The sequence below is a fragment of the Bos taurus genome, chromosome 5, assembly GCF_002263795.3.
Source record: "Bos taurus isolate L1 Dominette 01449 registration number 42190680 breed Hereford chromosome 5, ARS-UCD2.0, whole genome shotgun sequence".
NCBI classification, from domain to species: Eukaryota; Metazoa; Chordata; class Mammalia; order Artiodactyla; family Bovidae; genus Bos; species Bos taurus.
The window spans coordinates 2,486,649-2,558,737 of NC_037332.1; positions in this window are offsets into that span (position 1 = coordinate 2,486,649).

Genomic DNA, 72,089 nt, shown 5'->3' on the forward strand with positions numbered 1-72,089 from the left:
CATGCTCTCTGAGCACACCTAAGTGCTGGTTTACACATCATTAACTACTTGACAGAGAGGAAAAGGTTGGGAACAGAAGAGAGAAATTTAGAACTAATGTAAGGGAGTCACTAATAATCGAATACAAAAACAAAGCTTAACTGAAATTTATAAAGTAAGTCAGTGAGGAAATATGTTTCATTATCTGGACAATTTTAGTACCATATCTACGGTGTTGAGTGAAATACTTATTAAAATAATTTAAGGCAGGCAGGTTTTGAAAATTTCCTTTAGGTATCTTTAATTCAGCAGAAAAAGTGACTATAATTTTTTTCATTGTATAATTGGCAGCAGCATTAAATTCAGAGGTGTGAGTTGTTGTAGATGCCCATGGCACTTAATACTCCTACAATCACAGGGGTGGGAAACACAGATCGATAGCACACAGTGGCTGTAATCAACATGCAGATTAATGAACAGGGCCATATCCACCAGGGAATGCTACAACAAAGACCAGTTGAACATTTTAATTGCTAAGTTGCTGCTAAGTCTCAATTCTTCATCAATCTCCATCCATTATGACCATTGATGCACAGCAGACATTAAGAGGAAAACAATAACATAATGATTCATAAGTGCTAGAGTGCAAGGAATGGTTAGCTCTGGGAAAATCATGGCTGTGATTATTTCATGGCTCAGCCTACCTAAAAGATCTGACACATTATTCCTGATTATCATTGTTCCCTGGGCCAAACAGGCTTATATTTAATAAGTTGGTTTTAATGGAACTAATAGCACAGCAAAAGGTTAGTTGAACAATCTTTTCCCTGGTTACCTCAACATAGGTTTGAATTGTTCTTTTAACTAAATTCTTTAACTTAGAAAAATCACAGTCAGAGAAATCAAAAATAATAAGACTCATGAAATCATCTAAAATATCCTCATCTTGTAAGGGCAAGATTTTCTAACAGTATAATCAAGCATCATCTGTAGAGTTAGAGCTAGATGTATTCAGTGGCCATTTTCTTTATTTTCATTAATATTGACAGCTCTGTCCACATCTTGGGGTTTTAAATAAATCTCATAGAAGTTCACCGACATGGAATCCACAGAATGTTCTTGACTTGGGAAGAAATTTCCCATCGCTACTTTGGAAGGTATAAAAATGATTTTGTGGGACTTCCGCAGTGGCGCAGTGGATAAGAATCCACCTGCCAATGCAGGGCACACAGGTTCATTTCCTGGTATGGAAAGATTCCACATGCCACAGCGCAATGAAGCTGGTGTGTCACAACTACTGAGCCAGTGTGTGGCAACTACTGAAGCCTGTGTGCCTAGAGCCTGGCTCCACAACAAAAGAAGTCACCACAATGAGAAGTCCATGGCTACAACAAGGAATAGCCCCTGCTCACTGCAACTAGAGAAAGCCTGCACAAAGCAACAAAGACCCAGAGCAGTCAAAATAAACACATAAATAAACATATGTTTTTAAATGTTAAAAAAAATGATCACATGGTAGGTACAGCACTGGGGCTTCCCAGGTGGCACTAGTGGTTAAGAATCCACCTGTCAATTCAGGAGACATAAGAGACATGGTTTCGATCCCTGGGTTGGGAAGATCTCCTGGAGGAGAGCATGGCAGCCCTCTCCAGTGTTCTTGCCTGGAGAATCCCATGGTCAGAGGAGCCTGGCGGGCCACAGTTCATGGGATCGCAAAGAGTCAGACATGACTGAAGTGACTTAGCACACACATATGCACAGCACTGTATTGGAGAATTTACATGGGCTCCTCTAGTCCACACAACTTTTTGACATAAAATAACATTGTCCTTTATTTTATAAGCAAAAATGTGACATTCCCAAGTCACACTGCTCAGGAGCAGTGAAGCTAGGCTGCAAACACAGATCCTTCTGACTTTAAAGTTTTGCCATTCCCTCTACAATCTTGCTAGGTCCTAGACTCTAAGTCTGGGTTGACTTCTCCTGAGCACTCTTAATAATCAATGAATATCCAAACCTTTAATATTCTTACAGAATATACACATTCAAAGTATCAACCTCCTGGCTCTCAGGTGATGTTAGATGCAGGAACCTTTCAATCCCATGAAGCTCTCTCTTCAACCTTGTTTCAGTTTCAGCTCAGTTCAGTTCAGTCGCTCAGTCGTGTCCGACTCTTTGTGACCCCATGGACTGCTGCACGCCAGGCCTCCCTGTCCATCACCAACCCTCAGAGCTTGCTCAAACTCATGTCCATCAAGTCAGTGATGCCATCCAACCATCTCATCCTCTGTCATCCCCTTCTCCTCCTGCCTTCAATCTTTTCCCAGTATCAGGGTCTTTTCCAACGAGTTAGTTCTTTGCATCAGGTGACCAAAGTATTGAGTTTCAGCTTCAGCATCAGTCTTCCCAATGAATATTCAGGACTCATTTCTTTTAGGATCAACTGGTTTTATCTCCTTGCTGTCCAAGGGACTCGCAGGGGTCTTCTCCAACATGACAGTTCAAAGCATCAATTCTTTGGCACTCAGCTTTCTTTATGCTCCAAGTCTAATATCCAACTCTCACATTCATACATGACCACTGGAAAAACCATAGCTTTGACTAGATAACCTTTGTTTTAGTTTACATCCCTTGAAAATCTGTTCCTTTATTGGATGGACTTCTCAACAAGTCACTACAGTTGCATGGCCTCAGTTGAATGGACTCTGCTTAGGAAGTTAGAGTATGTCATTAAATCAGGATTCATGCAAATTATATCTTACTTTATATGTTTTCTCTTTTACAAAATCATTCCTATAATTTAAAAAATTGACTTTTACCACAACCTTGTCAAATGACTAGTACAGGAATTAATTAATTGATGAATTACTTTTAATTAATTTTATTGAGATTCAATTTGCAAATTTTGAAGCTGAAAATCACAATATTGAATGAAATGTTCAACACTTCAAACAAAATTCATCTGGCTCCTGGTATGGTGCTGTTTGCCAGCTTTTTATAAGTCATGTTAGAACCTATCACTAAATGGTCTGCAGAGAAGAAATTATATCACAAACAACCATTCTTGCCTACATCATTCGCTGATGCTCTCTTGGCTCTGTTAATTCCTCCAAGACATTGGTATGGAATTTTAACTTTCCACTAAAGCTTTTTCTTTCTTCTTCTTTTTTTAACCAGGAACCCCCTCTAATAGAATCAGGATATTTTCACAACCTTGATGCTGATATTCAAATTAGCCCAGGCAGTGGTGCAGGGGATCCAGTAGAGAAATCAATGGTCAGGAGACTTAAATTTCAGCTCTGCTGCTGCTGCTAAGTCACTTCAGTCGTGTCCGACTCTGTGTGACCCCATAGACGTCAGCCCACCAGGCTCCCCCGCCCCAGTGTTCTCCAGGCAAGAACACTGGAGTGGGTTGCCATTTCCTTTTCCAATGCAGGAAAGTGAAAAGTGAAAGTGAAGTCACTCAGTCGTGTCTCTTAGTGACCCCATGGACTGCAGCCCACCAGGCCCCTCCATCCGTGGGACTCTCCAAGCAAGAGTACTGGAGTGGGATGCCATTGCCTTCTTCCAAATTTCAGCTCAGGTTCTGTTAAATATTTGCCTTAGGAACTTGGGTTAGTGCCTTACTTTCTTGGTGTCATATTCCTCATCTATACAATGACAGCATTTTTGAAGTTCATGTGATCAGGTTCTTGCAAATTGGACTTAATTCTGAGACTATTAATAAATTCTTATTGTCACAAGTCATTATCTCTTTCAGCTACTTCTTTTTGCTACAGTTTAAAACTGATGCCCCTTTATTTACACTAACTTGAAATTAACATCTCTTTTAAGGGACTGTGTGCATCTCTCTCTTTTAAGATATCCCTTTATGTGTCTCTGTTTTCTAAGCTGAATTCCTGGCCACTTAAAGTGGACAATAGTATATATTATTCCTATTCTATACTCTCATCTTCAGCCTGAAAGCTATGAAGTATCTTCAACCAGTGAAATCTGGGTTTTGGATTATTTTCCAGCCTGGATGTATATATATATTTTTTCCACACTTCAGTTTTTAACCTAAGAGTATCTATCCTTCACAGAGATTCACTACACCTTTCAATTAAGAAACATCTGTGAATTTAATTAATGTGCTCTTGACTCCCACCCTTTTCCAGGTCATTAATGAGGAGGTTAAATCAGAACAGACTAGGCTATATCTTGAGTCCCAGGGGTATCTCTTGGAAAAAACTTCCTCCATAGCATTTCCATCTATTTGCATTGCTTTAAAGAATTCATGCTATATGGTACTGAATATGTTTTGGAAATGCAGCATTTTAGATGTTAAAGAAATATTTTGGTAAGATCACATGTTTTTAGTCATGTATTTTTTTTTTAATCTCTCTCTTTTGAGAGGGATGATAGTAATCTATGGTTCAGTGGAATACGTGTTCTGGAGGAAATCAATGAGTTAGCATATGAAATGGGTAGACTATGAAACCAGTGTATCACCTCCAACATTCTGCAAAAACACCAATTCTATGAAATGTAGAATAGTGTGAGAAATCAACTAGGCACATGGGGCAGGCAGGTCATAAGCACGTTTAGTAAGCAGTGAACCATTACAGCTTATGCTATTAAAAGTGTTCTGTTGACTGCAAAAATATTTTATAAGATCAATAATTTATATTCATGGTACTTATCTTTATATTTAATAACACACGCACATACACACACATAAATGCTCATCAAAACTGACAGTGGAAAGAGCAAGTAGCCAATATATCAACTATCTTCCTAGATCACGAGAGCAAAATAAAGTACTGCGAAGAAAGATAGGACTGTAAGTACAGGTTCATAAATCTTTCCCTTTCTATAACACAACTGAAGATTTTAAAGCCAGGGGAAATTCCTTAACCTCAAAATTAGAGAATTTATTTTTTTCTTTCACTTATAATGCTTGGTGCGAGGGTGCTAAGTCACTTCAGTCATGTCCGACTCTTTGTGCCCCTATGGACTGTAGCCCGCCAGGCTCCTCTGTCCTTGAGGTTCTCCAGGCACAATTACTGGAGCAGTGCCATGCCCTCCTCCAGGGGAACTTCTGACCCGGGGATTGAACCTGGGTCTCTTACATCTCCTGCGTTGGCAGGCAGGTTGTTTACCGCAAGCATCACCTGGGAAGCCCTATACTGCTTGGATGACCTGCTAAATACACTACAATTTAAAAAAAAATGAAGGTAGAATTCAGGAAATATTATGTACCCTTCCAAAAACACCACTACCTGTACAGAAAACATGTAAAACATTCTTATCAAGAAAGAGCTTTGCTGTTGCACTAAGTGTAGGATGAAGCAGTGATGGGGTGTATGCAGAAGAGCGAAAGGGGAGAGTCTGCTTCAAGCTGCTCTCCTCAGGGCATGTTAATGTCATGCTGACAGTTCAGTGGAAGGACTTGAAGACAATACTTGGGGCTGGAGCTTTTCATTGGTTCTCTTTTTGTTCCTGCCTTCACTCCCTAATGAAACATTCATTCAAATAAAGGAGGAAATTCTCCTTTACTTGCAAGGGTAACATGTAGCATAATGGGCTGGTTTGTTTCCTAGGGCTGCCATAAAAAATGACCACAAACTGGATGACTTAAAACAAGTCAAAATTTATTTTATTCTATCACAGTTCTGGAAGCCAGAAGTCTAAAATCAAGGTCTTGGCAGGCAGGGTTGCACTCGCTGAGATAACTCTAGGGGAGAATCCTTCTTTGTGTTTTCCAGCTTCTGGTGGCTCTGTGTCCTCAATGTGGCTGCTTAACTCCAATCTTTGCATCCCTTTTCTCATGATCTCTTTCTATCTCTCCTCTGTGCGTCTTAAAATGTTTGTTATTGGGATTTAGGGTCCACCCAGATAAACCGGAGAAGGAAATGGCAACCCACTCCAGTGTTCTTGCCTGGAGAATCCCAGGGATGGGGGAGCCTGGTGGGCTGCCGTCTCTGGGGTCGCACAGAGTCGGACACGACTGATGTGACTTAGCAGCAGATAAACCAGGATGATCTCATCCTGAGATCCCTAACTTAGTTACATCTGCAAAGACCCTCTTATGAAGGTTCATAGACATATCTTTTTGGAGGCCACCATTGAACCCACTACAAGAACACAAGGCAGGAGAGTGAAAAGAACTTTATAAAGGCATTTTTACAACCGAAGATCAAGAGCAGCAAACTTCCAGGACTTAATATGTGTCTATATTAGATTAAAAGAATCCACATCTTTCAAAATGAACCTATCACTGAAATAAGACTCTTGCAGGGTGCTGTAAACATCTGTCTAAATTTGATGTTACTTGGGGGCAAGATTGGGATCTTCCATATCTTTATTCTCAAGACAGAGCTTGAATCAGAATATGGGTTAGAACAAGTCCTGAATGAAGAGCTTTAAATATGTCAAATAGTGGATGAAGAAGGTAATTCTTGGATTTTTATTTCAGAGCATACTCTCATATGCAATTTGATTTTAGAGGCAGGATAGAATACTTAGTCCAGTCAAGGCTATGGTTTTTCCAGTGGTCATGTATGGATGTGAGAGTTGGACTGTGAAGAAAGCTGAGAGCCAAAGAATTGATGCTTTTGGACTGTGGTGTTGGAGAAGACTCTTGAGAGTCCCTTGGACTGCAAGGAGATCCAACCAGTCCATTCTGAAGGAGATCAGCCCTGGGATTTCTTTGGAGGGAATGATGCTGAAGCTGAAACTCCAGTACTTTGGCCACCTCATGCAGAGTTGACTCATTGGCAAAGACCCTGATGCTGGGAGGGATTGGGGGCAGGAGGAGAAGGGGACGACAGAGGATGAGATACCTGGATGGCATCACCGACTCGATGGATATGAGTCTGAGTGAACTCCGGGAGCTGGTGACGGACAGGGAGGCCTGGCATGCTGCGATTCATGGGGTCGCAAAGAGTCGGACGCGACTGAGCGACTGAACTGAACTGAACTGAGAATACTTATGGGGTTTCCCAGGTAGTGCAGTGGTAAAGAATTCACCTGCAATGCAGGAGACTAGGGTTTAATCCCCAGGTCAGGAAGATCCCCTGGAGAAGGCAATGGCAACCCACTCCAGTAGTCTTGCCTGGGAAATCCCATGGACAGAAGAGCCTGGTGGGCTAGAGTCATACGGTCGCAAATGTCGGAATTCACATAGTGACCAAACCACTGCACCAGGCATGCTCATAAAATGCCTCACCTCAGCCATCAGAAAATTGCCTCAAATCCCTAATCTACCTGTTACTAAATGTCTACTGCTGCTGCTGCTAAGTCACTTCAGTTGTGTCCGACTCTGTGCAACCCCATAGACGGCAGCCCACCAGGCTCCCCTGTCCCTGGGATTCTAGAGGCAAGAACACTGGAGTGGGTTGCCATTTCCTTCTCCAATGCATGAAAGTGAAAAGTTAAAGTGAAGTCGCTCAGTTGTGTTCCACTCTTTGCGACCCCATGGACTGCAGCCTTCCAGGCTCCTCCGTCCATGGGATTTTCCAGGCAAGAGTACTGGAGTGGGGTGCCATCGCCTTCTCCGGCTAAATGCCTAATTTTGAGCAAATTAATTTGCCATCTGTTCCTCAGGTTATCTATAAATTAGTTCTTTGTGAGGAACCTGGCATGTAACAAGCACATCATAAATAATAATTCTCAAAACCATCTATTATTTTTAAGTTTGGAAAAGAGATTCAGAGAGGTCAGGAAACCTGTTAAATGCTGTTTAGAGAGTGCATTCAAAGCATGGCTTAGGATTTGGGTACTCAGATTTCTAGCTTAACTTTCTGTGCACATTATGAAGGATCCAGAAAGAAGAAGGAATCGATAGTGACCATAACATTTTAAATGTGCAGGAAGGACAGAATCTTGATTTTTAAATGCCATAAAGAGATTAGAAAGAATAAGCAATTTGGGGGGAAAATAATGGGAAAGAGAATGAGTTCAGTTTGGGGAAGGTTGAATTGGGAGTATTGCCATGAGATATTAATGCAAATGACTGTGTCATGCTCAAAGGCTTTTTATTGTACTAACAGTAAAATCTAAAGTCCTGTCAATGGCCTAAAAAATTTTGTACTGTGTTGTATCTGTGTGTATTGTGTTATATATCCCTTTCCTGACTTTTTTTCTCCCTTTTTATAAACTTTTTTCTTCCTTCCAATTCTATGATGATGCCATTTTTTTGTTGTTGTTGTTGTTACAGTCTCTGCACAGGCAGCTCTCTCTTCCCAGATTTTTATTTCCCTCAGTCTTTGAATGGTTTCCCCTCATCTTATGAGAGTCTCTTGAAACCCCACCTCCTCAGAGATCTTCCATTCTAATGTCTGTATTATAGCTACCCACTCTCCTCCCTGTGACTATCTACTCTCTTATTTTGTCTTCAAAGCAGTCAGATAAGATCAGATCAGATCAGTCGCTCAGTCGTGTCCTACTCAAAGCAGTCAGGACTAACTAAACCATATGTTAGTCTCTGCATGTGTGCGCACATATATGTGTGTGTGTGGACATGCACACATGCATGCACAGTCATGCGTGTGTCTGTTTCTTCTATTAAACTGTAAATTTTATAAAGACAACAGCTTTCTCTTGGCATCACAGTGGGGCCATATCTTCAATGTCTAACATGTACTAAGTGAGAAATAGCTATTTACAGAATACATAAATGAGTGGCACAAACATCTAACACTAATAACCTCCATTTAGTGTTGGTGATTAAGAAGGCATGACTTACACCTTTGCTTTTCAATTGCTTACTTGATTCATACAAAGAAAATCTACATCCTCTTTGTTCTTATGATTCTTTTAAAGCCTTAAAAACTGCTTCCCAATTAAGAAGAAAGCAAAATAGTATAGCTTATTACAAAAAAAGCTAACCACTTCAATTTTTAAAATTGTGTGTGTGCTTCTGTGTTAAAAAAAATTCAGCACACTTCTGTGTTAAAAACACATAGGAAATCTTTTAAGTAGAGATTGGGTTAAAAATCTATCTGTGAATGTGAAGTTGCATATTGTGCTTTGTCTGCTCTCTTTAAATAGCACTCAGTTCAATTAGATTATCAAACACTAGAGCATCCCCAAGGTATCTAAGTATAAGCTGCAGCATTTCCTGTCTACTTAATTAAAAAAAAAAAAACTCAATAATAGTCATGGTACACTCCCTAATCTACCGTGTGCTAAAAATCTTGCCATCAGTGATACAGCAACAGAAAAGTACTCTTGGCTCCCAGACATGTTTCAACACTCACAAAGTGTATTACCTAGAATTTCCTTTTCCTTCTTTCACTTTGGCTTGGCATAATTTCAGAATCTCAGTGATTAAGAAACAAATGTATTTTTCATGATACTACTAAGAGGACAAATATGGGATCCATCTTTCTCAGAATTTATCAGAAGGTCTGGTTAAAATAGGCCTTGCTGCTGCTACTGCTGCTAAGTCCCTTCAGTCATGTCCAACTCTGTGTGACCCCATACACAGCAGCCCACTAGGTTCCTTTGTCCCTGGGATTCTCCAGGCAAGAATACTGGACTGGGTTGCCATTTCCTTCTCCAATGCATGAAAGTGAAAAGTGAAAGTGAAGTCGCTCAGTCATGCCGGACTCTTAGCGACTCCATGGACTAGAGCCTACCAGGCTCCTCCATCCATGGGATTTTCCAGGCAAGAGTACTAGAGTGGGGTGCCATTGCCTTCTCTGAAAATAGGCCTTAATATATACCTAATGAATCGATGGAAGGAATTATGCTAAAGCTGAAACTCCAGTATTTTGGCCACCTCATGTGAAGAGTTGACTCATCGGAAAAAACTCTGATGCTGGGAGGGTTTGGGGGCAGGAGGAGAAGGGGACGACAGAGGATGAGACGGCTAGATGGCATCACTGACTCGATGGACATGAGCCTGAGTGAACTCCGGGAGTTGGTGATGGACAGGGAGGCCTGGCGTGCTGCGATTCATGGGGTCGCAAAGAGTCAGACACGACTGAGCGACTGAACTGAACTGAACTGAATGAATCGATGGCTGAATGTGTGGCACGTGAGTGAATGAAAATGTTCCAGTTTAAAACTAAAATTTTGTTTTTACCATTTTGATTTTTCTTATTTTCATTTTGGCATTTAAAATCATCTTTATGTTATTGTTTTCCTTTCGGCCACACATTTTGAGTTTTCTTGTATTTGCATTTTCATTGTTCAGTTCAGTCACTCAGTCATGTCCAACTTCTTGCTACCCCATGGACTGCAGCACGCCAGGCTTCCCTGTCCATCACCAACTCCCGGAGTTCACTCAAACCCATGTCCATTGAGTCGGTGATGCCCTCCAACCATCTCATCCTCTGTCGTCCCCTTCTCCTCCTGCCCACAATCCCTCCCAGAATCAGGGTCTTTTCCAATGAGTCAACTCTTCTCACCAGGTGGCCGAAGTATTGGAGCTTCAGTTTTAGCATCAGTCCCTCCAATGAAGGATCTCCTTGCAGTCCAAGGGACTCTCAAGAGTCTTCTTCAACACCACAGTTCAGAAGCATCAATTTTTCAGCACTCAGCTTTCTTTATGGTTCAACTCTCACATCCACACATAACTACTGGAAAAACCATAGCTTTGACTATAGGGACCTCTGTCAGCAAAGTAATTTTCATTGTACCACATCACAAATCTTTTAGAAGCAAGGCTATCCCTTGTGAGAAATGCTCAACAGCCCAAACTCAAAGAATGGACTTGGAGACACAAGGTGCAGTGGGCAGGGACATTTTAATCACAGTCTTGCAAGGTCAGGTGTCTGGGGGGCAGGCACAGGTGTTACAGTGCGGTTTTCATCCTCTCAGTACTCAAGTCCCTCCTCCAGTTCCTCATTGACTGAATACTACTGCTTCTACTGCTGTTAAGTCACTTCAGTCGTGTCCGACTCTGTGCGACCCCATAGACGGCAGCCCACCAGGCTCCCCCGTCCCTGGGATTCTCCAGGCAAGAACACTGGAGTGGGTTGCCATTTCCTTCTCCAATGCAGGAAAGTGAAAAGTGAAAGTGAAGTCGCTCAGTCATATCCAACTCGTAGCGACCCCATGGACTGCAGCCTGGGGGTCCATGGGATCAAGTCCCTCCTCCAGTTCCTCATTGACTGAGTACTAGGGGCTAACAATCTTCCTGAAGTCTTTTTATTGGTCACTGGGGCCATGAGTATTACTTGTAGGCTTCAGAATGGAGGATTTACATTAATTATTTTCCCCCGCCCTTTAGATTTTTGCACATGTCCAGGGTAAAGCCTGTGAAATTGTTCTTATGAGGAAGGGGAACCAGGAAGGGAAGAAAACAAAGGCAATGAGATACCATCTTTAGGAAACTTATTTCTTAAAATAAGCTGGGTGTATAGCTTTCTATTTAGCTATTTTTTAAAGTGAATATGGATCATTTCTTTATTTCTTATATTTTTCTCTTTGCTAGAAAAGACCAAATTTTCTTTCTTTTGTCTTTAAAATTTTTTTTAATTGAAAAGATAATTGCTTTACAGGATTTTCTTGTTTTCTGCAAACATCAACAAGAATCAGTCGTAAGTACACCCATGTTCCCTCCCTCCCCAAACTCCCTCCCGTCTCCCTCCCCATCCCACCTTTCTAGATTGTCACAGAGCCCCTGTTTAAGTTCCTTGAGTCATACAGCAAATTCCCATTGGCTATCTCTTTTACATATGGCATTGTAAGTTTCCATGTTACTCTTTCCATACATCTAACCCTCTCCCTCCTCTTCTGCCCCCATGTCCATAAGTCTGTTCTCTATGTCTCTTTCTCCATTCCTGCCCTGTAAATAAATTCATCCCTCAATCAAATCTTTCCCTTTTCTACCTTCACTCATATTTTATGCTGTTAATCATTCTGGTTATATTTAGTGCTCTGGACTAATTCAATACTTTAACAGGACAAAGTTTAGCCTATTGGGCAATTTTTATCCTTTTATAGCTATGTGCATTGTCATTTAATTACTTAAAAGTTTTCACTTTTCTTTTATGTTGTTAAAATAATTACAGATAAATGATTAACAGATATGATGATATACAGATATGATATTTTCTCAATTATGACCTTGATTTATTCAAAGTGATGGTTTCAAATCTCTCACCTGTATGGTGAAGAAGGCCCCATCTCCCTCCTTAATTGTACTATTATTTTCACTTTAACTACCTAAGGAGTGTTTGGCTCTGAAACTCAGATCAGGATTAATTGATATTCCCTTGTATTAAATATTTTAGAAAGTGACAACAATTTTTGCCTTCAATAAAGAGTTTCCCCAGGCAAGCAGAAAGCAATTTACAAAAGCTGCAAAGCTGAGTGATCCAACATGATTTAAAATTCATGACTGAAGTCATCAGAGTGGGGAAATATAGAAGTATCAACATAATGTATATTTGGAGACGTTTGTCATATTAGTTATAAAAACATGTCATTAAGAAACTCAAAATAGAGCCTGTTTTAACATCTATGTTCAAGTCATGTGTATTTAGCTTTTCAGGACTCACTTAACTGGTCCACCCCTCATCCACGAGTGATGGTGGCTGCAGAGTGTGACCTTGCCCCTGTGACCACACTTGATGTTACCAGGAAATGGTGAACTGAAGTGTGCTCAGTTAGTTCCCCAGTAATTTGGGCCCTAAGAGAATTTGTGTTTTTGAGAATGATACTCTTGACGACAGAAGCAAGCAGAGACTAGAGATGGAGAGGATGTCTGGACAGATTTATGCTCCCTGGTTATAATTTCTTTGTATCAGTTACCTATTGTAGTGTAATAAATTATCCCAACACACAATAGCTTAATTAAATAAAACATTTTATCTTACTTTTTTTTTTTTTTTGGCAGATCCTGAATCTGAATAAGACTTAATTGGGTTGCTTCTTCAGTTCAGTTCAGTTCAGTCGCTCAGTCATGTCTGACTCTTTGCGACCCCATGAATCGCAGCATGCCAGGCCTCCCTGTCCATCATCAATTTCCGGAGTTCACTCACGGACTCACATCCATCAAGTCAGTGATGCCATCTAGCCGTCTCATCCTCTGTCGTCCCCTTCTCCTCCTGCCCCTAATCCCTCCCAGCATCAGAGTCTTTTCCAATGAGTCAACTCTTCACATGAGGTGGCCAAAGTACTGGAGTTTCAGCTTTAGCATCATTCCTTCCAAAGAAATCCCAGGGCTGATCTCCTTCAGAATGGACTGGTTGGATCTCCCTGCAGTCCAAGGGACTCTCAAGAGTCTTCTCCAACACCACAGTTCAAAAGCATCAATTCTTTGGCACTCAGCTTTCTTCACAGTCCAACTCTCACAGCCATACATGACCACAGGAAAAACCATAGCCTTGACTAGACGGACTTTTGTTGGCAAAGTAATGTCTCTGCTTTTGAATATGCTATCTAGGTTGGTCATAACTTTCCTTCCAAGGAGTAAGTGTCTTTTAATTCATGGCTGCAGTCACCATCTGCAGTGATTTTGGAGCCCCAAAAAATAAAGTCTGACACTGTTTCCCCATCTATTTCCCATGAAGTGGTGGGACCGGATGCCATGATCTTCGTTTTCTGAATGTTGAGCCTTAAGCCAACTTTTTCACTCTCCACTTTCACTTTCATCAAGAGGCTTTTGAGTTCTTCTTCACTTTCTGCCATAAGGGTGGTGTCATCTGCATATCTGAGGTTACTGACATTTCTCCTGGAAATCTTGATTCCAGCTTGTGCTTCTTCCAGTCCAGCATTTCTTATGATGTACTCTGCATATAAGTTAAATAAGCAGGGTGACAATATACAGCCTTGACGTACTCCTTTTCCTATTTGGAACCAGTCTGTTATTCCATGTCTAGTTCTAACTGTTGCTTCCTGACCTGCATACAGATTTCTCAAGAGGCAGGTCAGGTGGTCTGGTATTCCCATCTCTTTCAGAATTTTCCACAGTTTATTGTGATCCACACAGTCAAAGGCTTGGCATAGTCAATAAAGCAGAAATAGATGTTTTTCTGGAACTCTCTTGCTTTTTTGATGATCCAGCAGATGTTGGCAATGTGATCCCTGGTTCCTCTGCCTTTTCTAAAACCAGCTTGAACATCAGGAAGTTCACAGTTCACGAATTGCTGAAGCCTGGCTTGGAGAATTTTGAACATTACTAGCGTGTGAGATGAGTGCAATTGTGCGGTAGTTTGAGCATTCTTTGGTGTTGCCTTTCTTTGGGATTGGAATGAAAACTGATCTTTTCCAGTTCTGTGGTTGCTGCTGAGTTTTCCAAATTTGCTGGCATATTGAGTGCAGCACTTTCACAGCATCAGCTTTCAGGATTTGAAATAGCTCAACTGGAATTCCATCCCCTCCACTAGCTTTGTTCATAGTGATGCTTTCTAAGGCCTAAAAAATTGCAATCAAGGTATTGACTGTGGTTATAGCCATCCTCAAGCTTTAACTGGCAGAAGAGCCACTTCATGGTCACTCATATGGCCATTACAGACCAATGGTCCTCTCTGGATATTTAGCCTGTCATTTCCTGCCACATGGACCTCTCCAAGGGGGCCAATTTTTTCCTTTGAAGCTACTTTTCCAGAGCTAAGACTTGGAAGGAGGGTGAAAGAGAGGGCAAATCTGGCAAAAGTCACAGTCTTTTTTAGTTATCTATTCTGAAAATTTAATAACATTACTTTTGCTGAATTTTAATCCTTAGAAAAGGGTCCTAGCACCAGCTCAAATTCGTGAAAAGGGAGACTATGGAGGGTATAAAGACAAGGATGTGAGGGTCAGTGAGGACTATTTTAGCAGCTGCTGACTACAGTCTACCCTCTAGCTTCCAGTGATTCAAGTCCTTAAATATTTAAAAAATACCCAGCCTCACCTAAGTTCCTCCAAAGTCGAATCTTATTACAACATCAGCTCAAAATCCAGAAGCACTTTATATAAATCAGCTTCAGGTACAAGTGAGGATCCTCAGATATAGTTTCTTAAGTAAAATTCCTTGGATATAGTTCCTTTTATCTTCAGATCTGTAAAACTAAAGAGGCAAATTATCTAACCCTCCACACACTAAACTTAGTTACTTACATCCCCTAGAGCAAAAGTTAGGAGACAGAGTGATTAAGACAGAAGTCACGTTATTTCTGTAATCTGATATTGGGAGTGACATGATATCACTTCTGTCATATTTTATTCATTAAAAGTGAGTCACTAGGTCCAGCCTGCTCTTGAGAGGAGATGATTTAAAAAAGCATGAATACGGAGAGTCAGGCATCATCAGGGGTCCATTTGCAGGCTGCCAACCACACAGTCCTAGAGGTCTTGTGACATTTCTGTCCTGAATTATATTGAGACTCTTCAGTCTTTTTTTTATTTGTTTATTTAGTTTTATTTTAAAATGTATTTATTTTTAATTGGAAGATAATTGCTTTGTATATTGTGTTGGTTTCTGCCATGCATCAGCATGAATCAGCCATAGTTATACATATGTCTTGACCCTCCCTCTCACTTCAGGCTATTAAAGAAGTTCCTATTTTGCTTTTCAGATAGCTGAAGTTGATTTTTGCTGCTTGAAATGGAAAAGACATTTAGTCCAACCTCTCTGTTTTTAAACTGGACATTTCTTATACTTTCCTTGCATTTTTTAAAAAGTCAAACTTTTTTGGAGTGTTCAATATAGGCTGGAGATTTCTCACTATCAGGAAGATTCTACCCCAAATGCTTCTTTTCACAGTTCTAAGTTACTTTGGAAGGAATGATGCTAAAGCTGAAACTCCAAGTACTTTGGCCACCTCATGTGAAGAGTTGACTCATTGGAAAAAAACTCTGATGCTGGGAGGGATTGGGGGCAGGAGGAGAAGGGGACGACAGAGGATGAGATGGCTGGATGGCATCACTGACTCGATGGACGTGAGTTTGAGTGAACTCTGGGAGTTGGTGATGGACAGGGAGGCCTGGAGTGCTGCGATTCATGGGGTCGCAAAGAGTCAGACACGACTGAGCGACTGAACTGAACTGAACTGAACTGAAGTTACCGCCTTGCTGCTAAAGTCCACTGAAAAGATTCAGACTATTTTAGTTGACATCTCTAGAGTATTTGATGCTGTTAGCTATTGCTGCATTTTGTTTTCCAAATAAAAATTTATTTTATTAGGATACTATTGCCATTAATACTTCCCAGGTGGCACAGTGGTAAAGAATATGCCTACCAATGCGGGAGACACATGTTTGATCCCTGGGTTGGGAAGATATCCTGGAGGAGAAAATGGTAACCCACTTCATTATACTTGCCTGGAAATTTCCATGGATAGAGGAGCCTAGTGGGCTATAGCCTGTGGTGCCCTGTTAAGTCACGTCATGTCCAGCTCTTTGCAACCCCATGAACTGTAGACGGCCAGGCTCCTCTGTCCATCGGATTCTTCAGGCAAGAATACTGGTGTGGGTTGCTGCGCCCTCCTCCAGGGGATTTTCCTAACACAGAGAATGAACTCACATCTCCTGCTGCCCCCACATTTTAGGCAGATTATTTTTTTTAAATATACATTTATTTATTTTAATTGGAGGTTAATTACTTTACAATATTGTATTGGTTTTGCCATACATCAACATGAATTCGCCACAGATATACACGTGTTCCTGATCCTGACCCCCCTCCCTCCTCCCTCTCTGTACCATCCCTCTGGGTCATCCCAGTGCACCAGCCCCAAGCATCCTGTATCCTGCATTGAACCTGGACTGGCGATTCATTTCATATATGATATTATACAAGTTTCAATGCCATTCCCCAAAATCATCCCACCTTCTCTCTGTCCCACAGAGTCCAAAAGACTACTTGATACATCTGTGTCTCTTTTGCACTCTCGCATATAGGGTTATCGTTACCATCTTTCTAAATTCCATATATATGTGTTAGTATACTGTATTGGTGTTTTTCTTTCTGGCTTACTTCACTCTGTATAAAAGGCTCCAGTTTCATCCACCTCATTGGAACTGATTCAAATGTATTCTTTTTAATGGCTGAGTAATACTCCATTGTGTATATGTACCACAGCTTTCTTATCCATTCATCTGCTGATGGACATCTAGGTTGCTTCCATGTCCTGATTATGTGCAACAGTGCTATGATGAACATTGGGGTACATGTGTCTCTTTCAATTCTAGTTTCCTCAGTGTGTATGCCCAGCAGTGGGATTGCTGGGTCATAAGGCAGTTCTATTTCCAGTTTTTTAAGAAATCTCCACACTATTCTCCATAGTGGCTGTACTAGTTTACATTCCCACCAACAGTGTAAGATGGTTCCCTTTTCTCCACACCCTCTCCAGCATTTATTGCTTGTAGACTTTTGGATCCCAGCCATTCTGACTGGCGTGAAATGGTACCTCATAGTGGTTTTGATTTGCATTTCTCTGATAATAAGTGATGTTGAGCATCTTTTCATGTGTTTGTTAGCCATCTGTATGTCTTCTTTGGAGAAATGTCTATTTAGTTCTTTGGCCCATTTTTTGATTGGGTCGTTTATTTTTCTGGAATTGAGCTGCAGGAGTTGCTTGTATACTTTTGAGATTAGTTGTTTGTCAGTTGCTTCATTTGCTATTATTTTCTCCCATTCTGAAGGCTGTCTTTTCACCTTGCTTATAGTTTCCTTTGTTGTGCAGAAGCTTTTAAGTTTAATTAGGTCCCATTTGTTTATTTTTGCTTTTATTTCCAATATTCTGGGAGGTGGGTCATAGAGGTGTGATGTATGTCAGAGAGTGTTTTGCCTATGTTCTCCTCCAGGAGTTTTATAGTTTCTGGTCTTACATTTAGATCTTTAATCCATTTTGAGTTTATTTTTGTGTATGGTATTAGAAAGTGTTCTAGTTTCATTCTTTTACAAGTGGTTGACCAGTTTTCCCAGCACCACTTGTTAAAGAGATTGTCTTTAATCCATTGTATATTCTTGCCTCCTTTGTCAAAGATAAGGTGTCCATAGGTGCATGGATTTATCTCTGGGCTTTCTATTTTGTTCCATTGATCTGTATTTCTGTCTTTGTGCCAGTACCATACTGTCTTGATGACTGTGGCTTTGTAGTAGAGCCTGAAGTCAGGCAGGTTGATTCCTCCAGTTCCATTTTTCTTTCTCAAGGTTTCTTTGGCTATTCGAGGTTTTTTTTGTATTTCCATACAAATTGTGAAATTATTTGTTTTAGCTCTGTGAAAAATACCGTTGGTAGCTTGATAGGAATTGCATTGAATCTGTAAATTGCTTTGGGTAGTATAATCATTTTCACTATATTGATTCTTCTTATCCATGAACATGGTATATTTCTCCATCTATTAGTGTCCTCTTTGATTTCTTTCACCAGTGTTTTATAGTTTTCTATAGATAGGTCTTTAGTTTCTTTAGGCAGATATATTCCTAAGTATTTTATTCTTTTCGTTGCAATGGTGAATGGAATTATTTCCTTAATTTCTCTTTCTATTTTCTCATTATGTATAGGAATGTAAGGGATTTCTGTGTGTTGATGTTATATCCTGCAACTTTACTATATTCATTGATTAGCTCTGGTAATTTTCTGGTGGAGTCTTTAGGGTTTTCTATGTAAAGGATCATGTCATCTGCAAACAGTATTTTACTTCTTCTTTTCCAATTTGGATTCCTTTTATTCCTTTGTCTGCTCTGATTGCTGAGGCCCAAACTTCCAAAACTATGTTGAATAGTAGAGGTGAAAGTGGGCACCCTTGTCTTGTTCCTGACTTTAGAGGAAATGCTTTCGATTTTTCACCATTGAGGATAATGTTTGCTGTGGGTTTGCCATATATAGCTTTTATTATGTTGAGGTATATTCCTTCTATTCCTGCTTTCTGGAGAGTTTTTTTTTTTTTTTTTTTAATCATAAATGGATGTTGAATTTTGTCAAAGGCTTTCTCTGCATCTATTGAGATAATCATATGGCTTTTATTTTTCAATTTGTTAATGTGGTGTATTACATTGATTGATTTGTGGATATTTAAGAATCCTTGCATCCCTGGGATAAAGCCCACTTGGTCATGGTGTATGATCTTTTTAATGTATTGTTGGATTCTGATTGCTAGAATTTTATTAAGGATTTTTGCATCTATGTTCATCAGTGATATTGGCTTGTAGTTTTCTTTTTTTGTGGCATCTTTGTCAGGTTTTGATATTAGGGTGATGGTGGCCTCATAGAATGAGTTTGGAAGTTTACCTTACTATGCAATTTTCTGGAAGAGTTTGAGTAGTATAGGTGTCAGCTCTTCTCTAAATATTTGGTAGAATTCAGCTGTGAAGCCGTCTGGACCTGGGCTTTTGTTTGCTGGAAGATTTCTGAATACAGTTTCAATTCCCTTGCTTGTGATGGGTCTGTTAAGATTTTCTATTTCCTCCTGGTTCAGTTTTGGAAAGTTGTACTTTTCTAAGAATTTGTGCATTTCTTCCATGTTGTCCATTTATTGGCATATAATTGCTGATAGTAGTCTTTTATCATCCTTTGTATTTGTGTGTTGTCTGTTGTGTTCTATCCATTTCCATTTCTAATTTTATTGATTTGATTTTTCTCCCTTTGTTTCTTGATGAATCTGGCTAATGGTTTGTCCCTAATTTTTAAGATTTCTTTTCTTCTACTAATCCCGGGGTTCTTCATTTCTTCCTTTCCTAGTTGCTTTAGGTGTAGAGTTAGGTTATTTATTTGACTTTTTTCTTGTTTCTTGAGGTATGCCTGTATTGCTATGAACTTTCCCCTTACAACTGCTTTTACAGTGTCCCACAGGTTTTGGGTTGTTGTGTTTTTATTTTCATTTGTTTCTATGCATATTTTGATTTCTTTTTTGATTTCTTCTGTATTTTGTTGGTTATTCAGCAGCATGTTGTTCTGCCTCCATATGTTGGAATTTTTAATTAGTTTTTCTCCTGTAATTGAGATTTAATCTTACTGCATTGTGATCAGAAAAGATGCTTGGAATGATTTCAATTTTTTTGAATTTACCAAGATTAGATTTATGGCCCAGGATGTGATCTATCCTGGAGAAGGTTCCGTGTGTGCTTGAGAAAAAGGTGAAATTAATTGTTTTGGGGTGAAATGTCCTATAAATATCAATTAGGTCTAACTGGTCTATTGTATCATTTAAAGTTTGTGTTTCCTTGTTAGTTGTCTGTTTAGTTGATCTATCCATAAGTGTGAGTGGGGTATTAAAGTCTCCCACTATTATTGTGTTATCGTTAATTTCCCCTTTCATACTTGTTAGCATTTGTCTTACATATTGCGGTGCTCCTATGTTGGGTGCATATATATTTATAATTGTTATATCTTCTTCTTGGATTGATCCTTTCATCATTATGTAGTGACCGTGTTTGTCTCTTTTCACAGCCTTTGTTTTAAAGTCTATTTTATCTGATATGAGTATTGCTACTCCTGCTTTCTTTTGGTCTCTATTTGCATGGAAAATCTTTTTCCAGCCCTTCACTTTCAGTCTGTATGTGTCCCCTGTTTTGAGGTGGGTCTCTTGTACACAACATATATAGGGGTCTTGTTTTTGTATCCATTCATCCAGTCTTTGTCTTTTGGTTGGGGCATTCAATCCATTTACGTTTAAGGTAATTATTGATAAATATGATCCCACTGCCATTTGCTTTATTGTTTTGGGTTCGAGTTTATACACCCTTTTTGTGTTTCCTGTCTAGAGAATCTCCTTTAGCATTTGTTGGAGAGCTGGTTTGGTGGTGCTGAATTCTTTCAGCTTTTGCTTGTCTGTAAAGCTTTTGATTTCTCCTTCATATTTGAATGAGATCCTTGATGGGTACAGTAATCTGGGCTGTAGGTTATTTTCTTTCATCACTTTAAGTATGTCTTGCCATTCCCACCTGGCTTGAAGAGTTTCTACTGAAAGATCAGCTGTTATCCTTATGGGAATCCCCTTGTGTGTTATTTGTTGTTTTTCCCTTGCTGCTTTTAATATTTGTTATTTGTGTTTGATCTTTGTTAATTTGATTAATATGTGTCTTGGGGTGTTTTGCCTTGGGTTTATCCTGTTTGGGACTCTCTGGGCTTGGACTTGGGTGATTATTTCAACTATTATCTCCTCAAGTATTTTCTCATGGTCTTTCTTTTTTTCTTCTTCTTCTGGGACTCCTATGATTCGAATGTTGGGGCGTTTAATATTGTCCTGGAGGTCTCTGAGATTGTCCTCATTTCTTTTATTAGTTTTTCTTTTTTCCTCTCTGATTCATTTATTTCTACCGTTCTATCTTCTAATTCACTAATCCTATCTTCTGCCTCTGTTAATCTACTATTTGTTGCCTTCAGAGTGTTTTTGATCTCATTTAGTGCATTATTCATTACATATTGACTCTTTTTTATTTCTTCTAGGTCCTTGTTAAACCTTTCTTGCATCTTCTCAATCCTTGTCTCCAGGCTATTTTTCTGTGATTCCATTTTTATTTCAAGATTTTGGATCATTTTCACTATCATTATTTGGAATTCTTTGTCAGGTAGATTCCCTATCTCTTCCTCTTTTGTTTGGTTTGGTGGGCATTTATCCTGTTCCTTTACCTGCTGTGTATTCCTCTGTCTCTTCATCTTGTTTATATTGCTGAGTTTGGGGTGTCGTTTCTGTATTCTGGCAGTTTGTGGAGTTCTCTTTATTGTGGAGTTTCCTTGCTGTGGGTGGGGTTGTACAGGTGGCTTATCAAGGTTTCTTGGTTAGGGAAGCTTGTGTCAGTGTTCTGGTGGGTGGAGCTGGATTTCTTCTCTCTGGAGAGCAATGAAGTGTCCAGTAATGAGTTATGAGATGTCAGTGGTTTTGGAGTAACTTTGGATAGCCTGTATATTGGTGCTCAGGGCTGTGTTCCTGTGTTGCTGGAGAATTTGTGTGGTATGTCTTGCTCTGGAACTTGTTGGCCCTTGGGTGGTGCTTGGTTTCAGTGTAGGTACAGAGGCGTTTGATGAGCTCCTGTCAATTAATGTTCCCTGGGGTCAGGAATTCTCTGGTGTTCTCAGGGTTTGGACTTAAGCCTCCTGCTTCTGGTTTTCAGTCTTATTTTTACAGTAGTCTCAAGACTTCTCCTTCTATACAGCACAGTTGATAAAACATCTAGGTTAAAGATGAAAAGTTTCTCCACAGTGAGGGACACACAGAGAGGTTCACAGAGTTACATGGAGAAGAGAAGAGGGAGGAGGGAGTTAGAGGTGACCCAAATGAGATGAGGTGGAATCAAAAGAGGAGAGAGAAAGCTAGCCAGTAATCACTTCCTTATGTGCACTCCACAACTGGATCACACAGAGATGTTCATGGAGTTATACAGAGAAGAGGGAGGAAGGAGACAGAGGTGGCCAGGAGGATAAAAGAGGGGAATCAAAAGGAGAGAGACAGATCCAGCCAGTAATCAGTTCCCTAAGTGTTCTCCACAGTCTGGAACACACAGAAATTCACAGAGTTGGGTAGAGAAGAGATGGGGTAGGGAGGAGACACGGGCGACCTGGTGGAGAAAAAGGAGAGTCCAAAGGGGGAGACAGCAGTTAAGCCAGTAATCTCGCTCCCAGGTAAAAATGGGTACTGAAGATTGGGTTCTTAAAGGTACAAAATTGATAACAAATACCAAAAAGCAAAGATTAAAAATCTAGAGTAGAGTTTGGAATTTCAAAAATACAATATTAAAGAAAAGAAGAAAAAAAGAGAGAAAAAAAATACCAAAGTCACAAAAATTATAAAAAATATATATATATATGAAGCTTGCTTTTAAAAAATAGGGTCTTTTTTTTGCAAAGAAATAGTAGGTTATAAAAGTGAAAATTAAATGAGTAATAGAGGACTTAAAAATTTTTAAAAAGGAATTATCATAAAAATAGTAAAAATATATCTAGGACTTTCTCTGGTGTTATTGTGGGTATTGTGGGGTCAGTTCATTTTTGGATAGTTCCTTGGTCTGGCTTATATTTCTCAAGATCTATAGGCCCCTTCCTATGTAGTCAGTTCTAACGACAGGGTTTTAATCTATTGCACCTGTCACTTCCAAGGTGGTTCCCTCTGTTTTAGCTTCTTCTGTTTGCTGGTCTCTTCAGGGTCTGATTTCAGCCCTGACACAAAGCAGGCAGTGGTGGACACTGTTTTTAGGCTCACTTGTTCAGTCGGGCTGTGGGGAGGGAGGGACTCTGCAAACAAATAACACTGGCGTGTGCTCGCAGTGCCTCAGCCACACTGGTCCTGCCCCCGCTCACAGCATGTATACCCTCCCTGCCCACACTGCTCAGGCTCTAGGTTGCTCCACCGGGAACTGTCCGAGGCTGGCTCTGGGCTGCATGCACCTCCCAGATCTAAGCTGCTCAGGTTCAGGCACTTGGGTAGTCCTCAGAGGCGCAGACTCAGTTGGGCCTGCGTTTTGTACCCTTCCCAGGTCCAAGCAGCTCAGGTGATGGGGTGTTTGGCGAGCACAGTCGCTGCAACTTATTGCCTCCCCCATCTCTGATGCTCAGTTTTCTGGGTGTACAACTGGCGCACCTTCTCAGGTGGATGTTGACCATCCAGAACCCCAAGAGGTCTTAGTTAGCACAGAAGCCTGCTTACAGTTTTGTAGATAATGTCTCTCTGGGGCTGCATTTGCCTCCTTCCAGCTCTGGCTGCCTGTCGCCGTAGGGGGATGGTCTGCAGCTGGCTATCTCTGTTCAGTTCTTTTTTCTGTGCACAGGCCTGGCGGTGTCTTAGGTTAGGGCTGGCTTTGCGCGTGGTAGTTATCCCACAGTCTGTTTTGCTAGCCCAAGTTAGTTTGCTCAGATTGCTCTCGGGGCATTCAGGCCAGATCCTTACTCTAAGCAATGCAGTCTGCACCTCCGTGCCCAGCCCCCGCTTGCTAGTGGTGGGTGCAGGCATCTGCGCTGCTTCTCCGCTGTGGGAGTTACTGTTGGGCTCATAATCTGTGAGTTTTATTTATTTATTTATTTTTCCTCCCTGTTATGTTGCCCTCTGTGCTTCCAAGGCTCACCACAGACTCAGCAGTGAGAGTATTTCCTGGTGTTTGGAAACTTCTCTCTTTTTAAGACTCCCTTCCCGGGACAGAGCTTTGTCCCTACCTCTTTTGCCTCTTTTTTTGTCTTTTATATTTTTTCCTACTTCCTTTCAAAGACAGTGGGCTGCTTTTTTGGGTGCCCGATGTCCTCTGCCAGCCTTCAGAAGTTGTTTTGTGGAATGTACTCAGCGTTTAAATGTTCTTTTGATGAATTAGTTGTGGAGAAACTGGTCTCCCCATCCTATTCCTCCACCATCTTAGGACTGCCTCCCTAGGGCAGATTGTTTACTGCTGAATCACCTGGGAAGCCTGGGCTACAGCATAAGTGGTTGCAGAGTCGGACATGACTGAGCATACACACACACACACACACACACACACACACACTGCCATTAATCCATGAATAGTGAGAGAGCATAAACCAATCCCTGATACTCAGTTGCACTCTAATAAAAGTTGGGAAAGTTTTTAAAGAGCTGGTGAGGGTGGACTCAGGCCATCTGATTTTTAATTGGCTTCACCCCTATTTCCCTATCTCTGTTTTAGGAAATAGTTCTATAACTTGGAGAACAAAAGTTAGGCTCCTACCTCCTGATAGAAACTGTGAAAGAGGGGTGCTATCTTCTTTGATGAATATAATTCAAAGAGGTGGCTCCTAGGTCCTTAAGAAAGTCCTGGCAAGAGACTTGCAAAAAAATATACATTTTAAAGAAACAGGGGAAGCATTTATAATTACACAGCCTGTAAAAGGAACGCTATAAGGAAAGGAAAGTCAGAGGTCTGGGGTCAGGAGGAAGCCTGTCTAATGTTTGGTCTAGCTGAGGGGAATGTTCAGGCCATCCTGGGTTAGGCTTCACTCGAGTGTCTGTCCCTCCTCCAGGAATGTAGCTTGTGTTCCAGCCCTTTTCCTTGTTGACTACTTGCCTTTCTTCCCATCTCCTCCCCCACCAAGTGAGACAGGAAGGCTGCAGGGGAAGAATGCACTTCCTAAATTCAGGAAAGTTCTTCCCTTGGAGAGTAAGCCTTTGCTATGGAGGAGAACGTAAGCGCTTCATAAAGGTCATGCCTCCTGCCTCTGCCTCCACAGCAGAGCCCTGAGGGAATCTCTCCTGAAACCTCCCTGTGAGACCTGTCGGGGTTCCTGTAGGTAAAGCGTAGAAATCTGGGGCTCTGTAAGCCTGTGGATCCAGAGACTTTTCAGTCTCCTGTTAGTTCATACAGAGCTTCCAGGAGCCTTTCAAAATTGCCATCTATGTGTTCTCACCATTTTGTGACTTTCTACAACTTCTTTTGAGGCAGTCTGGTCTTTGTGTCTGTATCTCTCCTCCCTCAATCTTGAGACACTCTCCTGGATTAACCCTTATCTTTTTATTATTAGCTCTTACATTTGTTTGTTTGTTTTGTTTATTAAAAATTCTCCCTTTTGATGTCTCTTTAATCTTCTCACAGTCAAGATTCCCTCTTTTGTCCTTTTCTTTCAGCATATATACTCTTTGAAAGCGTGCCCCCTCCCTGCTTCTAAAAAAATGCTTGTTGCTCAGTCATGTCTGACTCTTTGTGACCCTATAGACTGTAGCCCGCCAGGCTCATCTTCTAAGAACCATCTTAAATTAAAAAATGAAATCTAAATCTCCATTCCAAATTGCCATCTACTATTAATACCTATTCATCATCTCTATTTGATGTCTCACAAGCACTTATAAGTACAATGTCTTACAACAATTTATCCCCATCCTCTGTACTTCCTCCCTTGCACAAACTATAAATTTGGATAGCATCCTTGAATCTATCTTCCTTATTCATATGGTGTTGGTGGTTTTGTTAGGTAGTTAGAATAGGAAAAAGGAACCCAAAATGCAAGTGGCTAAAAGACAAAGAAGGAAAAGCCCATGAAAATAGAATAAAGGAAAGTCCGAGGACTGGAGTGAGGACCTCAGGTAAAACAAACAGCACCCCTGGCTAGCCCATTTTACATAGGGCAGGCCCAGGGGGAGGAGGGGCCTATTTTCTCTTCGCATCCTTTGGGTTGGCATTTCCTCAGCCTCCAGGATGTATTTTCCTTTACTTTTTAAATAAAACTGAGCTGTAACACAGAGCTGTAACACTGGTCCATCCAAGGGCTGTAATGCTGGTCCATCCGTTGCTTCAAATTTTTGTTGTGACAAGACAGAACTGAGGAAATCACACACTCCCATGACAGTTTAGCAGCTAAGTTGTGTCCAGCTCTTGCGACCCCATGGACTGTAGCCCTTAAGCCTCTTCTGTTTGTGGGATTTCCCAGGTAATAATTATGGAGCAGGTTACCATTTCCTAATCTAGGGGATTTTCCCAACTGAGGGATTGAATTCAGATCTTCTGCATTTGCAGGCAGATTCTTTACCACTTAGCCACCAGGGAAGCCCTCCTTACACACAGAGAAGCAGCTAATCATGTTCCTAACGCTTGTCAATTTTCCCACCATAATATCTGTCTGTTTGTACATTTTTTTCCAACACTATCATGCTTTTTTTCTTTTTTATATAAATCACTATCATCTTTCTTGTGATGTAGAATATAAGAGGTTATGAGTATGGGATCTGAAGAGACTAACTGGTTTTGAATCTTGGTTTTGCTTCTTACCTACTTACTAGGGATGCGACCTTGAGCAGGTTGCTTAATGTCTCTCTGTGATTTAGGTTCCTCTTTCGTAAAAGATGTAAAATAATGCTGCCTACCTCACTGAGTTTTTGGCAAGATTGAGTTAATGCAAGTAAAATATTTAGAATAGATTTTCCTGGTGGTGCTGATAGCAAAGAATCTGCCTTCAGTGCAGGAGACCTGGGTTCAATCCCTGAGTTGGGAAGATTCCCCTGGAGTAGGGAATGGCTACCCAGTGCAGTATTCTTACCTGGACAATTCCATGGACAGAGGAGCCCGGCAGGCTTCAGTCTGTGGTGGTCAAAAAAACTTGGACCTAACTGATTGACTAACAGTATCTAATACTAACTAGGCTCATATTAAGCATACAAAAAATATTAGTTATTACCCAAATCAGCTGATGACTACAATGACCTCCTCAGTGAGCTCTTTTATTTGCTCTCAGCAATGAGTCTAAGCCATTCTAACACTGCAGTAGAGTACAAATGCAGTTATGTCCTGCCTCACTCTTATTGAAATATTTCAATTGTCAATTGCTCTCTAATCCAAAATACAAGGTGTACAAGGACCCTCATGTTCTTGTTCCCTTTTCAGTCATATGTCTTGTTAATCTTTCTGATACTCAGAATCTGGAGTCATTCATTCCCACTAAGTAACTACTATGTTTTTGGTAACTACCAAGTGTAGAGGATGCAGTGACACTCTTCTACGCTCATTGAAATCCTGCTCTGTATGGAGAGCTGTATGGAGCTGTCCGTGTTGCCTGAGTTTCAGTTCTCCAAATTGATCACACTTTTTCTCAGTTCTAGATTTTGGAAAATACTGCTCTCTCTTCCTCTCCTTTACTTTTTGCTACTTGCTGGTATAGTTCCTGTTACAACTTGTGTTTGAGATTAGACTTGCTTTCTTTTAGGAAAGTCTTCTCTGACCACTAACATTCAGTTATTTTCCCTCATTAGGCTCCTGTGGTACATTGGAGTCAGTCCTGTAAATATTATTTTCAGTCACAGCCTTTAAGCTTCTGGAGCACCAAGACTGCATTCTCATTCATCTTTGCATCTCTAGTATCAAACACCAGGCCCATTATAAAGTGGACTTTTAATATACAACTGTTGAATGAATATCAGGGCATGCCCACTGGAGGGCCGTTGGGGCAAGGATACAGGTATGTGGGGAGCTGTGGACCCGCATGGGAAAGATCTTGCCCCAGCGTGAAGTTAAAGATAGTTTAATTTAAAGACAATACGATAGCAAGGGAAAGAAGCTCACTTTGAATACAAAGTGAAAGTGTTAGTCCCTCAGACATGTCCAACTCTTTGCGACCCTGTGAACTGTAGCCCATTAGGCGCCTCTGTCCATGGTGTTCTCCAGGCAAGAATGCTGGAGTAGTTAGCCAGTCCCTTCTCCAGGGATTGAATCCTGGTCTCCTGCATTACAGGCAGTTTTTATTACTGTCTGAGCCAGGGAAAATGGAATTAATTAAAAGTCATCTGACTCAGTACCATGAATCAAAGCTAAAGAGGGAGAGGGAAAGTGATGGTGGGCAGGGAGAGACAGAGAGTTGGAGAGAGAGAATGCTAAAGTAAGTGAGATGTTTACTGAAATTTCTGAGGAATCTTATGGCATAAGCACTCAACAGAATGGGTGATACGTGTTTAGTTAACAGTCAACACTTGGGCGGGGACGTAGACTATGCTGTTTTGCAGACATCGGCTCCCTGGCTATCTGCATTAGAAGCCTCAGCACAAACTCCAGGAGATATCATTAGCAATGTGACAGTGCCCCTGGTGTGCACTAGCTATGGAAATACTTTTTCTCACTTTGGCAGATACAGAAGACATCTGTGCAGCAGGCTGAGCCAGAAAGGAGGGAAATGGCAATGCTGTGGGATAACCACCATCTTCCTTGATGTATCCCAAAGGTATTTCTGGAAACATCTGGAAGGAATCTGTGCATGAAGAGCAAGAAGATGAAGAGCAGATGAGGGCAGAGCAAAATATATTTTTGTTTTTTACTGTTAATATAACTAATTTTATCTTCAATTAACTTTAATCTATGATTATATACACAATGTCAGGTCTTTTATACCTGTGTCTCTTATTTGATGCTTACATGGATTTTCCTTAAAAGAGTTAAAATCTCTTGTTTAGATCCCATATGTATACATATTGTTGTATGTAGTGTATTAGTCAATTTGTACAAGATCTTGCTGTGATAACAAACAAGCACAAAGCTCTTTGACTTACAGTAAAGAAAGCTTATTTCTGGTTTTGTTTTCTGGGTTATCTTTGACTTTGTTCTACATGTTTTCTTCATTCTAGGATCCAGACTGAAGAGTAAGCCTCTTTTGGGGGTTATTATTTTCACTGTCCTTGTGGCAGAGCAAAAGTAAAAGATGCAAACCTAGCAAAGACTCCTAAAATTTCAGCAACAAATTTCAGCCCTTAATAACTGACATTTCTGATATCTTAGGGAGGGACATCGCCAATCTTATGGCGATGTGTAGGGATGATTAATCTCTCTGCACTTTCAAGAAATAACTGATAACAGTAGTCCAATAATCTACATGCTTGCTTGTAGTTGTTGTTCTGTTGCTTAGTCTTGTCCAACTCTTTTGAGACCCCCTGGACTGTAGCCCGCAGTGCTCCTCTGTCCATGGGATTTCCCAGGTAAGAATACTGGAGTAGGTTGCTACTTCATTCTCCAGGGTATATTCCTGACCTGGGATTCAAACCCCATCTCCTGCATTGGCAGGCGGATTCTTTACTAATTGTAGGAAAAAGCCTTTTTTCATTTCCCAGGCATTATTTCCCCTTTATAAACATCTTAATTGAGTATATGTACTTTAGGTCTATTGTCATGTTTCATTTCCTATTCAACAAGACTGCTTCTCTACCTTATTTTAACAGTTGCTTAGATATAGCAGCAAAATGGTAACCATCATAGTCTTATATTAGGATACCGTGTCTTCAGTTTTTCTTGATGCTCTGAGAACTACATGGCCAAAAGCCTATTTTCAACTGATACTTAGTTTTTTAAAAGGCATAAGTTTTAGTCTTTTAAATACCATAGTAATCGTTTTTCTTATTATTGGAACTACTTTCTTTCATGTGAGATTATTGTGTATGTTTGAAACTGCTTCATAGTCTCTGACAATTTTTTGATCATCAGTACCAACTTTCAATTACTCTCATGCCCCCAATCAATCTATTCCCATTAAAGGCAGTCCAACATATTTTATAATTATTATCCTTCCATATCTTTGGCAATAAAATGCTCTCAATTTAACTTATTTAAAAAAAAGCCTCTTTACTTCCCTAAAATAAGGTACAAATGACAGCTGCAGAGAGTCTAGAGAATGATGAAGACTGGTAATTTTATACACAAGAAAAACCTGTCTTATACCATAAAGGTGCATTTCTCAATGCTTCCATGTTTATTTCTATACCTTTAACTAAAAAAATCACCAATATTTTGTAATCTTCTTTGCATAAATTGAGAATCCTATTTTATCTAAGTGAAAGGAAACTCCCATCAGAAGGGCTTATCCCTAAGAAATAAGGATATGTATTGACTCATATAAATGGAAGTCCTGAGGTAGCAGTGGTTCAGGATGAGCAGAATCAGCCCGTGATCATTTGACTTCTTCCTTCTCCTCGTTTTGTTTTATTCTCAGACTGATAGCAAAGGGAGCACAGGCTTCACATCCATACATGATAACAGCTGGGAGATGAAAGATATTGTCCTTTCTGAAAGTTCTTCCAGGAGAAAAAATAATTCTAGAAGGAACTTAATCAGAGGCTCTGGGGAAACCTTTTATTTCATTGGTACAAATCAGGCCACATGTCATTTTTTAACAAATCGCTGATAAGAGTGATGCAATTATCCTTAATATGATCATCATCTGAGGAGGTGAGCTAATGTCAACTGTCCTTTTGGTACCTATTTTCAGTAAGAAATGGGCTTCCTTGGTGGCTCAGATGGTAAAGTGTCTGCCTGCAGTGTGGGAGACCCAGGTTCGATCTCTGGTTTGGGAAGATCCCCTGGAGAAGGAAATGGCAACCCACTCCAGTACTCTTGCCTGGAAAATTTCATGGACTGAGGAACCTGGTAGGCTACAGTCCATGGGGTCGCAAAGAGTCAGACACGACTGAGCGACTTCACTTTCACTTCACTTTCTTTCAGTAAGAAGGTGTGAATACATAAACCAGAATTCACAAAGCAAGGAGAATGGAACACATACATGCTGGATAGGCGGCCAACAGTAGCAATATTCAATTCATCATTCTGTAAATGAGTTTACTTTTTCCTTTTGTCATTACATCTAAAATGATGAAAAAATTATCCATTTTTGTTATCAGATGCCAGAGAGAAAGAATTTTTTTCTGGTTAAAGTTTAAGTCATTTTTATGATTCCTTGAAGGATTTGTCTCCTGGCATACACTTCTCTTACATGATTCATAATTCTTGATAATTTCAACATCTATATAAATGATCCTTTAACTGTGTGGCTACTTACTGCCTTGATTTTCCTTTCATCAGTGACCTTGTCATATACTCTCTCTTGCCTCTCTCTCCCAGTGTTATCATTTAGATCTTGTTATTACCAAAACCTATAACCTGCTCTTAATCTTAATTTCAAACATTATTTTTTCTCTCCTGTTATAATAAACATTTTTTTTTTTTTTGGTGGAGGGGAGATCTGGCTCATTTCCTTTTCTATGCCAAATCCAGAAACCATAATGTTCACCAGGGCCTTTAAACAATTGATTCTACTACTTTATATGCTCATCAGTCTTATATCTTCACTACTTTCTTTAGTCCACTTAAATTTCCTCATAAATCATTATTGTCACTCTATCAAGTATGAGTTCAATGTTTCTTTTTTCATTTTGTTACACCTTTTTTTTCAAAGTACAACCCTAATTAAATTGAATTCTCCCTTTAATGTATGACTGAACCTATACAACTGAGCAAAGCTAGATGACCTGATTAATTAGGTAATTATTTTGTAACTTTACTTTTCTTCTTAAATGTCTAATCTCTTTTCCCCTTACTCACTCATGATCTTGCTTCCTATTTTACTGAGAATAAAGAAGTTATCAGAAAAGAATGTGATTGGAACCCAACACCAAGTTTACTCATATGGGCTCTGTCCATATACTGGGCCTCCTTTTTTTTTATTACTGTGAATGAACATTCTCCACTCCTTGAAAATATCAGCTTTTTCACTGATGCACTTACCCATGCCCTCTTACCTTCTGAACATCAATATTGTAGAACATCTTGCCTCTTGGATCTTCTTATTTTCTCCTGATAAGCATACAAACTATGCTATTTTCCCTCAACTTAAAAAAAAAAAAATCTTATATTGACCCTACTCACTCTACTGGCTTTATCCCATCTATCTCTGCTCCTCTTTGCAGAAAAACACTTCAAAGTATTTCTTACCATCCAACACTAAAGTCCATTCTCATTGCTCACCTTTCTTGACTATTGGCATCATTTAGCACAGTGTCCTTTACCTGTTTTCTCTCCTTGGCTTTAACATGCTCCTGGTTTCTTCTCACTGACGGTTCCTCCCTGTTGCTCTTGTTGGTTCTTCCATACCTCACTAACTTCTAAAATTTGGAATGCTCCAGAATTCAGGTTTCAAAGTTTCCTGTACTCTATAAATTCTCAGAACTCCAAATGTATATCTCAGGTTCAAATGAACTCCCCAGATTTTAGGCACATATAGCAAACTACCTGCTCAGCATCTGCATGTGGGTAAGATTAAGGTCAAGGTAGAGCCTTAGTGATGGAGAAGGTGATGGCACCCCACTCCAGTACTCTTGCCTGGAAAATCCCATGGATGGAGAAGGCTGGTAGGCTGCAGTCCATGGGGTCGCTGAGGGTCGGGCACGACTGAGTGACTTCACTTTCACTTTTCACTTTCATGCATTGGAGAAGGAAATGCCAACCCACTCCAGTGTTCTTGCCTGGAGAATCCCAGGGATGGGGGAGCCTGGTGGGCTGCCGTCTCTGGGGTCACACAGAGTCGGACACGACTGAAGCGACTTAGCAGCAACAGCAGCAGAGCCTTAGTGAATTGAGTTAAGGAATAAAATTAAGAACAATGATACATATCCAGAAAACTTGAGCAGGGCTTTAAAAAAAAAAAAAAAAGATCTCAATAAGCATTATGTGATATTCTCTGGAAACTAGAAAAACTAGCTGTGTTTTAAATCAGGGTAGTTTAGAGAAGAAATAGATAAACTGTACTGTTAAGGTGTATATCTGACACCTGGGCCTTAGAGAATTTTCTGAGACACTTTATCTACAGAGGGCATCTCAAAGCCTATCATATTAGATAGAATGTCACTCTTAATAGAGCCTGTAATGCCTACTCCCCATGGCTAATGGTGCGGGGAGTACAGATTGATTTATTAGGAGTAGTCCTGGTCTTTGGTAAAGAAACTGAAAGTCAGAGGGACTGAGGAAAAGTCTTTGGAACAATGAATGATTGGATAGTGAATATTTCACCTGGAGAGTCTCTCATGCTCAGTGCTTTGTGAGCTTATTAGAATAGATCAAAAAGTCTTTCATGAAGTATCCAGCTGTACTTGTGTGTTTAAACCAGCCTTGGCCTCCTTTTCTAGAAAACTGGAGTGCATCAAGGAAGAAGAAATGGGTGTACTGCACATGTGCAGGGCTAATTAAGACATCCAATCAGCTTTATTATCTGTGACTGCAGTGCTATTGAAAACTGCATCAGGACCTTTGTCCCAGCCCTTGACTGGGAGCTTATACTACCCAGGGTCCAGAGACTTGGGTGGGGATGGAGAGAGGAAGGGAAGGAGTCCAATGCTAGGAACTTTAGAGATAGATTTTGAATTGTGGTTGGAACACACCATTGAAATGTTAGTGGAAAGTTAAACCTTCAAGGTACAGATGCAACAGGGGTACAGAGATTAATAATAAGTGTATAGAGTCTGACACTCAGAATTATATATGCTTTCAAAAGTACAGGTAAACCACAAATGCCTCTTTTCTAAGGCAGAATGCCTAACGTCAGTCAAAAATTACTCGAGAATGCAGGTAGATGCTAAGACTTTTATGTCGAGTTTGTGAACACACATTGCTGAAAGTATCTGAACATATATCTCAAGACCTGAGGGACATTTGACCAGAGGGTCCAGGGAGAGCAGTGCGAATGATTACTTCCAATTAGTGCAAGTTGCTGCAATGTGTATTTACGAGGAAGAGAATTGCAGGCTCTATAAAAGCCCCTAAGGTTCTTCAACCTCTCACTGCTAGTTAAATTAAATTAGAGATAAGAAATGGGGAGGCAATTCTCTTAAGGAAATAAACCTATAAGAGTGGGGTTGTCTTGCAACTGAAGGCACAGCTCAGAAGAAGAGAGCTGACCCTGATGTCCACAGGGTTATGCTCTCTGAGTCTAAAAACAGAGAGCAGAGTCTCTGGGAAAGGGAGTGAGCAGGTCATCCACCTGTCAGGGAAGTTCCTCTAAAGACAACCATGGATCTCACCAGATACTGTGCTGATTGTGTATCTCCCACCTAACACAGCTGGCTAACGATTAGCACAAACATAGCAATTTCATCATCCACATGGGCCTTAGCACTTTGAGGTTCCAAATGGAATTTGAAGGTGAATTCAGAGAACATAAATGAGTTCCTAAATTCAGTAAAATAGAAAAGAGAAGGGTTCAAACAAGACTGGGGATGTTGAGAAAGAGTGCACCCATAAAGACAACCCTGACTTTGCATTTTCATTGATGTATAAAAATTGTCTGGGGACTTCCCTGACAGTCCAGTGATTAAGACTCTGTCCCTCCATTTTGGGGGGCCTGGGTTCATCCCTGGTTGGGGAACTAAGATCCCACATCCTATGCAGCAGGGTCAAAAAAATATAAAGTAAATGAAAATTATTGGAAATTGAAAGCTGGGCTGGAGTGAAGGGCATGTTTAGCACATAAAAGAAAACCATCTTAATAAAAGATCCCCTTGAAGACTATAGGACCCTTGGAGAAGGCTGCTGAAAGAGACAGTGGGTGTACACAGGGAACACACCTTTGTCCTGGGAGGGAAAGGAGAAGGTGAATGACCCAGGCTGCTGATGTGGCTTCTCTCCGGGGTGCTATGAAGCTTCCTAGGCAAGAACTAGGAGATATAAGCTGACACAGGGGAAGGGAGTAGAAGCAAAGGGAACAATCTGCCTGGGTTTTGAGATGCATCCCAAGGAAAGAGAGGAAAGCCTTTCATGCATTCAGGTGACTTGGGTGCCAGGGAGACATTCTTTAAACACAATTACACAAATTCACTGAGAGGCAAAGGAGAAGAATGGGGTAGACCTAGGAACCCTGGGTAATTGTTGTGATTCTCATCTGCCAGGGAAGAGAGGTCTTCTCTTTGAAAGGGATCGGCTCAAGGTACACCGTTAAAGGAATATGTAGCAATACAGTGAAATTTTTGTCACTTTTATTTTATTTTTTATTTTTTTTTAAAGAGAATCCTAGTAAGGTTTTGTTTGTTGTTGTTGTTGTTTGTTTATTTTTTTTAATTTTATTTTATTTTTAAACTTTACAAAATTGTATTAGTTTTGCCAAATGTCACTTTTATTTTTATAGCAGCACACATGAAAATTCTTGTATCAGTTTTGATACAAGAAAGTTGTATCAACAAAGTAAATCAACTTTGTTAACAACACAGTCTATCAGTCAGGTGTGGAATAGATGGCAAGTGCATGGCTCCCCACTCCAGCATTCTGGTCTGGAGGATCCATGGACAAAGGAACCTGGAGGGCTTCAGTCAATGGGGTTGCAGAGTCGGGCATGACTGAGCGACTCACACACATATGCTGGAGCTCAGTTTTCCTCTGAAGGGTGAGGAGCAGAGTGGAGCCCCCTTCTCCAGCAGCAAAGGCCAAGGGAAAGGTGTGATGTGGCGACTGGGGCTGGAAGAGGAGGCTGAGCATTCACAGCAGCTTTGTGGTTGTGATGGGTTATGAGCATCACACAAGCCAACCCATGTTCAAAAGTTGTTTCTACCATTAGAGCTTTCTATTGCTAGTATAGCTCAAGGATACACAGAGACATGGTGATAACTGGGTGATGAAACACCACATATAAATATTCAAACTGTTTTTGTATAAGTGAAAAATGATAGATAAGTAAAAGTGAGAGCTAAATGTAATAAAAATTATTAGGCATTTAGTGACTTACTAATTAACAACTGATTTCATAGCCTCATTGAAAGCAACATTTAGCAGTTAACGTTCTCATATTTCTGTAAAGAACAATCAATAAGCTAAATCCTACGTTTTTAGTGCATACATAGAGTACATTCTCACTTCTTAAGCCAAATATTCTTTCATCAAAGAAACAGAATTAAAGAACTGACTAAAATGAATTTAAAATTAATTTAAAATTTTGATATTTTGCTCATCAGTTTGATATTTTGCTCAATATAATTTTGTATTAACTCAGACTTTAAAATATACTGCACGGGGAGTTCCCTGGTGGTAAAATGGATAAGAATTCGCCTGCCAATGCAGGGGACATGGATTTGATCCCTGGTGTAAGAAGATTCTACATGCTGTGGAGCAACTAAGCCCATGTGCCCCAACTTCTGAGCCAGCACACTGAAGAGCATGCACTCTGCAGCTAGAGAAGCCACCGCAGTGAGCAACCCAGGCATTGCCAAGAAGAGCACCGCCTTCATGACCCAGGGCCACAAAATATTAAGTACATTAACAGTTAAAAAAAATAAAATATGCTTCACTGGATGTAATTTATCTTAATTTCTGAATTATTGGGGGACCCTCTTAAATGCCTAAGCGACTCTGTCTAATTTATCTTAATTTCTGAATTATTGGGGGCCCTCTTAAATGCCTAAGCAACTCTGTCTTCTCGTTCTAGTCCCGACTCTGGGCAGCAGCAACATTACCCCTTGGTGGTGGTTGCTGAGAGGAGCAGCAGTCGTAGGAGGTCTGCAGCATTGGTGCCTAGAGTTGGAGGAACTGTTTTACAATATTTTGGAAATTATCTTAACTTTTTGAGATAAACTCCTCCTTTAACTGTGACCAGTTCTAGTGAAAATTAGTACCCCTCCAAGGCAAGGCTTGATGTACATCTGAAAAAGATATGCCTTTCATGTACTGCTAAGTTGCACATTTCTTTGAAAGTGTCTCGGGAGACTCATTTAGCAAGTTTAGAAAGTTAACTCCTGGTCTGAGTGGGATAAATAATGGAGAAGACATATTGTGGACAAGTACACAATTGAAAAAAGCTCCTATTGGAGTGAGACAAATGGTGAAGGTTTCAGTTTTGCATAGGAGGAAAAAAGGAGGAAACCTTTGGGAATTCACACCTATTCCCTTTAAACCCCTGCTCCTTTCATCTTTTAGAATTAAGCTTCTTTTAACTCCACCACTCTAACTCAGCCAACACTTAGCTATTTTGACCATTTATTATATTTTTATACCCTCTCATTTTCCTCCACAGCTCCACGTATGTGTGCTCAGTTGTATCCTGCTCTTTGTGACCCCATGGACTATAGTCTGCCAGGCTCTCTGTCCATAGAATTTTCTGAAAATGCTGAATTTTCTAAGAACACTGAAGTGGGTTGTCATTTCCTTCTCCAGGGACACAGCACCATGTACAGAGACAGAAGTTCTGAGTCAACCACTGAAGCAGCAAGGAATTCGATCGGCTTTTCCGTCATTCCTCTGCCCCCTCCACCTAATCTGGTTGGTTTTGCATTAAGTCATTGTCCTGAATTTGAGATTCTAGAGCCACCTGTCTTCTGTGTAGCTCATTGCCCCATGCTTCTTTAGTTGCCAACGCAACAGTGGACCAACTGTGCCAAAGTTAAGCCCCGATGCTCAGTGGTTACTAAATGCAGCACCACTATGGTCCCAGTTACAAGTCCAGAGGACTGATGCTTTCCTTACCCTGAACAGATCAATTCTGCTTCACCAATTCCTGCCTCTAGGATCAAAGCATCAACATAAACTTAAGCCTCTCACTTAAGCCTTATACACTGCTTTTGATCTTGTTCTTATTGGTTTTTCCTGGGACTTGATCCTGCCTCATCTCTCAAGTATTGACAATTTCTCTGACATATGTCCAGATCTCTGGGAGTGACAACTGTCATATCTTTGTCTTTTTGGGCCCCTCAAATTGGGTTAATACCTGGCTTCCTGAGTTGATTGGTTAGCTTGGAACTTATTGCTAAGGGAATGAAACAGCTTGTGTTATGGCTGCTCAGACAAAAGTGCTTTTCTTACAGATCTAGAGAAGCAAATATAAAAATAAAGGAGCTTGTTGAATGAATGAAGAAGGTGAGTGATTCTGCATCAGTTGGCTTTCCTATGATTAACAGGATATAAGTAACAAATAAAAGTTAACTGAGCGATACATTTAGCTAACTTATTTTCAGAAAAATAATAGGTGGCTTTATAAATTCATAATATGCTTTGCCTGCAGGATTTGTAAACAGACTCTGGAGGCAATGCGAAAGAAAGAGATTGAAACCTTTTTTGACATGGCACCAAATTGCTATTAGGGTTTAGGTTTGTAAGCTGACAATCTAGAAGGACAATGCTTGTTTTTAGTACTACTATGTTAATTTAAAAAATATCTTCAGTGCCTTCCTATCACACTTCAGTGCTTTGTGTTAAAGGATCAAATTCAATAAAAGTTTGTGTTTACATTCTGAAAATGAAAAATGGGATGGAGATGATCAGGTCACTGATAGGTGCCAACATTTGCATTAGAAGCTTTCATTCTTAAATGTACTTACTGAGATTTTCAAAAAGCTATAAGAAACATATTTAGCTATGCAAATAATGAATCAACACTTTATTAGCCCAAATTATACAATTCAAATTACATTAAACCTCTAGTGCCCCTTGACTCTTCTCTTTCTCTGATACCCCATATTAATCTGTATTACTTTTTATTGCGATTGCCATATATCACAACAAACTTGGTAAACAACAAATTTGTTATCTTACAGTTCTGTAGGTTTGAAGTCTGACACTGGTCTCCCTGGCTGAGGATTTGTTAAGACTAGACAAGACTGCATTCCTTTCTGGAGGCTCTAAAGGAGAAAATGTTTCCTTGTTCTTTCCAGCTTCCTGAAACTGGCCCCTTACCTTGGCATGTGGCCCCTTCCTCTTTCCGTGTGTGTGCTGGTCTTCACTGAGGCGCAGGCTCCCGAGCTGTGGCTCACAGGCTTAGTTGCCCCTCAGCGTGTGGGAGCTTAGTTTTTGAGCCAGAAATCAAATCCTCCTCCCCACACTGGAAGGTTGCTTCTTAGCCATTGGACCACCAGGGAAGTCCCCTCTCCCTCTCTCCTTAAAGCCAGCAGCGTTGCATTCTCTGTGTTTCTTTCTTCAGTAATCACATCTTCCTCTGACTCACTCTTCTGTCCCCTCCTTCTTTAAGGGCATTTGTGACTGTACTGGGCTCCTGTGCATAGTCCAGGATCATTCCCTTATTTTAAGGTCACTTGTTAGCAACCTTAATCCCATCTGCAAGCTTAGCTCCTGTTGGTCACGTAACAACACTTTCACAGGTTATGGAGGTGAGACATGGGTGCTATCGTTCCACCTTTCAAATAGCAAATTGCTACCAACAGCAGGACTTATTTACTTTCCAAATACATCAGACGTCCACCACTTCCCACACCATCATTGCTACTGCCTGGCTTATTGCATCAGATTCCTAACTCTTCACTGCCTTATTCTTGTCCTCTCCTATTCTCCACACAGCAGCCTGGTTCATCTCTTAAAATAAGTCAGATTTACATCACTTTTGGACTTAATCCCCTACTCCTAGTGCTTCCCAACTCACTCAGAGTAACATCATGAGTCTTTTTAGAGTAGTTCAGGCCCTCCATAATCTGACTGAGTTACCTCCTTGACTTTATCTATGCCATTCTCTCCTTTACTCACCCTGCTTGATGTTGTGCCAATAGGGTCAAGCTTATTCCCTTTCAAGACCTTTGCACTTTCTATTCCCTTTACTTAGAATGTTTTTCTCCAGATGCCTGTAATGGTTCATTCCTTCAAAATATCATCTAATGAGAGTCTTTCATTGGATGTCCATATTTAAAATACCACTCTCGCCCAGCTCCAGTCTCTTTCTTGCTTTATTCTTTTCTCAGTACTTATCACCATCTGACTTGAAACATCCTGTCTGTCTCCTTTAAGCAGGATATAAGCTCAATGAGGACAGGGGGCACTATTCATTGCTGTATACTCAGCATTGGGAAGAGTGACTGGCAAAAACCACGTGTTCAGTAAGTATTTGTAGGATGAGTGGGTTATTGCAAGAAAGAAATCCATCATACAGAAACTTCTCTCTGTGATTCATCTTGAAGGTTTTTAAATAAGTTCTGATTAGATGTTTTCAGATATAGATATATTTGCTCTAGTATTTGCAGAAATTTTTTTTTATATTTCCGTTATTTTGTCCAGTCACCAAGGAACAAGTCTTGATCTTTTTATCTAGGCCATGGAAGCCATACTTCACATTCTTCTTTTATTGATGTAAAAAATGTTCAGTAATAACCATGAATTAATGTACAGAAATGGATTATTGTATTTGCATTACACTATAACTGAGTTGGTAAAGAATCTCCCTGCAATGCAGGAGACCTGGATTTGATTACTGGGTTTGGAAGATCCCCTGGAGAAGGAAATGGCAATCCACTCCAGTATTCTTGCCTGGAAAATCCCAAGGAAAGAGGAGCCTGGCGGGCTACTTGGGGTCTTAAGAGTCGAACACAACTTAGTGACTAAACCACCGCCACCACCATAGTCCGACTAATCATGACACTTTTACCATCATTGACCTGAATCACTGAGCTAAGCTAAGATCATTTTCTTGAATACAAAGGTATGTATTTTTTGTCTCTGGTATGAAATTATTTTAGCTGATCTAACTTCAGATCAATAATGGAAAATATGGACATATATGCAAATTGTCATTATAAATGAATGATTTAAAAAACTTCTCCCACAGTGAAAATAATAGATTTGAAGAAAAACTCAGGATTGGATTTTTAACTTTCTTTTAACACATCTAGTGTGCTAAACATTCTGGGAGCCTATTAATAAACTATAAGGCAGCTATACATTTTTTATACTAAAGGATGTCTTAAAGGCTATACCTTTATAGGTAATAAGCTACTTATAAAAAACACTTTCATGAAATTTTAATTTTTATTTGGAACAACAAAAGTTTTTTTGTCATTTTAGAAGGTCAGGTATGAGCAACTTTTAATAAAATAGTATTGTGTCTTGACATGGATAGCTGTTTAACTTGTAGTCAAGTTGAAAAAGGTAATTATCTGCTATAATTTAACCAAGGCTTCTCTATTCAGATGATTGCTTAAATGACTAAAGAGAAAAAAAATGTTCCAAAATAATGTCTCCCTAAAGAAAGACAATGTGGTGTGGTGACAGACCACCAAACTCAGTATGTAGTTTGCTAAACATCTCGGATGAGTGAGGTGAGAAAAATTATTTATATTCTTTGAACCTCAGCTTCTTTTTTTGTCAAATGAGGTAATTGGACCAAATAATCTCTAAATTTATTTCTATACCAAAAAGTTAACAATCTGGCTTATTTTTGTTACTATTTGACAAAAGACATATATTTATTCTTCATACCATGTATTTTTTCAGGCATCCCTACAAAAGATAATGATGAAAAAGAATGAATACTAATAAACACAATGTTGATAAAATCTCTAGACATTCAAGAAATAATTACTTTCATAAAATTTAATGAAATTATTCAAAAATTGAGAGAAGAACATATAAAATAATTTAAAATAAGCCCTCAGGGTTTATTGAAAAAATAATGCATTTTTCTGTTCATCTTTGTTTTTTAATTGAAGTATAGTTGATGTACAGTGTTATGCTAGTTTCAGGTGTACAGCACAATGATTTGCTATTTTTATATCACACCAAAGTTATATTATTGACTATATTCCCTGTGCTGTACCTTACATCTCTGTGACTCATTTATTTTATAATTGACAGTTTGTACATCTTAATCTTCTTCTTTTGTCCCTCTCCCTGACTCCTACCCTCTCTGGTGAGCAGTAGTTTATTCTCTGTATCTGTGTTTGTTTTGCTATATTTGTTTGCTTTGCTTCTTAAAGTCCACTAGTAAATGAAAATATGCAGTATTTATCAATCTTTGCTTGTTTTTTTTTTCCACTTAAGATAATACCTTCCAGCTCCATCCATGATGTCACATAGCAAAATTTCATTATTTTTAATGGCTAAGAAATATTCTATTGTATACATACACAATGTCTTTATCCATTAGTCTACCTATTTATCTATCTTTTGATATGAAATATCTAAAGGTTAGTAATTGTCATAGGGAAAATTTGGTTGCCTTAGTTTAGATTATTGCAAACAGTTTTGAAATTAACAACAGTGTACATTCTGTTTGTAGTCAAGGGGAGGGGAGGAGCCCTATTAAATAAAACCTGACAAGTAAAGGATGGTCTCTTTTCAGGAGTAACAAAGCTCCTGAGAGACTTCTCTTTCTTTATCTGCCCAGAGCCTTCAAATCACAGTGCTTTTGTTGGAATTTTATCAGGTTAATTAACATCTTGAATTTTTGTGATTACTATTACATACTGTCAGCATTGAATCAACCTGTATTTTGACAGAGGTGAATGTTCTAGTCTTGTGACTGAGCTAAACTTAACCATCAATAAAATTATAGAAGCTTGTGAAATGTCAGTTTTGAAGGAATCATATTAATCATAAAATATGATTTTATTTTACCAAAAAAAAAAAAAAGGTATAAGAACCCTTCTGGCCATCAATGTGATTGTGAGTTTTGACTCACAGTACCAGTTTTTATGTTATTCAGACATAGTCTTTCCCCTTCTGTTAGAATTCATAGAATATTCCAGAGATATTCTGCAGAGATGGTTTTCTGTTTCTCATTGCAATGTTCTATCATGGTGGCATAAAGCCACACACAGGGAAGTACTCTGAGTTGTTCTTTTATAGAAAAGAGGAAGCCAATTACAAAATGTATTAAATATCAGTGTTGGTAAGAGCTCTATTTGTTAGTCATAGTAACATGGATAATTAAAAAGAAATTACCTGAAGAGGAAATAATACTCTTAAGAAAGAACTATAAAGCTCTGGGCCACTAATAATTTCTTAAGTAAATCTGAAACACAGAACAATCCTGTGACATTTTTATTAAGGACAGTTTGCCTGTCACTACAGTTTATGCTATCAAACTTACCAGTAATTCCACAGTAGAGTATATGTTACAAAAACAAAAACAAAAACAAAAACAAAAAAAACTTCTCCAGAATTCTTCAGAGTACTAAATAAATGTGTATAATACAGTTTTAGGTAATGGGAAAAACTTATAAGTTTCACAGAAATATAATATAGATCTCTATTCTTTTCAGAAATTAGAATGCTTATTTCAATTTGTATATTGTTAGTGCTCTCTATTCACGTTTGTATTGCATCACTCTGCTTTTTGATTTGAGAGGGGCAGTAAACAGTTTTTCCTGTAAGTTTACCTTGCTGTTATCATCATAGGTGGAGGGAGTTACTATAAAATGTATCTCACTATTTATTCCCATCCAAAGCTCTGCTCCTTCTCAGCTAATCCTATATCTATTCCAAATGCTCTTTTCTACTTAATCTGATGATGCTGCCTTAGTCTTTGATACATAAATTCCAGACACAGAACTCGGAAGAATATACTCAGTGGTATCTGCATACTAAAATAAATGATGCCCCATGAGCTTGAGAATGATCTTGAACTCATGTCCTAGCTCTCCCTCATTTTAGCTAGTGAAGCTGTTTCCTGTGACTAAAATCAGCATCAATGTCACTCCAGTCTGTTACTTGTTCCTCGAATTCCATGAGAGAGGCCATGTACCATCCAGCAATACTCTTATCATTTTCCCCTCCAGTCCCTTGCCTTCACATACAGCTGCTCTTCTCAAGCTGTTTCCTCAATGATACTTCCGTGCCCACCTGCATAAAAAGATCGTCTTTGAGCCCTTACATTTAAGCAATTTATATTGCCCCCCACGCCCTGCTTCCTCCTGAGTTCTTACAACAAATACCCTCCAGCAGCTGACACTGAGTAATATCCTTCAAGGGTTGGAAGATCAGAAAATTGAAACACACTGAAAACATCAAACTCTTCTTAATAATGACCTTATGACTATGTATTATAAAGGTTAAATGAGATAATAGCTTTGAAAATACCTGGTCAATACTTAAGGTGTTTATAATGGGTGTCCAGTTCCTGCTGCTGTAAGAGAATGCCATAGACTGGATGGCTTATGTATAAGAGACACTGTTTCTTATAGTTCTGGAGGCTGAAAGGTTCACGATCAAGGTGCCAAAAGATTTAGTATTTAGTGAAATTTACTTCCAGGTTTACAGACAGTTGCCTTCTTGTTGAGGTCCTTTAATGGACTGGAACCTGGTGGTCTGGGGTCAACGATAAGAAAGTAAAGGAGAGAAAGAGGTGGATATTCCTTGGTTTACACAGAAAGCCAATAAAACCCCTGGCATGGGGCTTGCTCTGTTTACGAAGGCCTCAGGCGCCCTCTTGATGGGGTGAAGGTGCAGAGCGCCTTCTTGAGAGGGTCTTAGAAGCCTGGGCAGGAAAGTGAACTCAGAGGGCCTCTGCGCTCCAAAGAAATAGCCTGAGAGAGAGAGAGAAAGAGAAAGAAAGACACGGGGACCAGAGCTCTGGTGGAGCAAAGGTGTTTTAATCAACATGGTGTGGGCATATATACTGTCTTACAAGGTATTTATTCTCAACAAAGATAAAGATTAAAATTCCAGACTTACAAAACATAGGCAATCCATATTAAAGAGAGAGAGAGTTGTAGACAATTACTTTTACAGTATGGTTCACAAGAAGGAAGAGGGTACTTATCACCGTATAGAAAAACTAATGAAGGAAATGCCTGGATTCCTCAGCCCCCGGGGGAGGCTTGGCTCTCCTCTTAATTCCTGAGTATTCAGGAATTAATAAGGAACAGAGAATTCCTGACAGATGCAAAACAGCACACAGGAAGCCTCCTGTTAAATGCTTCTTGACACCTTTTCATTTATATCCTTATAGGGCTTTTTTTTTTTTTTTGGCACATGTATACACACACACACACACACACACACACACACACATGTATGGTGGGAGGGACAGAGAGAGAGACACTTTCTCTTCTTATAAGGATATTTATCCTATCCTGAGAGGTCTCCCCTTATGATCTTATCTAGCTCTAATCAGCTCTCAAAGGCCCTTATCTCCACATACTATTAAGTTGGGGTGGAGGGTTTTAATATGTGAATTTGGGGGGTAATGCAAGCATCCAGACTAAAACAGAGCAACTATTTTTATGAAACTAAGTTCATTGTATGTGTTGACTCAACTCTTCGAATAGGTTAGGTCAATCTTCCTTGCTCATCCCTGTCAGCCAGATAGCAGAGTTTTCCCAAGCATGCCAGTATGTTAAAACAGATGTAGAAAATTGCAATCAAATATAAAACTGTAAACTTCACTTTTTTGTCTAATGCAAAGACTGAATTCAGACAGATTAACAACAGGTAAGAAGGTCTGCTTCACCATTCTTCTTGATACACCTCTTTTCCACCTGTTTTTCTCCTCTGGCATCTAGTTTGTATACTGAATTTGATTAATTATGGACATATAACAACTTTGTAGAGCACAGACTGAATTAGAAGATTTCAGATTGCATCTTATGCAAGAAGGATAAGCTTTATTTTGTGAAATTTTAATTCTCTTCCTCTCTACACAGGACTGTGTGTGTGTGTGTGCACATGTCTATGTGGAATTGCCATGTAAAGCATATTTCATACCATAGGTTATGATCAAAAAGATTTTCTTGTTATTGGACCATTGATGCTACCAATTAATACCTTTTGTTCTTGAAACTTCAACGTTGTTTTCTCCTGGGGTGCCTCTGGTCTCTTCAGAGATGTCTCATAGAACACTGCTCAATTTGTTCTTTGAATGACATACTCTCTTGTCAACCTCTTACCCATCCTGGCTCCTGCCTTCCAAGGGTGTACCTCTTCAACATAACAGGTAGCCCTCTCCAGTGTTTTTTTTTCCCCCCAGTTGCACTAGGTGGATTAGACATAGTTACTGTTGCCCAGCCAGCAGGGAAAGGCAGGCTGCTCCCACTGCAGTCCTTTTCATCCAGTCTCCCACCCCAGACTTCTCTGGATGAAAGCCAAGTTCTAATCACTTTGGTGTCAAAACTTCAAAGATTCAAGTTAGACTCCTGGAAGAATTCTGTCATACTCTGTCCCAGCACTGGAGAGTTTATGAGGTTCAAGAACTCAGTAATTTTCCGGTTGGAAAGTGACATCTCAATGTCTCCTGCTGATTGTCAAACTTTACCTCTTTGATGGTTCTTATGGGTACCTACTGATTTGGCTGCTGAGCTGGGATGCATTTGAGGAAAGAGAAATCCCATAGCTGTTATTAAAACTAATAAGTTCCTTCAAAGGATCCTCTGAGTCTATTTCTGTTCAGAAAATGTTTTAGGAACTCTTGCATAGACTGAAGGTAGATTGGCTGGAATCATAAGATTAGATTTGGCTACCTGTTTTCAGGTTCTGTGGAGATTTATCTAGTGCCTCTGAGAAGATAATGAAGGAGTTATCTATTATAAATGGTTTTCAATTTTGGGGCCTTAGTAAAACTATGAGACAATAAGAAAAGTATCCTTCATAATTTTAATGAATTTAACATTATACTTTTGAATTACTGTCTTTTCGCTGAATCTTCTTCCTAGGACTCCTCTACTGTGTTGATGACAAAGCACTGGTAGTGCCAGTGGTAAAGAATCTGCCTGGCAGTGAAGGAGACATAAGAGACATGGGTTTGATTCCTAGGTTGGGAAGATCTCCTGGAGGAGGGCATGGCAACCCACTCTAGTATTCTTGCTTGGAGAATCCCATGAACAGAGGAGCCTGGTCGGTTATGGCCCATAGGGTTGCAAAGAGTTGGACACAACTGAAGCCACTTAGCACGTATGCACACATTTGTGTGTGTGTGTGTGTGTGTGTGTGTGTGTGTGTGTGTGTATTCCCCCAGCTCCCTTTAAATAATAGGAAAATATATCCTATATCCATAGTGACTCTTTTTTTTTTTTTGGTGGGTAACATAGTGGTTACTATTTATTGGAAATAATGAAAAATTTCACACAGATACAATGAGAAAGAAGCTGAACATTATGGATTCTTAACTAACCTTGGTGTTTTTCTATCCATGAAATTAACTTGGAGTGCTTCCGTCTATGGGGTCGCACAGAGTCGGACACGACTGAAGTGACTTAGCAGCAGCAGCAGCAGCATAAGTAAAACACATTGGTTTACTAATGACAGGTATTCAGAAAAACCAGAGCATTAACTGATGTCAAAAACAAAATAAGGGACCCTGCAAAAGAAGTCTGAAGATTGCATTTTGCAAATTGCCTGAGTAATCAAATGCAGTAGAACATTTATACTTCATAGAAATACAATGGTTGAGGAAATGAGCAGATTACTTGGAAAGATATGCTTTGCTCAGATAACTGTTACATTATTAACAGAGTGAGAATTTAGGATTTCCTTATAAATGTTTTCCAAAGAGATTTCAAATTTATCAAATTTATTTCACTAAATAAAAATCTCATTAATTGAATTTAGCTGATATCACATTTTTTTTTAATTCTCAGAAAAAACCTGTATGGAGAATTCTGTGACATTTAGCTTTATTAAGTGCAAAGTTAAAATGATTATACAATGATAATTGTACAATGAATATACAATGATCATGCAATATAATGATTATACAATGATTATAAAATGAAGATTTTCAAACTCATCCATATGTATGTATGTATATATATATATATATATATATATACATGAAACATTTGGAGAAAAGAATTGTGCCACAGAGTCTTAAGCAATTTCTTGGTAAAGATGATAATATGTGTCAGAATAATGTGCCAAAGATTTTCTGACTAAAAATAGAGAAATGAACTTATTACAGTAAGGATAACAATGTTTTTGTACATTTTCTATTCCTCTCTAGCCCTCACTCCTTATAATCATTTTCTCTACCTCACCTAGTCTGATCTCAGTATTTAAATGTTTATCTGTATTATGCTATTGTGCACTTGTGTTTAAGGGCAAACATCCTCTTAAAACTCACTTCCAATGCAGAGGTGGTTTATTATGACCTAGTAGAATTCTTAAGAGGGTATGGGGAGGATTAACCTAAATGTGAGCACTTAATTTACATTGTTGTCAATGAGTGCATTTTTTAGGATTTTTCTTTAAAACATGAACTTAATAAAGTATATCTGTAAATCAGTTTCCTGAAGTGAGTGAGAATGTAAGATTTTTTATAAAAACAGGACTTGTGAGTGGTTACTGCTGGGCAATGCCTCCACAGTGGTGCCCTGATGACCTGCACATGTTTGTATGACCTTGTATTCAAATGAATGCTTGACCCTCAGCTAATCCAAGCTTGACAGATTCCTTGTGATTCTCCCAGGTTAAGAGAGCATGGGAGGCTGAAAGGAGCTAATCCGTGGCCATCTCCCTCTGACTCTGTCTTCCTCCTGGGAAGTTGTTATGAGACAGTTTCTCGTCCTCTCCCTGTTTCTGCTGGGGTGTGGCACCCTGGGAACAGAGCAGCAGGATGTAGGAATAGTGAATAGTATCAGTAACTTAGAATTGGCTCTTTAACAAGGGGTATTGCACAAGGTACACTGCAGTCATTCTGGCCCTTTTCATTCCGGGGTTCTGTGTTTGCTGTTTTGCTATATGGTACAAAAATCCTGGGGAGCTGGAACGTTTGGCTTATCCTCCTTTTCACTGTCCATGTAAGTAGCAAACTGAATCAAAAACTGGCTCCTTGAATCTTTACCTGTCAAATCAGTCAGACTTTCACCTTGGCCTTGATTTGCCTTATGTGTGCTTGAGAGTTATGCCTCTTCCCCACTCTTCACTGATATGGAAATATCAGTCTGCAATAAAAGAGACAAAACAGACAGAGAGATCATGAGTCCAGACAGCTGCACGCCAGACATTACTGTGTCTTATTTGTTCAACTCTTCCTGGACTCAACACATGATTAGTGTTGGATTTCTGTTTCTCAAAGTCAAATAAGTCTTGACTGATGGACATGAGATTCTCTCTTCAACTCTAGTATCCTGATACCAACAATTCTCAAAATGGTTTGGTTTAATGATATTAGATTATGAGTTTACATTCTGTTCCATCAGACTGCTCTGTGACTCCATTTTCCCCATTCCTACCACAGAACATGTGCCATTTTAGGCAAGGAGGGGATGTTATGTGCCTGTCACATCTATTTCTGGGGAATTGTTGTGGACAGTAATTAATCTATTACTTTTAGGTCTGATCTCAGATGTTACTTCCAGCAGGATGTGGAGTCCTGGCTTCCAATTCAGAACAAATGAATCAGTTCACTGGGAATGGTGAAAGACAAATGCAAATGAAAAATACAAGCCTTAATTCTCCCCTGTGCAAAAAAGGGAAGAGATTGCCTTCAACTGTCTTTTCTTAAAGCATTTACTTTAGAAAACTGGTAAGTTTTTGCTTCCTTTCTTAGAAATATATGTAAACTTTAAATAGCTAAATAAGACTTTTATGAGTCTGACAGCCCAGGAACTGGTCTTTCTCCAGGGCCTGGAACCATCTCTTTGAAACGTGAACATCCAGGGAGATAGATTCTTTCAGTCTCATGGGGAGGATAAAACACAACTTCCATGGACTCCGTGTTCAAAAGTGCAAAATCACCTCCTGTTATAAAGACAGGAGAATTTCTTTCTTTTCTTTCTTTTTTTTTTTTTATAAAGCAGATATTCATCCCAACTACCAGGTAAATTAGGATACCTATGTGTGACAAATGGTGCTACCAAAGTCCTCTTGCAGACTAGTTTCTTATCTTAACATGTATGTAAAAAGTTATATCTGCTCACTATATAAATGGGTGATACCTCTTTCTGTCTTTGCAATCTCTTCAAGGATTATATGAGATGAGTATTATACTCTGGTTTAAAGCTTATTTAATAACAAACTTGTTTTCGTTCTCTACCATGTTTGTAGAGAGAGACTTGGAGAGAGAGTTAGAAGAGGATTTTGTTTTTTACCTATATTTTTCCAACAATGCTGTCTAAACAGTTAATTTTACAGGTATGTTTTTATGTATCCCTGATTAAAAACAATGCTCATGTGCCTCACACAGGAATGGATGAGTTTCCGTAACTTCTAGGACCTGGCAGCAATAACCCTAGAGTGTATATATTTTTGGCTCTAGATTAGATGAGAAAACTCAGAGAATGTATTCACGTAATTAATGAAGGCTGCTGTGTCCAACCTGCCCCCTAAAGCTAGTAGTCTACACATTAATCATAAGAGTTTATTTCTTTCAGTTTCTTTAAATCTGAAGTGTATCATGAGTCTGTCCAGAGCAGATTTTTTTCCAAGAAGAAACTCTGAGATGTAAGCTTCTGTCATAGTGAGGCTGGGCCTGTCCAGTCTGCATTTTCTGAGAAGAGAGAGGAAGCTGACTTGCCCTTGGAAATTGGAAAAGATGCATCTGATGTATGCTCATGATTTATTGGCATCTTGACTCTAAGCTAACTGCAAAAGTGGTTGGTAAAGAAAATCTGTGTAGCCAGGATGAGGAAGTGGCATTTGTGAGGGTATAACTTGTTTTTACCACCCCAAGGAAGCAAGAATATTCATTTGGAACCTCTAGTAAGGCAATAGGCATGCTTTAATATTCCTGAGAACAGAACTCAGTACAGAATTGTGTAGGAAAGACTCAAGGGGTAAAAACAAACTATTTGTCAACGATGAAAAGAATGATGCCATTTTTGTAGAGATTCTGTCAGCTGTTAGATTTACTATTTCCCTGACTTGCTCATTTTCTAAGCTTGGGTGAAGCCCATGAAAGCAGCAATGAACTACGGTTCTGAGTGAGTAATCTTGCCAGTAGCAAATAATCTCCTTTATCTAGGAAAATAACATTCTCTATGTTGCTGTATATGTCACTCTGCAATTTTGTCAGTACTATGTAAACATGACTCCTGAGTACATTATGGGAATATGAGAGAGGCAGGGTTAGGTAACAGACTGGGTCAAGGTGTTATTTTAGACTAGAGAGAGAGAAAGATCGCACACCAGCTGTATTCTCCCTGAGGGGAATAGAGAAAGACTGTATTTCTTTACCAAGTTTTCTAGTGTCAATCAACCTGAGCCCATACTTCCCCCAGTAATTGTAGATTTGCTTTGATTCTGAAAATAAAAGGCATCTATTAGGACATCTGAGGCAAATTCTTAATGATCATCATTGTGAGCCTTGGTGACATGGCCTTAAAACAGCTGGTGGCGAAACTCCTACCTCATCTTGTTCTGAGTCACTGGTGCTAATTATACAGAACTTGAAATCAAGTTCTGGAAAGCTTAGTATGGGAATCAGGAACAGAAAGTGGATAACTAATAAAAATAACAGATTAGAGAATATGTATTTCCTTCTTCTATGAGCTTAATTTAATCCATTTTACCTCAAAACTGTTGTCAAGGAACAGTTTGACATTTTGAAATGAAGGCTATGGTGTTTCAAATGGGTGAATGGATAAATGTAATGGATTGCACTGATCACAGTGGTCTTTCAATAATATCAGATAAAGAGATGTTAATTGCTTAATATTAACTTTTTCCTTATTTCAAAATAATGCAGTTTCATTGTAAAAACTTAACAAATACAGTTAAACAAAAGTAATGTAATCATTATCCATAATTTCATTCCAGATATAGCCAGTTTTTTGTTAAGATATAATTGATTCTGAAAATATAGAAATATGTAAGTTTAAGATATACAATGTGTTAATTTGATATATTTATATGTTATGATATGATTACCATGTTGCATTAGTGAACACCTCTATTATGTCACATAATTATCATTTCTCTTTTGTAGTGAGAACAAGTAAGATCTAGTCTCTTAGCAAATTTGAAGTTTATAATACGATATGTTGACTGTGATGCTGTGCTGTGTATTACATATCCAGAACTTATTTATTAGTTGCAAGTTTGTACCCTGAAAAGCATCTTCACTCTTCTCCCATCCCTGAGTAAGCATCATTCTACTTTCTGTTTCTATAAGTTCGGCTGTTTTGGAAGCCACATGTAAATGACATCATATGGTATTTGTCTTTCTCCAACTTATCTCACTTAGTGCAATGCCCTCAAGATCCATTCATGTTGTTGCCAATGACAGGATCCTTCTCTGATGGAGACTTATGTTGTTTCCATATCTTGACTATGTGCTTATACATAGGAGTGCAAATATCTTTTTGATATCCTCTTTTCATTTCTTTGGTGGCTCAGAGGATAAAGTGTCTGCCTGCAATGCAGGAGACCTGGGTTCGATTCCTGGGTTGGGAAGATCCCCTGGAGAAGGAAATGGCAACCCACGCCAGTATTCTTGCCTGGAGAATCCCATGGACAGAGGAGCCTGGCAGGCTACAGTCCATGGGGTCGCAAAGAGTCAGACAAGATTGAGCGACTTCACTTTCATTTTCACTTTTCTTTTGGTTTTGTTGTTGTTCAGTCACTAAGTCATCTCCAACTCTTTTTGACTCCATGGACTGCAGCACATCAGTTTCCCTGTCCATCACCATCTTCCACAGTTTGCCCAAACTCATGTCCATTGAGTTGGTGATACCATCCAACTATCTCATCCTCTGTGGTCCCCTTCTACTCCTGCCCTCAATGTTTCCCTGCATCAGGGTCTTTTCCAGTGATTTAGCTCTTCGTATCAGGTGGCCAAAGTATTGGAGTTTCAGCTTCAACATCAGTCCTTCCAATGAACATCCAGGACTGATCTCCTCTGGAGATCAGAATGGACTGGTTGGATCTCCTTGCAGTCCAAGGGACTCTCAAGAGTCTTCTCCAACACCACAGTTCAAAAGCATCAATTCTTTGGTGCTCAGCTTTCTTTATAGTCCAACTCTCACATCCTTACATGACCACTGGAAAAACCATAGCCTTGACTAACAGACCTTTGTTGACAAAATAATGTCTCTGTTTTAATATGTTGTCTAGGTTGGTCATAACTTTCTCTCCAAAGAGTAAGTGTCTTTTAATTTCATGGCTGCAATCACCATCTGCAGTGATTTTGGAGCCCCCCAAAATAAAGTCTGACACTGTTTCCACTGTTTCCCCATCTATTTCCCATGAAGTGATGGGACCAGATGCCATGATCTTAGTTTTCTGAATGTTGAGCTTTAAGCCAACTTTTTCACTCTCCTCTTTCCCTTTCATCAAGAAGCTCTTTAGTTCTTCTTCACTTTCTGCCATAAGGGTGGTGTCATCTGCATATCTGAGATTATTGATATTTCTCCTGGCAATCTTGATTCCAGCTTATGTTTCTTCCAGTTCAGCGTTTCTCATGATGTACTCTGCATATAAGTTAAATAAGCAGGGTGACAATATACAGCCTTGACTTACTCCTTTTCCTATTCGGAACCAGTGTGTTGTTCCATGTCCAGTTCTTTTTTTTTTTTTCCATGTCCAGTTCTAACTGTTGCTTCCTGACCTGCATACAGGTTTCTCAAGAGGTAGGTTAGGTGGTCTGATATTCCTATCTCTTTCAGAATTTTCCACAGTTTATTGTTCAAATATAATAATTTTTTTTGAAGAACCTCCACATTATTTTTCATAGTGACTGAAACAATTTACATTCCACCAACAATACACAAGCGTTCCTTTCTCTCCACATCCTCACCAATATGTGTTATCTCTAGTCTTCTAGTCTTCTAGCCATTCTATCAAGTGTGAGGTGATATCTCTTTGTAGTTTTGACTTTCATTTTCCTGATGATAAGTGATGTTGAGATCTTTTCATGTAACTGTTAGCCATTTGGATGCCTTCTTTGGAAAAAAGTCTACTCAGTTCCGTTTCCCATTTTTAAATTAGATTTTTTTTTTAAAATTTGTCGTTGAGTTAATGAGCTTTTTATACAGTTTGGATATTAACCCCTTATATAACAAAGCGTTTGCAAATATTTTCTCCCTTTCAGTAGGTTTCCTTTTCATTTTGTTAACATAATATATTTTTAAACAGTATAGAGGTTTTGTGCTTGATATAATCCCACTTAAGGGCTTTCTTGGTGGGTCAGCCATAGAGGATCCACCTGCCAAGACAGGAGATGCAGGCTCTATCCCTAAGTTGGGAAGATCTCCTAGAGATGGAAATGACACCCACTCTAGTATTCTTAGGGCTTCCTTGGTAGCTCAGAGGTTAAAGCGTCTCCCTGCAATGTGGGAGACCTGGGATCGATCCCTGGGTTGGGAAGATTCCCCTGGAGAAGGAAATGGCAACCCACTCCAGTATTCTTGCCTGGAGAGTCCCATGGATGGAGGAGCCTGGTGCGCTACAGTCCACGGGGTCACAAAGAGTTGGACACGACTGAGTGACTTCACTTTCACTTTCTAGTATTCTTGCTTGGGAAATCCCATGGACAGAGGAGCCTGGCAGGCCACAGTCCATGGGGCCCAAAAGAGTCAGACGACTTAGCAACAACAACAAATCCCACCTAAAGCAGTGTGTCTATTCTCATATATATTTTTTAAACTTGTATGTCTCTTTCAATGAAAGTTTATTATACTACACATTCTGATTTTTGAAACATAATTTTAAACTTAAAATATTTTTGAAAATTTTTCTTTAGTTAATCTTCTATGATCTCTTTAACAATTTAATTCGGTGTTGACCATCTGGTGATGTCCACGTATAGAGTCTTCTCTTGTGTTGCTGGAAGAGGGTGTTTGCTATAACCAGTGCATTTTCTTGGCAAAACTTTATTAGTCTTTGCCCTGCTTCATTCCGTATTCCAAGGCCAAGTTTGCCTGTTACTCCAGGTGTTTCTTGACTTCTTACTTTTGCATTCCAGTCCCCTATAATGAAAAAGGACATCTTTTTTGGGTGTTAGTTCTAAAAGGTTCTGTAGGTCTTCATAGAACCATTCAACTTCAGCTTCTTCAGGGTTATTGGTTTTATTGGTTGGGGCATAGACTTGGATCACTATGGTATTGAATGGTTTGCCTTGGAAATGAACAGAGATCATTCTTTCATTTTTGAGATTGCATCCAAGTACTGCATTATGGACTCTTTTGTTGACCATGATAGCTACTCCATTTCTTCTAAGGGATTCCTGTCCACAGTAGTAGATATAATGGTCATCTGAGTTAAATTCACCCATTCCAGTCCATTTTAGTTCACTGACTCCTAGAATGTCGATGTTCACTCTTGCCATCTCTCATTTGACCACTTCCAATTTGCCTTCATTTATGCACCTGACATTCCTAGGTTCCTATGCAATATTGCTCTTTACAGCATCGGACCTTGCTTCTATAACCAGTCACATCCACAACTGAGTATTGTTTTTGCTTTGGCTCCATCCCTTCATTCTTTCTGGAGTTATTTCTCCACTAATCTCCACTAGCATATTGGGCACGTACTGACCTGGGGAGTTCCTCTTTCAGTATCCTATCATTTTGCCTTTTCATACTGTTCATGGGGTTCTCAAGGCAAGAATACTGAAGTGGTTTGCCATTCCCTTCTCCAGTGGACCACATTCTGTCAGACCTCTCCACCATGACACGCCCATCTTGGGTGGCCCCACACGGCATGGCTTAGTTTCATTGAGTTAGACAAGGCTGTGGTCCTAGTGTGATCAGATTGACTAGTTTTCTGTGATTAGGGTTTCAGTTTGTCTGCCCTTTGATGTCCTCTTGCAACACCTACTGTCTTACTTGGCTTTCTCTTACCTTAGACGTGGGGTATCTCTTCACGACTGCTCCAGCAAAGCACAGCCGCTGTTCTTTACCTAGGATGAGGGGTATCTCCTCACCACCGCCCCTCCTGACCTTAAATGTGGAATAGCTTCTCTAGGCCCTCATGTGCCTGCACAGCCACCGCTACTTGGATGTGGGGTTGCTCCTCCTGGCCGCTTCCCCTGGCCTCTGTTCATTACAACTAGACATTTGTGGTCCACACCCCTCTGCTCCACTCACTGGATGCTGATCGATGGGGACCCAGGAGCCCATGAAATGAGCATTCCCAGACTGATTATATTCTTTGCAGCCAAAGATGGAGAAACTCTATACAGTCAACAAAAACAAGACCAGGAGCTGACTGTGTCTCAGATCATGAACTGCTTATTGCCAAATTCAGACTTAAATTGAAGAAAGTAGGGAAAACCACTGGACCATTCAGGTATGACCTAAATCAAATCCCTTATGATTATACAGTGGAAGTGACAAATAGATTTAAGGGCCTAGATCTGATAAATAGAGTCCCTGATGAACTATGGACTGAGGTTCGTGACACTGTACAGGAGACAGGGATCAAGACCATCCCCATGGAAAATAAATGCAAAAAAGCAAAATGGCTGTCTGGGGAGGCCTTACAAATAGCTGTGAAAAGAAGAGAAGCGAAAAGCAAAGGAGAAAAGGAAAGATATAAGCATCTGAATGCAGAGTTCCAAGAATAGCAAGAAGAGATAAGAAAGTCTTCTTCAGCGATCAATGCAAAGAAATAGAGGAAAACAACAGAATGGGAAAGACTAAAGATCTCTTCAAGAAAATTAGAGATACCAAGGGAACATTTCATGCAAAGATGGGCTCAATAAAGGACAGAAATTGTATGGACCTAACAGAAGCAGAAGATATTAAGAAAAGGTGGCAAGAATACACAGAAGAACTGTACAAAAAAGATCTTCATGACCCAGATAATCATGATGGTGTGATCACTCACCTGGAGCCAGATATCCTGGAATGTGAAGTCAAGTAGGCCTTAGAAAGCATCACTATGAACAAAACTAGTGGAGGTGATGGAATTCTAGTTGAGCTGTTTCAAATCCTGAAAGATGATGCTGTGAAAGTGCTGCACTCAACATGCCAGCAAATTTGGAAAACTCAGCAGTGGCCACAGGACTGGAAAATGTCAGTTTTCATTCCAATCCCAAAGAAAGACAATGCCAAAGAATGCTCAAACTACAGCACAATTGCACTCATCTCACACGCTAGTAAAGTAATACTCAAGATTCTCCAAGGCAGGCTTCAGCAATACGTGAACTGTGAACTTCCAGATGTTTGAGTTGGTTTTAGAAAAGGCAGAGGAACCAGAGATCAAATTGCCAACATTTGCTGGATCATTGAAAAAGCAAGACAGTTCCAGAAAAACACCTATTTCTGCTTTATTGACTATGTCAAAGCCATTGACTGTGTGGATCACAATCAACTGTGGAAAATTCTGAAAGAGATGGGAATACCAGACCACCTGACCTGCCTCTTGAGAAATCTGTATGCAGGTCAGGAGCAACAGTTTGAACTGGTCATGGAACAACAGACTGGTTCCAAATAGGAAAAGAAGCACTTCAAGGCTGTATATGGTCACCTTTCTTATTTAACTTATATGCAGAGTACATCATGAGAAATGCTGGGCTGGATGAAGCACAAGCTGGAATCAAGATTGCCAGGAGAAATATCAATAACCTCACATATGCAGATGACACCACCAATATGGTAGAAAGTGAAGAGGAACTAAAAAGCCTCTTGATGAAAGTGAAAGTGGAGAGGGAAAAAGTTGGCTTAAAGCTCAACATTCAGAAAACTAAGATCATGGCATCTGGTCCCATCACTTCATGGGAAATATATGGGGAAACAGTGGAAACAACATCAGACTTTATTTTTCTGGGCTCCAAAATCACTGCAGATGGTGACTGCAGCCATGAAATTAAAAGATGCTTACTCCTTGGAAGGAAAGTTATGACCAACCTAGATAGCATGTTCAAAAGCAGAGACATTACTTTGCCATCAAAGGTCCGTCTAGTCAAGGCTATGGTTTTTCCAGTGGTCATGTATGGATGTGAGAGTTGCATTGTGAAGAAGGCTGAGCACCGAAGAATTGATGCTTTTGAACTCTGGTGTTGGAGAAGACTCTTGAGAGTCCCTTGGACTTCAAGGAGATCCAACAAGTCCATTCTGAAGGAGATCAGCCCTGGGATTTCTTTGGAAGGAATGATGCTGAAGCTGAAACTCCAGTACTTTGGCCACCTCATGGGAAGAGTTGACTCATTGGAAAAGACTCTGATGCTGGGAGGGGTTGGGAGCAGGAGGAGAAGGGGATGACAGAGGAGGAGATGGCTGGATGGCATCATTGACAGGGAGGCCTGGCGTGCTGCGATTCATGGGGTCTCAAAGAGCCAGACATGACTGAGCGACTGAACTGAACTGAACCGACCAATTTAATTACAGATAATGATATTGTTTTCTCTGCCTAAAATTCTCTTTTTCTTGTTTTTTGGTACCCATCTCTTTTTATGTTATGAGTTTCTCGGCAAACATCACCATGTTTAGACTCTGACCATCCAGTCTCAAGTAGCCATCCATTCACTCTCTGTCATGTTACTCTTTGAGTTTTCTATGTGCTGATTTATCATAGTCTGATGTCTTCCTTCCTTCCTTTTAAGTTTTTTCTCCTTTTCCTTCATTCTTCCTTCCTTGCTTATTGGCTATTTCCCCTTTTCCTGAACTTAAATACAAGGTCCTTTCTTATTACCAAAACAGATTCCTGTAATTCACATTAACATTCATGTCATTGTGGTTTTCTGCTTCTTCTTTGGTGTTTGAATTCTAGAGAAATGTGTGCATGTGTGACAAGTCCTTCAGTTGTGTCTGACTATGTGACCCTGTGGACCATAGCCCACCAGACTCCTCTGTCCATGGGTTCTCCAAGCAAGAATCCTGGAATGGGCTGCCTGCCCTCCTCCAGGGGGTCTTTCCAGCCCAGATATTGAATCCTCATCTCTTATGTCTCTTGTATTGGCAGGTGGGTTCTTTACTGCTAGTGCCACCTGGGAAGCTGAGAGATTTCCCTTACATTTGTACTAATGTAGTTATGTATTTAGGGGGAAAATGTATATATATATTCGTTATAACCACAATTTTTATATACTTTATACCAGTAAGGATTTGAGAGGAGGAAGGGGAATTTGTGACCTATAATATTATCAGAAGTTGAAAATTATCCCTGGTTGTTTTCTAAATGCTATAGAATAGGTTTGGACAAATTCCTGTTCTAAGCCATGATAAAATACTTAGGTTCTACTAAGTTTTACAGACTTATATTCTATTGTAATATAATTTAGAGAGCAAGCTTTATAAGACTCTATTCTATTTTTACATTATTGCCTGAGATACAGTTAATTTTCTACAGATTGCATTTCAAAAGTTAAATAGAAGTTAAGAAAATGGATGCACACTTCAGAAATTACTGTTAGGTTGTCTAATGCTTTGTGATAGATTAAATTTCTCTGTGAATCATTAAATGAAACATTTAATATAGGCAAGACATGTGCTTCTTTTAAAAACCTGAATATTTAATGTTTTCTTATAACATTATTGAAGAATAACAAGTTTTTTGTTGTTGGGAAAATAATTTTGGAATTAGGTAATGAGAAATGTATTATATAATTTTGATTTTAGCAATAAATAATTTAATATCTGGCTAGTATATTTTGGAGAAGCAACTTCACCTTCAGTTCAGTCGTTCAGTCGTGTCCGACTCTTTGCAACCCCATGAATCGCAGCACGCCAGACCTCCCTGTCCATTACCATCTCCTGGAGTTCACTCAGACTCATGTCCATCAAGTCGGTGATGCCATGCAGCCATCTCATCCTCTGTCATCCCCTTTTCCTCCTGCCCCCAATTCCTCCCAGCATCAGAGTCTTTTCCAATGAGTCAACTCTTACTGGGGTTTAATTCTCTCATTTGAAAAATGATGAAGATGAATAAGGTATTCATCAGCATGGTTGATAAATCACAGTGACTATGTTTTCTGTGATCAGATGTATTCAAGATACCTTGTGGCTTCCTCATGACCTAACTCTGATAACTCTGCTGTACATTATCCATTATATAATGTTTCTGTACCCTTGAAAGGGCAGGTGAGTTTGAACTATTAGCCATTTTTATTAGTTTCTGTTGATGTCTACAGATTTCCTCATTTCACAGTTCTCTTGATTAACAATGTGCTTGAAAATATTTCTGGAGAAACTTTATTTTCATGAGAACAGAAAAAATAAGACTATAAGTTTCTAAGTTATTCTAAGTTTCTAAGTTATTCTGGCTAATCTAAAAGACAGCCTTGTAGGAAGGAGGTATTTATTCCTCGCTCCTGTGCTTACTCAAGTAATTATTTGCAAAATGGTGTATTATATATACTGATAGATTAGAGAATGTATTGGTATATTAGAAAAAAGTCAACAAGAGAGCTCTTTAAAATTCAGGACTCCAGACTTTTTACACATCTTCACAGTTCAAAATAAACATATTTTGGCTGCTCTTTAAGGGCAATAAAATTCCCAGGAAAGTTTTAGTACTTTATATGCTACCTAAACAGAAAGCTAATATTGCTATTTTTATTTATTTAGCTGATTTGAGCCAGATAAAAACACGAGAAATCCTGTCAATAGTTTACCCAGCCTGTTCCTGAATTGCCACCATGAAAATGAGGTGCAAGTCCTGGGGACTGAGGATGGGAGCATAGTCTTTCCAGCTATGTTCTCCATCATTCCACTCAAAGGACAATCTAAGAAATCCTCTCACATAAGCGAGTTAGTACGCTTGTAGTAAGTGCAGCTTTGACGCACATCAAGGCTATGGTTTTTCCACTGGTCATGTATGGATGTGAGTGTTGGACTGTGAAGAAAGCTGAGCACCAAAGAATTGATACATTTGAACTGTGGTATTGGAGAAGACTCTTGAGAGTCCCTTGGACTTCAAGGAGATCCAACCAGTCCATTCTAAAGGAGATCAGTCCTGGGTGTTCTTTGGAAAGACTGATGCTGAAGCTGAAACTCCAATACTTTGGCCACCTCATGCGAAGAGTTGACTCATTGGAAAAGACCCTGATGCTGGGAGGGATTGGGGGCAGGAGGAGAACGGGACAACAGAGGATGAGATGGCTGGATGGCGTCACCGACTGGATGGACGTGAGTTTGAGTGAACTCCTGGAGATGGTGATGGACAGGGAGGCCTGGCGTGCTGCGATTCATGGGGTCACAAAGAGTCAAACATGACTGAGTGACTGAACTGAACTGAACTGAACTAGGCCCCGAATGCTGAGGGAGTGCAAGGCTGTAAAAGGCTGCCGTGTGCTCAGTTGTCTGACTGTGTGACCCCATGGGCTGCAGCCTGCCAGGTTCTTCCGTCCATGGGTTTGTACCAGCAAGAATACTGGCGTGAAATGCCGTTTCTTGCTCCGAGTGACCCTCCTGACCTGGAGCGAACCCATGTCTCCCGCACTGGCAGGTGGAGTCTGCCACTGAGTTGCTCTCTTTGGAGATACCAGGCAGGCCTCTTAGATGTGAAGCATGGAGGGAGGGGCCTTGGAGATGAGGAAGAAGGCTTTACCTTCTTATGTGTAAGCCAGCAGCTCTGTAGCAGATGGAATTGACAAGGACTTGTTATGGTCACATAAATTTATTCTCTGGGGAAATGAGAATTCATCATTTTTATTTCCCAGGTCTTATAATCTAAGTTAATAATAACAATAATGGTGAGAAAAACAGTAAGCCTATTGCTGGAGGATTTACTATGTGTCAGACACTGTGTTTAGCAGTGTATATGTAAGCTCAGGGAGCCACGCAGTAGATTAGTGTGAGGAAAAGGGTGGCTAAAGTAAGAAGGCTTAGAACATGGACTTTGGTATCAAAGAATCCTAAGTTTTACTTGTATCTCTTCCATTTAACCCCTATATGACTTTGGGAAAGTTACTTAATTTTCTGTTTCCTCACCTCTAAAATAAGGATAATATTAACACGTACCTCATGGCATTAATTTTAAGAGAGATAACGCATATGAAAGCACTTAGCCCAGTATAATGTCCTTACTTTATAATGGCTATTGATATTTTAAAATAGCTATCCTTAGAAAGGACGAGGACACTAGGAAAAAAATAAATTGCCTAGGATTATATAACTAGCAAGGGAGGAATCAGAAGATGAAATTCAGTGTGTCTGATTCTAGAAATTATTGTCTCACACACTATATTATTCTGTGTGCATTTTTATTCATTTATTTAATAAATATTTTTTGTGCTGATTATGTGCCATGTTTAGGACCTTGAAAATGCAATGATGAGAAAATTAAGATTTCATTCTAATGGAGGTTACTAATGAAAGATCAAATTGTTAATAGATATTCAATTAAAACTGAAATAAGTACTCAGAAGGGAGGAAATATAATTCCATAGGAGATAAAATAAACCAGCTTCACTTAGGTTGTGAGATTTAAAAGTATTTCCCCGGGAAAGGAAGATCAAAAGGGTAAGGCTAAAGATGACAAGATCTAGATCACACAGGGCTTATGAAGAAATGCTAAGAACTTGCTCCTAAGGGCAATACAAAGTTCTTGAAGAGTTTTAAGAAAGTGATCTGATCAAATTTGTTGTTGGAAAATTCACTGTTTAGAGAATGGTGGGAGGAGACCCAAAACCAATAAAGGAAAAGTGATTGGTAGGCTGAATAATAAGAGTAATAATAATAATTTTGTATTTATTATGAATATTGTCCAAGAAAAAAAGGAGAATAGCTTGGATAAGTGCTGATTACAGAGGAGATAGCAATATGGATGTATGCATGACTAACTAGGATGACTAACTTAAAGGATTTAATGATCAATTAAATATGGGAAGATCAGAGAAAGGAGATAATAAGAATGACTCTGAGGTTTCTGGCTTTGACTCTAGAGGATAACTGTGCTGCAGTCCATCAGTGGGAGAGAAGCAAGTTTTGAAGGAGAATAATGTGCTCAATCACAGGTATGAGGTGTTCAGAATGCTTTTGATATCCAAGTAAAGATGTTGAGAAGGTGGTTGGATGTATGATCCTGAGGAGAGGTCTAGCTGGAACTACAAAGATGCAAAATGAGAGCTGTCATTTTGCATAGTCACTTGAATGGTGACTATAGCCATGGATATGCATTTTTAGAGACAGAGTTACAAGAAAAGATATGTCTTTTTTTAGATTTTTTTTTGATATGAATTATTTTTAAATCTTTATTGAATTTATTACAAATTTATTTCTGTTTATGTTTTGGTTTTTAGCCAAGAAGCATGTGGAATCTTAGCTCCCTGATTAGGGATCAGGCCTGCACCTCTTGCATCAGAAGGCAAACCACTGGACTACCACAGAAATACCAATCTCTGAATCTTGAGAAATTGCAAAATTAAATAGGAAGGACTAAAAGAATGAACATAAATGAGATTAAAAGAGAACAGAAAAAAAGAGGGAGAACAGAAATATATTAATAATTGGGAAACCAAGAGAGGGTGATGCCATAGAAACTAAGAAGAGAAGGAAAATATCAGAGACAATAGAAATAATTGAGTGGGCTATAGATGAGGACAGAAAAGTATGTATTGACACCCATGATATTAAGGTCAGTGGTGAGATAAATTTTCACGGTAGAAAAAAAAGGAAAGCCAGTTTGGAATAGACTGAAGAAGGATGAGCCAAAGTAAAGGAGATGAAACTATGAACAGCTCTTTCTAGAAGTTAGATGAAAGCTAAAAAAGAGTATGGTGATGAGCTAGAGGCAAATATGGGGCTGAAGCACGGTTTGTGTAATTGTATCCCAAAGAGGGGGATCCAGTTTCATAAATAGGGATTAGAAGCAATCGTGAATATAAGCCACCTTGAAATACAACAGTGAATAGATCTCAAAGCACTGGTGAAAGAGCTGTGCTAAAAGAGAGATGACATTGCTTCCAATATAACAGGAAAGAAGAAAACATCATATGCCTACATTAGTAGGTTTATAAATTTCATGTTCTATAGGAGCTAACTGAGGGAACCCTTGTTGGATGACTGACATTTTCTCTGTTTACTATTGTTTCCCTAAAAATAAACTTGCTGCCTTTTAAGATTTACAATAAAGTTACTATTTCTTTTCTTTTTTTTGGTTAGCATATGTGCCTATAAACGACTAACGCTACTGTCTGTGGTATTTAAACTATGTTAATGATTGAGTAAATTTAGCCTGAAGACTTAGGGTAAAGTTTGCATGCCAAAATCAATAATGAAGGCTAGATCTAGGTTTGGTTTAATAGAAAGGATCAATACTTTGTAAAAGAGCTTTTGAAAGTAGAAATTTTACACTGGAAAAGAGAAGTTTATTTTTAGAAAAAAAAAAATAATCTTTCCTCCCACCAGATTCTGCAACTCTGATATGATCCATCATAGACACAATTACATGTAGTCTTTCTTATTTTCTCCCTTTTTCTACAATTATAGGTAAAATTAGAAATAGAGATTTCTCCTGTGGCAATTAATTTATTTTCAGAAATATGTACTTGTTCATGAATTAAAAATTTTTCAACTATACCTTATGAAAATCTTTCCAAATCATTTGGAATAGTTCTAATTTATTCTTTTTTAATATTTCAGAGTGAGGTTTGTACCATGAATTATTCAGTTATTCCTCTTTTGATGGTAATTTAAATTTTTGCTGATTTTTAAAAAATATTTTGCTTCTACAAACCAATACTGCTAGGATATACTTGTTATGAAACATTTTATACTAGTATCATTTTATTTATTTTTTATTTATTTTTTTATTTATTTTTTTCTTTAATAGAAAATTATTTAATTAGTATACATGTGTTCCCCATCCTGAACCCTCCTCCCTCCTCCCTCCCCACACCATCCCTCTGGGTCGTCCCAGTGCACCAGCCCCAAGCATCCAGCATCGTGCATTGAACCTGGACTGGCATCTCGTTTCATACATGACGTTTCACATGTTTCAATGCCATTCTCCCAAATCTTCCCACCCTCTCCCTCTCCCACAGAGTCCATAAGACTGTTCTATACATCAGTGTCTCTTTTGCTGTCTTATATACAGGGTTATCGTTACCATCTTTCTAAATTCCTTATATATGCGTTAGTATACTGTATTGGTGTTTTTCCTTCTGGCTTACTTCACTCTGTATAATAGGCTCCAGTTTCAGAATGGGAGAAAATAATAGCAAATGAAGCAACCGACAAACAACTAATCTCAAAAATATACAAGCAACTCCTACAGCTCAATTCCAGAAAAATAAATGACCCAATCAAAAAATGGGCCAAAGATCTAAATAGACATTTCTCCAAAGAAGACATACAGATGGCTAACAAACACATGAAAAGATGCTCAACATCACTCATTATCAGAGAAATGCAAATCAAAACCACTATGAGGTACCATTTCACACCAGTCAGAATGGCTGCGATCCAAAAGTCTACAAATAATAAATGCTGGAGAGGGTGTGGAGAAAAGGGAACCCTCTTACACTGTTGGTGGGAATGCAAACTAGTACAGCCACTATGGAGAACAGTGTGGAGATTCCTTAAAAAACTGGAAATAGAACTGCCTTATGACCCAGGATTCCCACTGCTGGGCATACACACTGAGGAAACCAGAAGGGAAAGAGACACATGTACCCCAATGTTCATCGCAGCACTGTTTATAATAGCCAGGACATGGAAGCAACCTAGATGTCCATCAGCAGATGAATGGATAAGAAAGCAGTGGTACATATACACAATGGAGTATTACTCAGCCATTAAAAGAATACATTTGAATCAGTTCTAATGAGGTGGATGAAACTAGTATCATTTTATACGTATATAATGAATCTCAGGAAAAGAGTCTCCAAATTAGGTATGCAATTTTTACTTTAAGGATTTTGTTAAGTTGCAAACCAACATGGTTGTGGCAATTAATATTTTTACCAGCAATACATGAGTATCCTTTTAACCTTGCATCCCTATGAAAGGTGGTGATAGTGGTCAAGAATCTTCATGTCAGTGCAAGAGACATAAGAGACACAGGTTTGATCCTTGGGCACAGCAATCCACTCCAGCATTCTTGTCTGGAGAATCCCATGGACAGAGGAGCCTGGGAGGCTACAGTCCATAGGGTCACAAAGAGTCAGACACAAGTGAAATGACTTAGCACAGCACAGCATCCCACCAAATCAAGATGCAAATTTCTGGGAATTCCCTGGAGGTCCAGTGGTTAAGGCTTCCTGCTCTTACTGCTGCAGGCCTAGGTTTGATCCCAGGTCAGGAAATTAAAATCCCACAAACTTCACAGAGAGGCCAAAGGAAAAAAAAAATGCAAAGTTTCAAAGGAAATATAAGAAAGGTTATCGTATCTAAGATTGACTAAAATATTTCAAAGAATGGGGACTAGTAGAAGACTTGTGAAAATTATTTCTTTGTATAAAGTTGAACTAAGAGATTCATCCCCAGAGTAAAGGGCTGGGAAGTCCCCTCCTCACTTTACGTCAAAACAGTGATATCACCAGAACTACTAGGAGTAGAGTTTCCAGATAAAATGTAAAGTATTGCATGACCTTTAAGTAAAAAAGTATGTCCAAAATATTCCAAGGGGCATACTTACACTAAAAATATCCATTGATTATCTGAAATGCAAATTTAACTGATGTCTGTAGTTAACTTGCTAAGTCTGACCACCCTAACTGCAAGAGCTTGATATCCTGAATTAAGGCAACACAACTGACCAGTGTCTCACACATGCCTGAGAAATCTGGCTGGCCAGAGAAGGGCCAGTGATCTCCTTAGGCTGGGATTAGCTTGCAACCATCATTTGTCTTGAGAGTCCCTTGGACTGCGAGGAGATCAAACTAGTCAATTCTAAAGGAAATCAGTCCTGAATATTCTTTGGAAGGACTGATGCTGAAGCTAAAACTCCAATAATTTGGCCACCTGATGCGAAGAATTGACTCATTGAAAAGACCCTGATGCTGGGAAAGAGTGAAGGCAGGAGGAGAAGTGGATGACAGAGGATGAGATGGTTGGATGCCACCACCGACTTGGTGGACACGAGTTTGAGTAAGCTCCGGGAGTTGGTGATGGACAGGGAAGCATGGCACGTTGCAGTCCGTGGGTCACAGAGTCGGACATGACTGATCAACTGAACTGAACTGATCATTTGTCTGATCAAAGAATGAATACTTCCTCCCGTTTCCCAGATGTAGGAGATGGGTAAGGGAGACTAGTGTGGGTCCTATGCACATTCCTAGATATATGAACTGAACTCAGGAAAGGAGAAGCTAGAGGTAGAGCCCCGATTTCTAAAAAATGAAAAGGAACTAAATTAACATCAACATGTAGCATATCCTTGCGGGTCAAGAAACTGGATATGAGGATAATGAACAAGATTTCCAAAGAACCCACGAAAGTAGCAAGGAGCGAGAAAGTTAGCATTAAATCCACCTGACTGAAAGAGTTAAGAGATTTCCTGTCTCTCTACCCACTGCTCTATTTTGATGTGGGCAGGTTCAGAAACTTTGCTTGCCAAATTCAAAGAGGGGAACTGGCAGAACCGTGTAGAAGCAGAGAAGAAAAATTATATCCTACTGCTTTTGCCTACATGTTGCTTTCAGTGATCCCCAGGTGTTATGTGAGAGAGGTTTCAATTTGAATTCAGGTTGAGAATGTTGATTCTTATTTGAGAATGAATATTTTTATTAACACAAAGGACAATTAGTTATTTAATGTGATTATGGGATTTTTTTATTACCTAAGGATAATACAGAAACCATGGAACCATCACACTTTTCATTCAGACACATGAAAAAAAAATTTCTTTTCTGAAACAGATAAAATTTGAATGAAAACTGGGAGAGACGTGTTTATCCAGCATAGAGATCATAAATGGTTTTAGTCTTTTAAGGTTTATTAATACAAAGAGGTTTAAATATAAGTTATTTGGGTATTTTTAAAACAATTTTGAAGGATAATTGCTTTACAGAATTTTGTTGTTTTCTGTCCAACCTCAACATGAATCAGCCATAGGTATACATATATCCCCTACCTCTTGAACCTCCCTCCCATCTTCCTCTGATCCCACCCCTCTAGGTTGATACAGAGCCCTTGTTTGCATTTCCTGAGCCACATAGCAAATTCCTGTTGGGTATCTATTTACATATGGTAATGTAAGTTTCCACATTACTCTTTCCATACATCTCACCCTCTCCTCAACTCTCCCCATGTCCGTAAGTCTGTTCTCTATGTCTGTTTCTCCATTGCTGCCCTTTAAATTAATTCTTCAGTACCATTTTTCTAGATTCTGTATATATTCATTAGAATATGATATTTATCTTTCTTTTTCTGACTTACTTCACTCTGTATAATAGGTTCTAGGTTCATCCACCTCATTAGAACTGACTCACATATGTTCCTTTTCATGGCTGAGTAATATTCCATTGTGTATATGTATGATAATTTCTTTATCTACTCATCTGTCAATGAACATCTAGGTTGCTTCCATGTTCTAGCTATTGTAAAGTGTGCTGCAATGAACAATGGGATACAAGTGTCTTTTTCAATTTTGGTTTCTTCAGGGTGTATGCCTAAGAGTGGGATTGCTGGGTCATATGGTGGTTTTATTCCTAGTTTTTAAAGGAATCTTCATACCATCTTTCATAGTGGCTGTATCAATTTATATTCCCACCAACAATGCAAGAGTGTTCCCTTTTTCCACACCCTCTCCAGCAGTTATTGTTTGTAGACTTTTCGATGATGGCCATTATGACTGGTATGACATGAAATCTCATTGTAGTTTTGATTTGCATTTCTCTAACGATGAGTGATGTTGAGCATCTTTTCATGTGTTTGTAAGCCATCGGTATGTCTTCTTTGGAGAAATGTCTGTTTCAGTGTTTTTCCCACTTTCTGACTGGGTTGTTTGTTTTTCTGGTATTGAGTTGTATGAACTGCTTATACATTTTGGAAATTAATCTTTTGTCAGTTGTTTCATTTGCTATTATTTTATCCCATTCTGAGGGTTGTCTTTTCACTTTGCTTATAGTTTACTTTGCTATGCAAAAGCTTTTAAGTTTAATCAAGTCCCACTTGTTTATTTTGTTTTCCATTACTCTAGGAGGTGGGTCATAGAGGATCTTGCTTTGGTTTATGCCATCGAGTGTTCAGCCCACGTTTTCCTCTAAGAGTTTTATAGTTTCTGGCCTTAAATTTAGGCCTTTGATCCATTTTCAGTTTTTCCTTGTGTATGGCGTTAGGAACTAAAAAGCCTCTTGATGAAAGTGAAAGAGGAGAGTGAAAAAGTTGGCTTAAAGCTCAACATTCAGAAAACAAAAATCATGGCATCTTGTCCCATCACTTTATGGGAAATAGATGGGGAAACAGTGGAAACAATGTCAGACTTTATTTTTTTGGGCTCCAAAATCACTGCAGATGGTGACTGCAGCCATGAAATCAAAAGACGCTTACTCCTTGGAAGGAAAGTTATGACCAACATAGATAGCATATTCAAAAGCAGAGACATTACTTTGCCAACAAAGGTCCATCTAGTCAAGGCTATGGTTTTTCCAGTGGTCATGTATGGATGTGAGAGTTGGACTGTGAAGACAGGTGAGCGCCAAAGAATTGATGTTTTTGAACTGTGGTGTTGGAGAAGACTTTTGAGAGTCCCTTGGACTGCAAGGGGATCTAACCAGTCCATTCTAGAGGAGATCAGCCCTGGGTGTTCTTTGGAAGGAATGATGATAAAGCTGAAACTCCAGTACTTTGGCCACCTCATGTGAAGAGTTGACTCATTGGAAAAGACTCTGAAGCTGGGAGGGATTGGGGGCAGGAGGAGAAGGGGATGACAGAGGATGAGATGGCTGGATGGCATCACTGACTACATGGACATGAGTTTGAGTGAACTCCAGGAGATGGTGATGGACAGCGAGGCCTGGTGTGCTGTGATTCATGGGGTCTCAAAGAGTCGGACACAACTGAGCAACTGAACTGAACTGAACTGAGGGTGTTAGGAAGTGTTCTAAATCCTTCATTTATATGTAGCTGTCCAGTTTTCCCAGCACCATTTATTGAAGAGGCTGTCTTTGGCCCATTATATATTCTTTCCTCCTTTGTTAAAAATGAGGTACCCATAGGTGCATGGGTCTATTTCTGGGCTTTCTATCTTGTTCCATTGGTCTATGCTTCTGTTTTTGTGCCAGTACCATATTGTCTTTATGACTGTAGCTTTGTAGTATAATCTGAAGTCAGGAAGCTTGATTCCTCCAGCTCCATTCTTCTTTCTCAAGACTGCTATTTTTGGGTGTTTTGTGTTTCCATATGAATTAAGAAATTTTTTTTCTAGTTCTGTGAAAAATGCAAGTGGTAATTTGATAGGTATTGCTTTGAATCTGTAGATTGCATTTGGTAGTATAGTCATTTTCACAATATTGATTGTTCCTACCCATGAACATGGAATATTTCTCCATCTGTTTATGTCATCTTTGATTTCTTTCATTAGTGTCATAATTTTCTGTGTAGAGTTTATTTGTTTCCTTAAGTTTATTTATTTATTTATTCCTTAAGTAAGTTTATTCCTAGATATTTAATTACTTTTTTTGCAATGGTAAATGGGATTGATTTCTTAATTTCTGTTTGTGATTTTTCATTGTTTAGTATGTAGAAATGAAAGGGATTTATGTGTGTTGATTTTGTATCCTGAAACTTTGCTAAATTCACTGATTAGCTCTAGTAATTTTCTGATACTATCTTTAGGGTTTTCTATGTACAGTATCATGGAAAAAGCAAGAGAGTTCCAGAAAAACATCTATTTCTGCTTTATTGACTATGCCAAAGCCTTTGACTGTGTGGATCACAATCAACTGTGGAAAATTCTGAAAGAGATGGGAATACCAAACCACCTGACCTGCCTCTTGAGAAACCTATATGCAGGTCAGGAAGCAACAGTTAGAATTGGACATGGAACAACAGACTGGTTCCAAATAGGAAAAGGAGTACATCAAGGCTGTATATTGTCACCCTGCTTATTTAACTTCTATGCAGAGTACATCATGAGAAATGCTGGACTGGAAGAAGCACAAGCTGGAATCAAGATTGCTGGGAGAAATCTCAGTAACCTCAGATATGCAGATGACACCACCCTTATGGCAGAAAGTGAAGAGGAACTAAAAAGCCTCTTGATGAAAGTGAAAGAGGAGAGTGAAAAAGTTGGCTTAAAGCTCAACATTCAGAAAACAAAAATCATGGCATCTGGTCCCATCCCTTCATGGCAAATAGATGGGTAAACAGTGTCAGACTTTATTTTTCTGGGCTCCAAAATCACTGCAGATGGTGACTGCAGCCATGAAATTAAAAGACACTTACTCCTTGAAAGGAAAGTTATGACCAACCTAGATAGCATATTCAAAAGCAGAGACATTACTTTGCCAACAAAGGTCCATGTAGCCAAGGCTATGTTTTTTCCAGTGGTCATGTATGCATGTGACAGTTGGACTGTGAAGAAAGCTGAACACTGAAGAATTGATGCTTTTGATCTGTGGTGTTGGAGAAGACTCTTGAGAGTCCCTTAGACTGCAAGGAGATCCGACCAGTCCGTTCTAAAGGAGATCAGTCCTGGGTGTTCTTTGGAAGGAGTGATGCTAAAGCTGAAACTCCAGTACTTTGACCACCTCATGTGAAGAGTTGACTCACTGGAAAAGACTGATGCTGGGGGGGATTGGGGGCAGAAGGATAAAGGGATGACAGAGGATGAGGTGGCTGGATGGCATCACTGACTTGACAGACATGAGTTTGAGTGAACTCCGGGAGTTGGTGATGGACAGGGAGGCCTGGCGTGCTGCTATTCATGGGGTCGCAAAGAATCAGACACGACTGAGCAACTTAACTGAACTGAACTGATGTACAGTATCATGTCATCTGCAAACAATGAGAGCTTTACTTCTTCTTTTCTGATCTATATTGCTTTTATTTATTTATTATTTCCACTCTGATTTCTGTAACTAGGACTTCCAGAACTATGTTGAATAACAGTGGTGAAAGTGGACACCTTTGTCTTGTTCTTGATCTTAGAGGGAATGTTTTTGGTTTTTCACCACTGAGAATAATGTTTGCTGTAGGCTTACCATATTCGGCCTTTACTCTGTTGAGATAGGTTCCTTCTATGTCCATTAAAGAGTTTTAATCATAATAGGTGCTGAATTTTGTCAAAGGCTTTTTCTGCATGTGTTGAGATAATCATATGGTTTTTATCTTTCAATTTGTTAATGTGATATATCACATTGATTGATTTGCATATATTGAAGAATCCTTGGAGGGAATGTCCTGAAGATATCAATGAGATCCATCTCATCTAATGTATCATTTAAGACTTGTGTTTCCTTTTTAATTTTCTGTTTGATGATCTGTCCATTGGTGTAAGTGGGGTCTTAAACTCTCCTACTATCATTGTGTTACTGTCAATTTCTCCTTTTATGTCTGTTAGTGTTTGTCTTAGGTATTGAGATGCTCCTATGTTGGGTGTATAGTTATTTACAATTGCTATG